Source organism: Hakea prostrata, chromosome 5 (assembly GCF_041222555.1).
Source record: "Hakea prostrata isolate BN-2017 chromosome 5, UWA_Hpros_2, whole genome shotgun sequence".
Classification (NCBI taxonomy): domain Eukaryota; kingdom Viridiplantae; phylum Streptophyta; class Magnoliopsida; order Proteales; family Proteaceae; genus Hakea; species Hakea prostrata.
The window spans coordinates 10,582,111-10,654,199 of record NC_142604.1 but is presented as its reverse complement, the minus strand read 5'-3'; the positions used below and the strand labels follow the sequence as shown (position 1 = coordinate 10,654,199).

Here is a 72,089-nt window from a genome sequence, read left to right as displayed (position 1 = left end):
GACCATTTTGTCGACCTTTTGGTCGATGACCACAACCAGCCCACCCAAAAAAACAACAACAACCTTGGCCAGTTTTGATCCAAATTGTTGGTAATACTCCAATATCAATATTGTTTAATTGCGGGGAAAGACCACCGGAACGCTTTCCCTACTTGGAGAAGCAGACCACGCTCGTCAACCACCAAAGCCACCGGGGATCCACAACACTAGGAAGGGAATGATATCCAACCCAAAGCCGGGATTAATGGAATGAAGATCAAAGCGAGGAAAGGAAAAACTTTCTTGGCTGCGATTCTATGAGAGAGGGAGAGAGAGATGCGAGAATCGCTCGACGCAATGAATCACACACTTACTCACTAATGCGGTGGTTACCAAAATATATAACCCTATTTTGTAACCGCCCTAATAGTGAGTTTCCAATATTGCCCTTGGGCATTTAATTTATTAATTATATTAATAAATTCCAACAGCTCCCACTTGCACAAGGGCAAGTGTTAATCTTTCAATGTGTCCCAGACACACATGTATATCCCAGATATACACATTCAATCTCTCTGCTATGTATCCCAGATACATAGACCTCTTGTGTCCCACACACACATGTATATCCCAGATATACATATTCAATCTCTCTGCTATGTATCCCAGATACATAGACCTCTTGTGTCCCAGACACACATGTATATCCCAAATATACGTATTCAATCTCTCTGCTATGTATCCCAGATACATAGACCTCTTGTGTCCTAGACACTAATATCCACAAGTTATACTGGCAAAATGGGTTGTGCGACTGGTGATATACCTGCACGCGTGAGCCCCAAACTAGAAACCTTCCCAGAAGGCTAGAATGGCACATCACTCATAGAAACAAATCAAATAAGCATTAGTATAACACAATGTCCTAGGTTTATTCAAACTCACCAGACTAAAGGTATCTCGATCCCTCTGAAAGATCACCTTCTTGTCCTTAAAATGTTCATTACTGTAACACATACAGTTGGCGCCAGCAAGCACTTTTTAGGGTGCAGTTGAATCAAACCATTCCTTTCGCCCCAGACCATCACTACACTTAGGATTGACTCCTTTCCCGGTAGTGCCCCTTTAGGTCGAATCAATCATGACCATAGGTAACACCCCAAAGTAGCCACATCAACCCTTCGTTTCATGATGTCGTCGAAAGTCACTAAGAACACTAATGGACCATAAGGTCCAAGACTCACACAATGAGAGGAGCAGGGATCCATCCTCTTATTTCCAATGATCGCTAAGCACACATAGTATGATATATGTGCTATGGTGGAGCATTCTATATACAATAGAACGTATGTCCATCTCAACACCATACAGGTCTTAGTCTAGTCCCAACCTCTTGCGCCTAACCCGAGTTTCTTTATTGTTGCCAAGCTAGCGCCACATAAAGTACTCGCACTGGCACTTATAGGCAACATGAATAGTGGGAACATTCATGTCGATTCTCTTCACAATAGAGAAACTCATCTTGATTCCAAATCAAGGCGACATCATGATTATGAATTGACCTACACAAAGTCATTCACAATCCGTCTCATCTCTGCTCGCCTCCAAGGCGCCAGAGGCGAATGCTCGTGTGAGTGAGCCATTCTCTTGCCTATTGACATATCTTGTTTTATACTAGAAGAAACACAATCACACAGAAAGTGAATAAGAATAATGCTGGAATGAACTCATATTACTCATTAATAAGAAAGTCTCAGTACAAAAAAAAGTCACAATCTACTCAAGCCCAAGGATTTTACATGAGAAATAAAAACATCCTTGGTTATAGGTTTGGTAAGAGGGTCAGCTACCATCTGACTAGTAGATATGTGCTTTAAGTACAACTTTCTTCCTTGATGTAATGTCTCTAATAAAGTGATATCTCAATTGTATATGTTTGGTCTTCCCATGATACTTGGGGTCCTTGACATAGCTAAGAGCTGCTGTACTATCACAGTAGACAAGGGCAGCCTCTTTGGATGTCATCACAATCCCCAAGATGTCGAAGGAATCTCCTCAACCAAACAGCCTCTTGAACCGCAGCTGAGCATGCCACATACTCGCTTCCATGGTCGAGAGGGATATACAAGCCTACTTCTTGCTACACCACGAAATGGCCCCGCCATTCAGCAAGAAAGCATATCCATAGGTTGATTTGCGCTCATCGATGTCTCCAGCCCAGTTGGCATCACTATAGCCAACTAAGCGCAAATCCAATCCTTGGTAACACAACATGTTGTTACTCGTTCCTCTGAGATATCTCAATATCCTCTTGACTGCTTTCCAGTGCTCTATGCCTGGGTTTGATTGGTATCGACTAATCAAACCCACTACATAACAAATATCCGGCCTAGTACACATCATAGCTTACATAAGGCTACCCACTGCACTGGAAAATGGAACTCTTTCCATCTTGGTTTTCTCCTCTGGTGTCTTAGGACCCATATCAAGGCTCAAATGCAAACCCTTCTCCATTGGAGTATCATATGGTTTGCAGTTGTGCATCTGGTATCTCGTCAAGACATTGTCAATATAGGTCTCTTGAGATAAACCCAGTAATCTCTTTTGCCTATTTCTGACAATCTTGACACCAAGCACATAGCTTGCTTCACCCATGTCCTTCATATCAAATACGGAGGACAACCATTTCTTAATGGTTTCCAATAGCTCCTTGCTATTGCTAGCCATAAGTATGTCATCTACGTACAGTGTCAGAATGACATAATTATTATCAAATCTCTTGGTGTAAACACAGTGGTCTTCCTCAAGCATGGAAAAACCATTTTCCATCATAGCTTGGTGGAAGCGCACATTCCACTGTCTAGATGCTTGCTTTAAGCCATATATGGACTTCTTAAGCTTGCACACTTTGCGCTCACGTCCATTTGCTTCAAAACCTTGAGGTTGATCCATATAGATCTCTTCCTCAAGTTCTCCATTGAGAAAAGCAGTTTTTACATCCATCTGATAAAGCTCCAAGTCCAACTGAGCAACAATGGCTAGTATGAGGCGAATTGAGGCAAACCTAACCACAGGGGAAAAAGTTTCCTCATAATCAACGCCCTCTCGTTGGGTGTAGCCCTTAGCCACTAAACGAGCCTTGAATCTCTCAATAGATCCATCCGCCTTTCTTTTGATCTTGAGAACCCACTTGTTCCCAATTGCCTTTCGGCCTGGCGGCAAGTCAACCAAGTCCCAGACATGATTAACTTTCATCGACTCCAACTCTTCCTTTATTGCTTTCAACCATTCATTTGAGCTTGACCCCGCAAGAGCTTCCTGCACGCTCTTTGGTTCATGCTCATCGACTGAAGTCATCTCACAGTCGATCTCTTCAGGAGTTACCATGTAGGCTTCATCCTCTATGTCGAAACGTCGACGAGGAACTAACCCGCGCCCACTGCGGCGCAAGTGCATGTCAGATCGCTCACCGTCTAAGATAGCTATCACATCTGCACTCCCACTCCCACTAGGATCTTCTGGATGAACCCCAGGTTCATTATCCATAATCTGAATCCCTGGAGTGACAAGACCACTATCTTGTATCTCAAAGAATTCCGATGATTCTTTGTTAACTCCTGAAAGAGATGGAAAATCATTCTCCAAGAATGTTGCATCCCTAGACTCAAGTTCCATTCTCCTCTCATTCTCATCTAGTCCAATGAAGACATGGCCCTTTGAGGGTTGAGAATATCTCACAAAGATACACTTTCTTCCTCTGGGTCCAAGCTTTCCATATTGGTGAGAAGTAGAGTGAACATATGCTGCACATCCCCATGTGCGCAAATAACTCAAATCTAGCTTCCTTCCGGTCCACAACTCATATGGTGTGGAAGGAACCGATTTGGTTGGAACTCTGTTGAGGATATAGGCCGCATTCAGCAAAGCATCTCCCCAATAAGAGATGGGTAGATTTGCCTGCGCCATCATGGATCTCACCATGTCTAGCAAGGTTCTATTCCTCCTCTCAGCAACCCCATTTTGCTGTGGAGTCTCTGGAATAGTAAGTTGTCTAGATATCCCCTTTTCATCACATAACCCTTTGAACATATCGGAGAGATACTCTCTACCTCTATCCGTTCTAAGAGTTTTAATCTTTTTATCTAACTGATTCTCAACTAAGCTCATGAATTTCTTAAAACATTCCAGAGCTTCTGACTTTTGAGAAATTAGATAAATGTGACCATACCTTGTATAGTCATCTATGAATGTGATGAAATAAGACTGCCCTTTTCTAGTATGCACATTCATGGGTCCACACACATCTGAATGGATAAGTTCTAAAGGAAGAGAGGCTCTCAAAAGCCTTTTTAAATGGTTTTCTAGTTGCTTTTCCTGCTAGACATGACTCACAGGTTGGCAAATCAGATAGTGAACCTTGGCCTAAGAGACCTTCTCTTGCCAATTTGTTCATCCTATCTAAGCCAATATGTCTTAGTCTAACATGCCACAAATTATAATCAATACACAAAGTATCTTGGCAAACAAAAGCACTACTAGAATTAAATGAATAATCAATTGTATCCAATACAATGAAACCATTCAGAAAAAAACCATAACCATAAACTGTATCACCCAGATACAAAACCAAAGAATTGTTTTCAAATACAACTCTAAAACCATGTCTCATAAACCACTCTTGTTTCTGTTCCCACCTCTGTTACTTTGCCTAGACCACTGAGGTTAAGCTCTCTCCTTCTTGCGCTTGAAGCCTGCACCCTTACTAGTGCTTGCTTCAGCAGCAACTACTTCAGTGTGAGGGACATTGGCCAACATCCGATCCTCCTCTAGCTCAAGGTGCTTGGCAGCTTGATCAAATGTCTTGACCTCATCAACATGAGTAAAGAAGATCTTCATTGGCAATGACCTGATGACGCAGAGACTTGCTCCTCATCAGTCTTCTGGCGCCCACATGCGCTCAACTCACTAATCATGTTAGACATTATGGTTATATGCTGCCTTATGGTGTGACCCTGGCGCATCTTATAACCGTCAAATGTGAGTCTGAGCTGGCGGCCTCTTGTGGTGGAAGTCCCTCCATACTGAAACTTCACAGCCTCCCACAAAGACTTTGCAGTCCTATGCTTCTCAAACCGAAGCATCAGGTCATTCCTCATGCTGATTAGGATACTAATCCTAGCTATCCGGTATTTCCTCTTCCAGGCATTGTAAAGCTCAAGGTTCCTGCAATACTATGCAGTGGTACCTTCCTCAGGTGGGGACATGGTCTAGTTTACGGTTTCCAGCATGTTCTGTTCTTCTAGGAGATACTGCACCTTTCGGTGCCAAAGGTCATAATACCTCTTATTCGGTTTATCTCCTTTCGCGAAGTTAGCAACAATGCTCTTGGTAGCAGCCATTTATTCTAGAGACATTACATACTAGGATTCAACTATTCTAGCATAAAACACAACTCAAGCAACAGCAAATCACACTAGCATAGTCAACCTATGGGATAAGCATTTAAACCAAAAGAGATGCTAACAAACATTCAATCAAATTCTCATGCAAACCCACATAGACTTATACACTAGTTTCATTCTGTGCAAGAAACATGATTGATAGACCCATAAAAAATAGTTTTATTAAAATAAAACATGCAATCATGTTAAAGCTATCAGGTGGTTCACACAGAACACTTCTACCTCATTAGCTCCCACTAGGCCCCATTAGGCCTTTAATGCCCAAACATCACACAGATTGTCGGGCCATTGGTGTCCAGTAAGTTAGAAACACATTCCTGAACTGGACAGACCAATATCCAAAAAAATCCATCTCCCAGACGGAATTCCGTCTGCCTTTTATGCCCAGACGGATGACCGTCTGCCCAGACGGAAAATCCGTCTGGCATTCTGTGACCAGAAAACAGCGTTTTTTCTGGATTTTTTTATGAACAAAATTTTTCCAAAAAACGGTAAAACACATTTTTTCACTCAAAAAATCATCCAAAAATACATGAAAAAAATCCATCAATAAATTTTAAACAAAATTAATTATCATGGGTAATCAATTCATGCAAAAATTTACAAGGGAAATTCTCAAGAATCTCCCACTCGGATCCCAAACAAAAAATAAGGGTTTCCATAAAACCCTATCACTTCTCCCATGGGTTTCATATTAAACCCTGGATTCTCCATAAACCCTTGATCCTCCCATTGGATCCATACAATAAAATTAAACAATGGGGAGGAACAAAAAACGTGGGAACCAATGGCTCTGATGCCAATGTTGGTAATACTCCATATATCAATATTGTTTAATTGACGGGGAAAAGATTCCTTACCTGGATACGCTTTCCCTTACTTGAAGTATTCTCAGCGGAAGTCTAGATCCACGTTTTCGTTCAACCACCAAAGCTCTACCGGGGTGATTCCACAATCACTAGGAAAGGGAATGATATTCACAACCCAAATGCCGTGGATTAATGGAATGAAGATCAAAAGCGAGGAAAGGAAAAAAGCTTCCTTGGCCTGCGATTCTATGAGAGAGGGAGAGAGAGATGGAGCCGTCGTTTCTCTGAGATTCGCTCGTACGAATGAATCACACACTTCCTCACTAATGCGGTGGTTACCAAAATATATAACCCTATTTTGTAACCGCCCTAATAGTGAGTTTCCAATATTGCCCTTGGGCATTTAATTTATTAATAAATTCCAACACAAATGACATCCGATCCTCCCGACTTCTTTTCTAACTTATTATTGATGTTTGTTTAGGGCCTTAACAATTCTATTGGACTATTGTTGGTGTTGGTAATTCTCCATATATCAATATTGTTTAATTGACGGGGGAAAGATTCCTTACCTGGATTCGCTTTCCCTTACTTGAAGTATTCGCAGCGGAAGTCTAGATCCACGTTCTCGTTCAACCACCAAAGCTCTACCGGGGTGATTCCACAATCACTAGGAAAGGGAATGATATTCACAACCCAAATGTCGTGGATTAATGGAATGAAGATCAAAAGCGAGGAAAGGAAAAAAGCTTCCTTGGCCTGCGATTCTATGAGAGAGGGAGAGAGAGAGATGGAGCCGTCGTTTCTCTGAGATTCGCTCGTACGAATGAATCACACACTTACTCACTAATGCGGTGGTTACCAAAATATATAACCCTATTTTGTAACCGCCCTAATAGTGAGTTTCCAATATTGCCCTTGGGCATTTAATTTATTAATCAAATTAATAAATTCCAACAGCTCCCACTTGCACAAGGGCAAGTGTTAATCTTTCAATATGTCCCAGACACACTTGTATATCCCAGATATACACATTCAACCTCTCTGCTATGTATCCCAGATACATAGACCTCTTGTGTCCCGCACACACATGCATATCCCAGATATACATATATATTGATCTCTTCACTATGTATCCCAGATACATAGACCACCTGTGTCCCAGACACTAATATCCACAAGTCATACTGGCAAAATGGGTTGTGCGACCGATGATATACCTGCACGCATGAGCCCCAAACTAGAAACCTTCCCAGAAGGCCAGAATGGCACATCACTCGTAGAAACAAATCAAATAAGCATTAGTATAACACAGTGTCCTAGGTTTATTCAAACTCACCAGACTAAAGGTATCTCGATCCCTCCCTCTGAGAGATCACCTTCTTGTCCTTAAAATGTTCACTACCGTAACACATACGGTTGGCGCCAAGCAAACACTTTTTAGGGTGCAGTTGAATCAAACCATTCCTTTCGCCCTGAGACCATCACTACACTTAGGATTGACTCCTTTCCCGATAGTGCCCCTTTAGGTCGAATCAATCATGACCATAGGTAACACCCCAAAGTAGCCACATCAACCCTTCGTTTCATGATGTCGTCAAAAGTCACTAAGAACACTAATGGACCATAAGGTCCAAGACTCACACAATGAGAGGAGCAGGGATCCATCCTCTTATTTCCAATGATCGCTAAGCACACATAGTATGATATATGTGCTATGGTGGAGCATTCTATATACAATAGAACGTATGTCCATCTCAACACCATACAGGTCTTAGTCTAGTCGCAACCTCTTGCGCCTAACCCGAGTTTCTTTATTGTTGCCACCCTAGCGCCACATAAAGTACTCGCACCTGGCTCTTAAAGGCAACATGAATAGTGGGAACATTCATGTCGATTCTCTTCACAATAGAGAAACTCATCTTGATTCCAAATCAAGGCGACATCATGATTATGAATTGACCTACACAAAGTCATTCACAATCCGTCTCATCTCTGCTCGCCTCCAAGGCGCCAGAGGCGAATGCTCGTGTGAGTGAGCCATTCTCTTGCCTATTGACATATCTTGATTTATGCTAGAAGAAACACAATCACACAGAAAGTGAATAAGAATAAATGCTGGAATGAACTCATATTACTCATTAATAAGAAAGTCTCAGTACAAAATTAAGTCACAATCTACGCAAGCCCAAGGATTTTACATGAGAAATAAAAACATCCTTGGCTATAGGTTTGGTAAGAGGGTCAGCTACCATCTGACTAGTAGATATGTGCTTAAGTACAACTTTCTTCCTTGATGTAATGTCTCTAACAAAGTGATATCTCAACTGTATATGTTTGGTCTTCCCATGATACTTGGGGTCCTTGACATAGCTAAGAGCTGTCGTACTATCACAATAGACAAGGGCAGCCTCTTTGGATGTCATCACAATCCCAGTATGTCGAAGGAATCTCCTCAACCAAACAGCCTCTTGAACCGCAGCTGAGCATGCCACATACTCTGCTTCCATGGTCGAGAGGGATATACAAGCCTGCTTCTTGCTACACCACGAAATGGCCCCGCCATTCAGCAAGAAAGCATATCCATAGGTTGATTTGCGCTCATCGATGTCTCCAGCCCAGTCGGCATCACTATAGCCAACTAACCGCAAATCCGATCCTTGGTAACACAACATGTAGTTACTCGTTCCTCTGAGATATCTCAATATCCTCTTGATCGCTTTCAGTGCTCTATGCCGGGTTTGATTGGTACCGACTAACCAAACCCACTGCATAACAAATATCCGGCCTAGTACACATCATAGCGTACATAAGGCTACCCATTGCACTGGAATATGGAACTCTTTCCATCTTGGTTTTCTCCTCTGGAGTCTTAGGACCCATATCAAGGCTCAAATGCAAACCCTTCTCCATTGGAGTATCAATTGGTTTGCAGTTGTGCATCTGGTATCTCGTCAAGACATTGTCAATATAGGTCTCTTGAGATAAACCCAGTAATCTCTTTTGCCTATTTCTGACAATCTTGACACCAAGCACATAGCTTGCTTCACCCATGTCCTTCATATCAAATACGGAGGACAACCATTTCTTAATGGTTTCCAATAGCTCCTTGCTATTGCTAGCCATAAGTATGTCATCTACGTACAGTGTTAGAATGACATAATTATTATCGATCTCTTGGTGTAAACACGGTGGTCTTCCTCAAGCATGGAAAAACCATTTTCCATCATAGCTTGGTGGAAGCGCACATTCCACTGTCTAGATGCTTGCTTTAAGCCATATATGGACTTCTTAAGCTTGCACACTTTGCGCTCAAGTCCATGTGCTTCAAAGCCTTGAGGTTGATCCATATAGATCTCTTCCTCAAGTTCTCCATTGAGAAAAGCAGTTTTTACATCCATCTGATAAAGCTCCAAGTCCAACTGAGCAACAATGGCTAGTATGAGGCGAATTGAGGCAAACCTAACCACAGGGGAAAAAGTTTCCTCATAATCAACGCCCTTTCGTTGGGTGTAGCCCTTAGCCACTAAACGAGCCTTGAATCTCTCAATAGATCCATCCGCCTTTCTTTTGATCTTGAGAACCCACTTGTTCCCAATCGCCTTTCGGCCTGGCGGCAAGTCAACCAAGTCCCAGACATGATTAACTTTCATCGACTCCAACTCTTCCTTTATTGCTTTTAACCATTCCTTTGAGCTTGACCCCGCAAGAGCTTCCCGCACGCTCTTTGGTTCATGCTCATCGACTGAAATCATCTCACAGTCGATCTCTTCAGGAGTTACCATGTAGGCTTCATCCTCTATGTCGAAACGTCGACGAGGAACTAGCCCGCGCCCACTACGGCGCAAGTGCATGTCAGATTGCTCATTGTCTAAGGTAGCTATCACATCTGCATTCCCACTCCCACTAGGATCTTCTGGATGAACCCCAGGTTCATTATCCAGAATCTGAATCCCTGGAGTGACAAGACCACTATCTTGTATCTCAAAGAATTCCGATGATTCTTTGTTAACTCCTGAAAGAGATGGAAAATCATTCTCCAAGAATGTTGCATCCCTAGACTCAAGTTCCGTTCTCCTCTCACTCTCATCTAGTCCAATGAAGACATGGCCCTTTGAGGGTTGAGAATATCTCACAAAGATACACTTTCTTCCTCTGGGTCCAAGCTTTCCATATTGGTGAGAAGTAGAGTGAACATATGCTGCACATCCCCATGCGCGCAAGTAACTCAAATCTGGCTTCCTTCCGGTCCACAACTCATATGGTGTGGAAGGAACCGATTTGGTTGGAACTCGTTGAGGATATAGGCCGCATCAAGCAAAGCATCTCCCCAATAAGAGATGGGTAGATTTGCCTGCGCCATCATGGATCTCACCATGTCTAGCAAGGTTCTATTCCTCCTCTCAAGAACCCCATTTTGTTGTGGAGTCCCCGGAATAGTAAGTTGTCTAGATATCCCCTTTTCATCACATAACCCTTTGAACATATCGGAGAGATACTCTCTACCTCTATCCGTTCTAAGAGTTTTAATCCTTTTATCTAATCGATTCTCAACCAAGCTCATGGATTTCTTAAAACATTCCGAGCTTCGACTTATGAGAAATTAGATAAATGTGACCATACCTTGTATAGTCATCTATGAATGTGATGAAATATGACTCTCCTTTTCTAGTATGCACATTCATGGGTCCACACACATCCGAATGGATAAGTTCTAAAGGAAGAGAGGCTCTCAAAGCCTTTTTAAATGGTTTTCTAGTTGCTTTTCCTGCTAGACATGACTCACAAAGTTGGCAAATTAGATAGTGAACCTTGGCCTAAGAGACCTTCTCTTGCCAACCTGTTCATCCTATCTAAGCCAATATGTCCTAGTCTAGCATGCCACAAATTAGAATCAATACACACAGTATTTTGGCAAACAAAAGCACTACTAGAATTAAATGAATAATCAATTGTATCCAATACAATGAAACCATTATCAAGAAAACCATAACCATAAACTGTATCACCCGAGATACAAAACCAAAGAATTGTTTTCAAATACAACTCTAAAACCATGTCTTAAAAGATAAATAACAGAAACAAGATTTCGCCGAATGTCCTGGAGCATACAACACATCATGGAGTAACAGCGTCTAGCCACCTCGCAAAACTAATTTGCATGTGCCTATGCCATGAACCTCCACGCTTGAGCTGTTCCCCATCGTTATTCTTTTGCTTCCTCTTGGAATACGACGGTATTCCACGAAGCTCAAGCGTTCCCTTGTTATGTGTTCTGTCGCACCTGAATCAACAATCCACAAAGGATTTAGTTCAGTAAGCATAGTAGAACTTGTTACATAACAAGATGAGGTATAACACACAGTACATACCTCTTGCTCAGTGCAATCACGAGCAAAATGACCAGGCTTTCGGCACTTGAAGCAAATCAAAGCTGATTTCTTCTTGCCAGCACTAGTCCCCCTTGAACGCTTGGGCCCACTCTTGTTTTTGTTCCCACCCTGGTTACTTTGCTTGGACCACTGAGGTTGAGCTTTCTCTCTCTTGCGCTTGAAGCCTGCACCCTTACTAGTGCTAGCTTTAGCAGCAAATACATCAGTTTGAGGGGCATCGGCCAACATCCGATCCTCATCAAGCTCAAGGTGCTTGGCAGCTTGATCGAAAGTCTTGACCTCATCAGCATGAGTCAAGAAGATCTTCATATGCTCCCAAGTCTTTGGCAATGACCTGATGAATGAGGAGACTTGCTCCTTATCAGTCTTCTGGTGCCCACATGCGCTCAACTCACTAATCATGTTAGACATGATGGTTATATGCTGTCTCATGGTGTGACCCTGGCGCATCTTATAACCGTCAAAGGTGAGTCCGAGCTGGCGGCCTCTTGTGGTGGAAGTCCCTCCATACTGGAACTTCACAGCCTCCCACAAAGACTTTGCCGTCCTATGCTTCTCATAACGAAGCATCAGGTCATCCCTCATGGAGCTCAGGATTGTAATCCTGGCTACCCGGTCTTTCCTCTTCCAAGCATTGTATGTATCAAGGTCCCTGCGATGCTGTGCAGTGGTACCTTCCTCAGGTGGGTTCATGGTCTGGTTTATGGTCTCTAGCATATCCTTCTCTTCCAGGAGATATTGCACCTTTCGGTGCCAGAGGTCATAATTCCTCTCATTTAGCTTATCTCCTTTAGTGAGGTCAGCAACAATGCTCTTGGTAGCAGCCATTTTTTCTAGAGATATTACATACAAGAATGAGTTCAATAAATCTAGCATAAAACACAACTCATGCAACAACAAATCACACTAGCATAGTCAACCTATGGGATAAGCACTTAAACCAAAAGAGATGTTAAAAAACATTCAATCAAATTCTCATGCAAACCCACATAGACTTATACACTAGCTTCATTCTGTGCAAGAAACATGATTGATAGACCCATAAATAAAAAATAGTTTTATTAAAATAAAACATTCAATCATGTTCAAGCTATGAGGTGGTTCACACAGAACACTTCTACCTCATTAGCTCCCACTAGGCCCCATTAGGCCCTTAATGCTCAAACATCACATAGATTGTGAGCCATAGATGTCCAATAAATAGAAACACATTCAAAATTGGACAAAAAACTCAGACGGATTCTGAGACGGATCACCGTCTGACAATCCGTCTGAGACAGATTCTAAGACGGCTCTCCGTCTGGAGTCCATCAGCCCAGACGGACTGCCGTCTCACCAGACGGACAGCCCAGACGGACTGCTATCTCACCAAAAGGACTGCCGTCTCACCAGGACGGACCAGTCCTCCGGCATTTCGTGACCAGACGGATTCCGAGACGGCGCACCGTCCGAAAGTCCGTCAGCTTCACGTGACCAGACAGATTCTGAGATGGCGCACCATCTGAGAGTCCGTCTGGCTCCTGTGACCAAACGGATTCTGAGACGGCTCACCTTCTCAGCATCCGTCTGGTACACAGACGTTAATTCCCCATTTAACGATTTTTTTTTCAAAGAAAAAAAACATCCACGATCACATGAAAAAAAAAATCCAGCATTAAATCTTAACAAAATTTATCATCAATTCATGCAAATCTTCATTAGGGAAATTCACAAGATCCTCCCACTCGGATCCGAATCAAAATAAAGGGTTTCCAAAAACCCTATCAATTCTCCCATGGGTTTCGTATTAAACCCTTGATCCTCCCATTGGATCCATACAATTAAAATAAACAATGGGGAGGAACAAAGAACCGTGGGAACCAATGGCTCTGATGCCAATGTTGGTAATTCTCCATATATCAATATTGTTTAATTGACGGGGGAAAGATTCCTTACCTGGATTCGCTTTCCCTTACTTGAAGTATTCGCAGCGGAAGTCTAGATCCACGTTCTCGTTCAACCACCAAAGCTCTACCGGGGTGATTCCACAATCACTAGGAAAGGGAATGATATTCACAACCCAAATGCCGTGGATTAATGGAATGAAGATCAAAAGCGAGGAAAGGAAAAAAGCTTCCTTGGCCTGCGATTCTATGAGAGAGGGAGAGAGAGAGATGGAGCCGTCGTTTCTCTGAGATTCGCTCGTACGAATGAATCACACACTTACTCACTAATGCGGTGGTTACCAAAATATATAACCCTATTTTGTAACCGCCCTAATAGTGAGTTTCCAATATTGCCCTTGGGCATTTAATTTATTAATCAAATTAATAAATTCCAACAGTTGGTATTCTCAATTCATCATCAATTCACCCAAGGTAAGGATGGTTATCTCCATAAACATATAAGTCATCAAATATTGAATTGTGTTTTATTTAAAGAATGAAATCTCTTGATTTTCTTTCAATCATTATGAGACTGTTACATATGTGTTAGAATAGTAGCATTTAAAATCTTTATACTCTTGTTGTGTTACTTTATCCTTTTGATTTGCTTATGTTTATAGTGATTCGTTTCAATATCGTGATTTGATTACTATTATGGATATGCATTGGATGCATGAGAAATGATGAGATTGGATATGTGATTGCTTACGTATGACTTGGGATTGGGGGGTGTCCTACTGACACTTCTGTCCTTGGGCACCAGAGGGAATAGTATGGGATGTTCTCCGAAGGTGCCTATCGACTCTCTCCTGGGTTATTGGATGACATACATAGGACTGTCTAGTTGGTTGGCTAGGTTTATCCTTGTCGTGTCAGACCCGAATCGTAAGGGCATTGAGACCGAACAACCCGTGGTAGTGTATGGTTGGATGGGCGCTCTAGGCCGGTAACCAATCCGGTAGGGGACATAAACCATGCTACGGATACCTGAAAGGGGCCATTTATTGGTAGAGTTGTATATGGATAGACTTGGGCTCACGGGCGCTCAAGACTGGTAACCAACCCGTGAGAGGACGTGAGAGCTTCCCGTTTACTATATGTAGATGACCGATAGGGTTGATGAGTCCGAAATCCGGGATTTCGCTGACTCTAGTGTGAAGGATACCGGAAAGGATCGCAGGGGGCGAGGAATGGACGTATCTGAATCTGACATGACCGATCGAGTAGATGACTTGCATTGGGCTAGGGCTTTACTTGTGACATGCGCCAAGACTTGACCAAATGGTGATGTGAGAGAGCGGTGACTGATTCCCCTTGCCACGGTTTTTTTTGATGACTTTACCGATCTTCCCCGGGCATTCCCAATATATGGAAATGGGAGAGTGATTGACGACCCAAAGAAGTATGGTGCTATGACTTAAAGCATGTCTACCTTAGAGACCAGCATTCATAGAGTTAGAACCATACTTGCATCATGTGTTCCATATCATATTGCATCATGTTATGGCTTGTATCATATATTTATATTTTATGGAATGACTACCTTCTTTGAGTTCTTTCGAACTCACTCCTTTTTGCAACATATTTTGTTAGACTTTTCTGTTGGTTGACTGTGGCAGTCAACCCTCTGGAGGTCGAGTTGAAGACTTGTATCACACTGGTGGCGATGAACCAGTTGATAAAGACGAGTAGACCAAGATCGGGACTTGTTTGTAGCAGTTCAGTTTTATATTTGTGTGTTAGGGATGGGATGTCGCCTCATTCCCTTGAGTAATAAACCCAAGTTTTCGGACAATCATAATCATGGAACACAGTAATAAAGCATCCTTGAGTCATAGATTCAGAAGTGACTCAAACTTTCTTATAATGGAATAATAGAAAACTTGGATTAGCAACTTGAATAAATGAAGCATAATACATCTTGGTGGAATAATACACAATAATTAAAAGTTTATGACTTAGTTGTAGTCATGGTTAGAGTTAGGTTGTCAGTTTTGAGTTATTGAGTATGTGTGTTGAGTCTTGAGTTGAAAATTTGTCGCCGAGAGTCGCCCTTGTGAGTAAGTCTTTGTGGTGAGCCGTGTTGTCATTATGTGTTGTTATGAGTCTAAGTCGTATTGTCGTCGTGTGTTGTCGTATGAGTCTTGTTGGGTGTTGTAGTGAGTAGTCGTCATGAGTCATAAGTCATAATTAAACATTTACAATTTCTAATGCAATAAAAGAAATGCATAATGTACAATAACATAAGTGAAACCAACTTAATTTCATTAATCACATAAGAAATTTTTACAAGTCTGAAAAGAAATACATCTAAGAAAGCATAAAAGGAAACTCCTAGCACTATCTATCTAAGTGATCGAATCCAAGTGATCTCTGTCCGATCCCTCCTGGATCTGAACTCCTTCTCCAGTCGTGCAAATTTCTCTCCCAAGGTATACATATAGGACTGTATCCTCTCCTGTCGAGCTTTTATCCTCTCAAGTATAAAGTAAATCAATGACTAATGAGAAGCCACACCCGGAGCCTCATAAGTCATATGTGTTGGATCTCCAATCTCACGGAAGCGTGGTGTAAGAATCTCCTCGTGTCTCGAAATCTCATCCTGACCTCGATCCTCATCTCTATGATTTTCGTCTCCCTAATTATCAATAACATCCTCATCCTGAACTGGAGCCCCATCATGATCATCATTGTCACCATGCTCATCTCCATCATCACTGTCATCGGCATCCTCATCCTCTATGTCATCGTCCTTGACAATATCACCCTCATCCTCTGACCTAGCTTGCGTCGCGAAGCATCAATGATGTTTGTACCAGCGGGAATCCACCAACGAGAATCTCGTACAATCAGGACATCTAAGATGCGAGCCAATGTCCTAGTAGTGAAACTGATTTCCTTGCCCCCAACCATAGAATCCATGACAATCCTGGAACCATCCCGCGGATCATCCTCTATACGGTAAGTCAGGTTACTATAGAAGTATCTGACAAGATCTGGGTAGACTGGCTGTGCCGTAGTGTATAAGTGAAGCCAATCCATAGCCTCTAATCTCTCTCGGATGCGAAATACCTCTAAATCATCCACATCCACCAATCGTCCGTGCTCGATTGGTATATCATGGAAATAATGCTCGTATAGAAACTCAGCCGTAGGGGTAGTGAATACTCCTCGTCCGTAACCTCTGACCGGGGAACAAGTCCTCTACCCCTATCCACCCGTCGCCCTCCTCTAGGCATGGTGAATCTGTTGAAACAAAGAAAGGAATTCATTTGAATTAGTCCCAGTGTGTGATTGTTAAATGAAGGGCATTTTCGTAAATTTTCAGAAAATTTTGTTTTTGGTAAAATTTTGATTTGATTATTCTAACATGTGCATAAGACCTGTACAAACATGCGAGAATACTTTGTTTGGTGAAAAATTCATCTTTTTGGCATATTCAAATTGAAAATTCAGCAAGTAGGAGAGAGAAAATCCCTCTCTTAGCTTGCATTTGTGATTTTTAAAAAAATTGGAATTTGGCCGAATGGAGAGTGGGAACACCTCCCCTATAGTGAATCAGTATTTTATAATTTATTTCATGCTAAAATTCAATTTGGTTTGAAAATGAGACAAGTTTTTGTAAAGTTGGGTTTTTGTGAAATGAATAGTGTTTTGGTAACCAAAATGAATGCAATCTTGTGTTTGAAGCTTAGTCTTACTTGAAAATTTATGGAAACATGTTTCTAATCACTTACATGCATGAGTCTAACCATTAGCAACAAGCATTATTTTGTTTTAATGAAAAACACATCAATGGTAAATGAAGTTTTCAAGAAAGAGAAAAAAAAAAAAAAGAAGAAGAAGAAGAAGAAGAAGAAGAAGAAGAAGAAAGAAAGAAAGAAAGAAAAAAAAAAAAAGAACCTACTTGTGTTGATGATCAAGAGAGGGTTGCAAGTGTTTTTGGAGCCTTGAATCAAGCTTGGAAAACCCTTTGAAACCCTAGGAAGTCGTTTTCCCCAGAGCTAAACTCGAATTGGTAATGTGAGAAATGAAAATGAAAAGAGAAGTGGGCCCCTTAAATCTGATTTTTCGCGCAGATTTTTTTGGTCGATCCTTTTGGTCGATGCCATCGACCAAAGTGCATCGACCAAGAAAGTGAAAATTTGCTGCTTTGGCCAGTTTTGAGAAAAATTGATTTTTATGCATTGTTTGGATTTTAGTGACCTGTGCAGCTAATTTAAGTGTGGTTGACTTGTTGGAAGTGTGATGTTTATGGAAGACCTTTGAAACCCTTGAACCTTTTGAGAAGCCTAGAAAACTTTTCTTCAAGTTCATTATTCGTAACCTTTGTTCATATCTTCGTTTGATTTGTCACCTATGCATCTCTTGCTTTCTTAACGTCTGCTTTTGTTTTGAGTTCCTATCTGTCATTTAAGAAGTCAGCCAAGAGTCCATGCTTCTTTACCTATTAGACCTATTTCTCGTTGTACTTTCCTTTCCCTTGGTAAAGATTTGGTGGAACAATCACACCCTTGAAGAAGTTTCCTCATCGTATTGGAAGTCCAGGTATGCTTTCAATTTCGAGGACGAAATTATTTTAAGGGGGGAGAATGTGAAATTCCGCCTAATCCTAACCTTGCTACTGTGCCAAATCGATACCTACCATATACATTGTTCAATTTATTCTCTATCGTATGAGTTGCCTAGTTTCATTTGGTAGAAGTTTACCCCGAAGTTGATCTATTTTCCCTACGATTTCTTCTTGTGCCTTCTATTCCCTTTGATGAGAGAGTGATCTTAAGTCATTCCCATTATTGATTTTTCTATACATGCTATTGTATAGAGGATCTCCATGCACTATATAATGATCCTTCTACCCCTGCTGTTGTAGAGTAGACCTCCATACACCCTATAACCTTGTGAACTCTCCACATGATGATTTCGAAGAAAAATCAAGTGTGATCTTCATGATTTGTTATTCCCTTTAATTGTTTCAAGACTTTAAACTTTTCATCTCCTGTTCCTCAATCAAAGGTTAGTAATCCCTCTTGTGTTGTATTGATCTACTCTTACTATGTTTTATTCTTTATGATTGAGACTTAGAAGAAGATGCCGCATTCTTGCAACCATCTCTTCTACAATCTCCTGTCATTCTTATGGTTTTATGATCTTCATATTGATCTTCGCCATGATCCTTGTGAAGTCTCCATGAAACCATGATCATACTTTTGATTTGATTTCAAAGCATGTTAGATTTATTCCTTGTTTCTTACAAAAGACTTATTGTTATTTGTTTTCCGAAGATTTTGGGAGAAGAAAGGTCAAGATAAAAGCAATCTCCTCCATCTCTTTAGAAGCCTAGTACTCTCCCAATTTCGAGGACGAAATTATTTTAAGGGTGGGAGAATGTAACATCCAGCCCAAACCTAGCCCGACCACCCTATTTATTTTGGGATAAAGAAAGACTTATTCAATGTTAGACCTTAAAGTTGGACCTTGATTTCAATATTATTATCTTTGAAAACCTTAGGAAGCCATGTCAGACCTTTCCCTTAGGGTAGATCTATAATGTCTGGCCTTATCCTAACCTTGACCCGGCCCGGGACCTGTTATGTTTGTAGGTCCGAAAACCCGAAGTGGGGGGAAATGAGACTTGTGGACCCTTTTGATTGTTGATTTGGCGTCGGAGCCCAAGCCCTTGGACATTGACGATGATGCCCCTCACTTGAGAGCATTGTCAGTGTTAGTTTTGAATCTGCGCACCGAAGAGGGGTGAATTAGTTGAAATACCAAATGAACTCCTGTGCCCAATCCGATTATATTTCCTGAAACTAGACTTCTTGATGGACTTGTAGGAGAAAACCCCACTCCATTTGACCCCATATAGCCCTCCAAATCCCTGTCCGAAGTTGCTGAACTATGTCTGGAAAATCCTGCTTGCGCATCGAAGAAGGTGAGCTTAGTTGGTGGACCTAATGATCTCCCATGCTTGATCCAAAGGTATTTCTGGAAACTAGACTTCTTTATTGACTTGTAGGAGAAAACCTCACTCAATTTGACCTTGTATATCCCTCCGAATCCCTGTTCGAAGTTGCTGAACTATTTCTGGATTTTTTGCTGAAACCTGTTACCTGTTTTGGTCGATCCTTTTGGTCGATGCCATCAACCAAAACCAACGACCAAAGTTACCCAGAATCGAGAAAAAGATGCTTTTTGGATATTCCTTCATCTATTTAAGTGAAACCTCGAACCTAGAACGATATTTCACTCATTTCAACACCTGAGAACGTGGGAAGGCTCCTCTTAGGCTCCTCCTTAGCTTGGGTGATGACCTTCTACAAGAATCCTTGTCTCTCTTCTCCAACTACCATCTTCTAAGGTATGATTCTCTCTCTTGCTCTCTATTCTATTCACTTCCCTTCTTCTTTTACTGGTGAGACCATGGCCAAGGTGCTGCAACCTTGCAAACACCTTGCCATGAACGTCTCTTCCCATTTATACTTGCTTTTCCTTCATTCTTGCTATGCTTCACTTGCATCTTGGTCCTTACATATACATTACCATGATTCCTTGCTTAACAACTTGATTTCTTATACTAAACTGAGATGTGGAGTATGATTAGTCTAATCTCTGGCTTGCAAATGATTGTAACCATGTTCCTAACATATTCCCCAACTAATTCTCTAGCTTCCCTTTCAATTACATCAATTTCTCATGAATGCTAGGATTCTTGTCTTTAGAACATAGGACCTCAATTTGGGGGGTTTTCATTTGGACCATTGGATTGTGATAATACTTGCTAGGTAGTGTTCTTACATTGTTATTAATCATTCCTCCAAGTTTCGAATCGATCCGAACCTCGGAAGACCCATTTCGGACCAAAATCCCCAAAATCCACTTTTCTATCCCGAAGACAATTTTGGTCGATCCTTTTGGTCGATACCATCGACCAAGACCATCGACCAAACTTGTTGCTGACAGCAACCTTGCTCCGTTTTGATCCGTTTGACGTCCGATCTTCCCGACTTCTTCTCTAACTTATTATTGATGTTTGTTTAGGGTCTTAACAATTCTTTTGGACTAATTCTTGGTATTCTCAATTCATCATCAACTCAACCTAAGGTAAGGATGGTTATCTACATAAACATATAAGTCATCAAATATTGAATTGTGTTTTATTTAAAGAATGAAATCTCTTGATTTTCTTTCAATCATTATGAGACTGTTACATATGTGTTAGAACAGTAGCATTTAAATCTTTATACTCTTGTTATGTTACTTTATCAATTTGATTTGCTTATGTTTATAATGATTTGTTTCAATATCATGATTTGATTACTATTATGGATATGCATTGGATGCATGAGAAATGATGAGATTGGATATGTGATTGCTTACGTATGACTTGGGATTGGGGGGTGTCCTACGACACTTCTGTCCTTGGGCATCGGAGGGAATAGTATGGGATGTTCTCCGATGGTGCCTATCGACACTCTCCCGAGTTATTGGATGACATACATAGGACTGTCTAGTTGTGTGGCTAGGTTTATCCTTGTCGTGTCAGACCCGAATCGGAAGGGCATTGAGACCGAACAACCCGTGGTAGTGTATGGTTGGATGGGCGCTCTAGGCCGGTAGCCAATCCGGTAGGGGACATAAACCATGCTACGGATACCTGAAAGGGGTCATTTATTGGTAAAGTTGCATATGGATAGACTTGGGCTCACGGGCACTCAAGACCGGTAACCAATCCGTGAGAGGTCGTGAGAGCTTCCCGTTTACTATATGTGGATGACCAATAGGGTTGATGAGTCCGAAATCCAGGATTTCGCTGACTCTAGTGTGAAGGATACCGGAAAGGATCGCCGGGGGCGAGGAATGGACGTATCTGAATCTGACTTGACCGACTGAGTAGATGACTTGAATTGGGCTAGGCTTTACTGTGACATGCGCCAGTACTTGACCAAATGGTGATGTGAGAGAGTGATAACTCTATGAAATAGAGTTAATATTGATAAAATGATTGCAAAAGGGCTCAAGGCTCGAGGTTATATTAAATAGAAAAGGAATATTCCAAGTCTCCAGACCAAAATATCCCAGTCTGCCAAGTTAATGATTCCATGGAATATTCATTTTCTGTTTAATATAACCTCGAGCCTTGAGCCCTTTTGCAATCATTTTCTCACCTGGGAATGTGGGGAGAGCTTCCCAAAGCAGCTCCTTGGTTAGTGTGAAGGGTACCTCATCAAAGACACTTAGTTTATCATTGATTCTTGTCTTCATCTTCCACACTAAGGTATGACTCCTCATTCCACTCTCTACCCTACCATTTTCTACTCTTTTCTATTGTCACCTTGCTGATGAGACATTGGGAATGGTGCTGCAACCTTGCAACCACCACTCAAAGTGTCTACTCATGTTCAATTCATGATTTCCTTAGCTATTCATTGATGCTATGCTTCTATCTCATGCCTAGCATATGTATTCCATGATTTACCTATTAACATCATGCCATTTGATACCAAAATGAGCTATAGAGTGTATTATGTTCATGTTTAACATTGCCATATAATTCCAATCGAATTTCTATTAGCTCCTCTAACTATTATATGCTATTCCTCATCAATGCAATCAATTCCAACTCATGCCATGATGTTTATCACTTGAACTTGATAGCTCAAATTGGGGCTTTTTATTTAGACCATTGGATTGGGTTGATTTCTTGATTTATAGTGTCCTACTACTGTTGTTAAGTATGCCTCCAAGTTTCAGATTGATCCGAACACCGGAAGACTCATTTCGGATGAAAACCCCCAAAATCCACATTTATCGTCCCGAAGACAATTTTGGTCGATCCTTTTGGTCGAATCCATCGACCAAGACCATCGACCAAAGTTGTTGCTAACAGCAACCTTAGCCAATTTTGATCCAAATGACATCCGATCCTCCCGACTTCTTTTCTAACTTATTATTGATGTTTGTTTAGGGCCTTAACAATTCTATTGGACTATTTTTGGTATTCTCAATTCATCATCAATTCACCCAAGGTAAGGATGATTATCTCCATAAACATATAAGTCATCAAATATTGAATTGTGCTTTATTTAAAGAATGAAATCCCTTAATTTCCTTTCAATCATTATAAGACTGTTACATATGAGTTAGAACAGTAGCATTTAAATCTTTATACTCTTGTTGTGTTACTTTACCATTTTGATTTGCTTATGTTCATAATGATTCGTTTCAATATCATGATTTGATTACTATTATGGAAATGCTTTGGATGCATGAGCAATGATGAGATTGGATGTGTGATTGCTTACGTATGACTTGGGATTGGGGGGTGTCCTACTGACACTTCTGTCCTTGGGCACCGGAGGGAATAATATGGGATGTTCTCCGATGGTGCCTATCGACACTCTCCCGAGTTATTGGATGACATACATAGGACTGTCTAGTTGTGTGGCTAGGTTCATCCTTGTCGTGTCAGACCCGAATCGGAAGGGCATTAAGACCGAACGACCCGTGGTAGTGTATGGTTGGATGGGCGCTCTAGGCCGGTAGCCAATCCGGTAGGGGACATAAACCATGCTACGGATACCTGAAAGGGGCCATTTATTGGTAAAGTTGCATATGGATAGACTTGGGCTCACGGGCGCTCAAGACCGGTAACCAATCCGTGAGAGGACGTGAGAGCTTCCCGTTTACTATATGTGGATGACCAATAGGGTTGATGAGTCCGAAATCCGGGATTTCGCTGACTCTAGTGTGAAGGATACCGGAAAGGATCGCCGGGGGCGAGGAATGGACGTATCTGAATCTGACTTGATCGACTGAGTAGATGACTTGCATTGGGCTAGGCTTTACTGTGACATATGCCAGTACTTGACCAAATGGTGATGTGAGAGAGCGGTGACTGATCCCCTTACCACGGCTTTTTGATGACTTTACCGATCTTCCCCGGGCATTCCCAAGATATGGAAATGGGAGAGTGACTGACGACCCAGAGAAGTACGGTGCTATGACTTAAAGCATGTCTACCCTAGAGACTAGCATTCATAGAGTTAGACTCATAATTACATCATATGTTCCATATCGCATTGCATTATTATATGTTCCGAATGTGTATGATTTCTAATTATGGAATAACTTCCTTCTCTTGAGTTCTTCGAACTCATTCCTTTTGTGCAAATGTTTTAGATTATATTCCAAGTACTGAAGATTACGATGGCACCTCTTATGAGGCGGACTATGATTCCACATACTACCCTTCGGGTAGTGGCGTCGGTGAGGATCCGTATATTGGAGCCGAGGAGGATTACTATCCGCACCAGGGTTAGCCCCACGGTTGTGCGGGAGCGCGCAGCGTTGGGTTTACTTCATCACATCGTTGAGGAGACTACCATCGGTATAGAAGAAACCCTAGCATAGTGCCCCATTCCCCTGGTGTATTTGTGGAACCTTGGATCTTGTAACTAACTTATCTTTGGGATTATCTTTTGACACTTGGACATGTATTTGACGTTATCACACTTCTTTTCCGCTGCTCTGAGAGAGTGGTTATCATACCTTCTCTCACCCTTATGATTATGTTTATGCTTCAAGGTTATGGAGTTCCGCACTCTGATTTAGTTAATCTTATCGTATTCATGATACTTAGTATTAACTGTTTTTACCATTGATTATTACTGTTCATGATTATGTTACCGTGTATGTGGGAGGCATGGACCTCATATCATTGATCCTTGGACTGTGGATCACATCCCGGGTATTCCAAATGGGGTACCGGCTGGGTGGATGTGACAGAGCTCATAGGCCAAAAAAGCCTGGAACCAATAGAAATGCCACGCAGGGCCAAGGAGTCCGCAACAATGTTGGAAGAGCACGGAATAAATTCGAATCGAACACAAGCGGAAGAGGCAAGCTCCAATATATCATCCACCACTGGAGCAGCTGCCAGAGGAGCATCAGCTTCCCCAGTGAGAGATTTAACAGCAACCAAGCAATCAAATTCAACAATAATTCTATGGTATCCAGCATCCAAGGCAGATTGAAGACCAGCCTTAATGGCTTCAAGCTCCCTAGATAAGCTTGAACTCATCAGCACCTCATCCGAGAACACCAAAAAAATTTCACGGTTATTGATCTCCCAATAACTCCAATGCCCCCACTAAGTGCAAAATCCGAAAAGGCAACATCTGAATTGATTTTAATCCATCCCTCCTCCAGAGAGAGCCAATCATGAGAAGGGGGGGAGATTTGGTAAAGCAGCGAGATTCCAAACTGAGAAGTATTATGAACATGCTATAGAAGCTTTAGAAATCACCTCATGAGGAGCCGAATCAATACCATTAAAGATGAGCTTGTTTCGTGCCAGCCATAGAGACCAAAGAATGAAAGAAGCTTGACCAAAGAGTTCAGTGCAAAGCCTTTTATCATTCCTTTGGAGAACACACCAAGCTGAAAGCCATTATGCTATATATGAATCTTCTAAACTATTAATCCTTGGAGCAAGTTGAGAGCCAAACCATATAGTTTTAGCATAAGGGCATTGAAAGAATTGATGGTCCGTTGACTCAGAAGCATTACCACATCTAGAACAGGTTGTTTTTATAGGAATTTGTCTAGAGAATAGGGCAGTGGTGGTATGTAGACCGTTTGAGGACATTCGCCACATTAGAAATTTGATCTTAGGGAATGTAGCAGAGTTCCAGATCAGTTTCCACATGAGGGAGAAATCCTCAGATGAGAATGGTGAGAAGATGAAGATGGCCGACTAAACTTCAATAGCTTGAATACCTATTTCTAGACTAAACATCCAACCATCCACTAAGCCATACAAAACCGCTTCCAATAAAGAATCAAAACTTCTTGCTCCAGCTACTTGTGTGAGATAGCGACTCTCTTTCCTAATAGCCGTTAACCACTTGAATCCATGTTTCCTTTCTACATCAGCGTAGAATTCATTATCAAGTTGCATTTGAAATATTGTAAGTGAAGTGATTGATTTGGATAATTATTATCCTCAGTTAAATTCCTTGTATGAAGTGGAGAAATTTGGAGCTCTTTAAGGCAGAAGAGAATCATACTTAAGAGTCGTACCTTGGGTCATCTTCTTTCCATTCATCAAGGCTTTACAATAAAGACTTTTTAGAATCAGATTTCGTTAGAATCAATTGAATGATGTTGCAAGAAAGGTAAATGGCAGCCATTTAGTAGAGAATATTCTATTTTTCTCAAAAGAGTGAGATACCAAACATCATTCTAGGAGCTAAGAGAGATTTTAAGGATTTCAGGTAAGAAATGGTAGGGATGTCAACGGTGCGGTTTGGGGTGGTTTCAAGCTAGCTTAACGGTTTTGAGACTCAAAAACACTCAACCTAAACATGGGCCGTTAGTAGAATAACAGTTTCGAGCCGGTTTCGGTTTGGTGCAGGTTGGGTTCGGGCTAACTAACAATTTTGGCTCAGTCTATAATCGGGTTGACTTACAATTTGGGCTAATAATTTATGGTATGCAAGAAAAAGAATAAAAATAAATAGTCGAGCATCTTGCAACAATAGCCAAAATTTTATGGGAAAAAATCAATAAAATTTTGGCTATTGATCAATTTCAATTAAAAAATGAAAAGTCATTCAACGTTGTAGAAATCCCACCTACTTTATAGAAATCAAGAACTCAAATAGTAAGTAGAAACATGGAAACTGCAAGTTCATTCCTCAGGTTCCACCGGATAGTTTTAAAACAAAATTTCAAACAAAAAACCCATTTAATTCCAACTTGTGCTATGATTGATTGTCTTGAAATTGGGTTCTTGTTTTGTGAGAATGTTGATTTTTTTCCTTTTTCTTTTATGAAATCCGTCTCTTTTTTTGAGTTGGTATTTAGTTGATATGCAAAATAAATGTTTCTGAATTGGATAAATATTTATTTAATTTAAACAAACTTACTACATTATTGAGCATTCATACTTAATCCTTCTAATTGTCTTTTACAAGTAGTAGAGTGACTACTTGATCTTTGAATTTATGCTCAATTTTTTTGATAGTTTATACCAACTATCTAGTGATAGTATGATAATTCAGACAATATTTAATGTAAAACTATAAAACAAATTATAACAGGTTACGATTTGAGTTTGGGTTGGTGCGACCTCTGCCACTTTCCAACCAAAAGGTTGGACGGTTCTTGATGGAGTGAAGAAGGAATAACATGATTAAAAATAGATGGAATCCAATGAATGTTTGCTTGATAAAATATAGGATTTAATATATATAGATTCATTAGAATACGAGGGGCATTAATTATGAACTTTCTTCAGTCACGCGTATTAAGACGGTTAAAATCAAAGTAAAATTAATTAACAATTATCCAAAATAAAAAATAAAATAAAAAGGGTTGACAGTTTGATACCATGGTGACGAATCACAATACATTAATTAACGTGTTTTTTTCAGGTAGATGATACATTAATTAACGCCGAAACAAAGATAATAATAGATGCTAATCTCAAATTAGCTCCATATGAATAGGTCGTACCGTCAAATAAATTCCAATCGTACGGAAGAAAACTGATCCTTTTCTTCGTCACCCCATTGCGTCGTCGAAGGGTCCTTTTCGACCATTTATGTCGGCCCAATCCACGGAGATTATGTCTTATCTGTTCCGCGAGGTGGGCCCGGGCCCACGGTTTCTCGTTTGGCGAGAAACGGATAGAAAAATATAAGACAGGAAAATTCGATTTTACCGGGAAAGTGTGGGAAAGATCTTGCAGAGCTCACCGTCCACGGCCGCGATATCTACGCGGCATCTTTCTTCTCCAGCCACGTAACAGCTAACTGTCACTGTATCTCCCAACCGACCCTCTCTCTTCGTCTTCCTTCGATCTGAAGTTTCTTCATTTCCTTATCTAGCCCTCTTCGCTCGCTTCTCCCTTCTTTGTAAACACTTCTTAGCAGGAATTGCGGAAGACAAAAATGGCTTCGAAGAAGCCCCAATCTTTGTATCCCCAAGTCATCGAATCAAATCCAGATGCTACAAATCCCTTCCTATCATCGAATTCTAAATCTCCTTCTTCTATGTATCCGGCGGTAGGTTCGTCGGTGCCGGACCCGAAACTTTCTTCTTCTACTTCTACTTCTTCTCTCTATCCCTCGTTAGACATGAGAGACCTCGTCGAAAATCTTTTTCCAGACAACGATGAAGCTGATAAAAACCCTAATTCTCAATCCCCTTCCGCCCCGGTCGAATCGAAGGAAGAGGTTCTAATCAAGGTTCCCGGCGCGATTGTTCATCTCATCGACAAGCAAAACAGTGTGGAACTCGCTCATGGTGACTTGACTATTATTCGCCTTCGGCAGGGCGAGAACGTTGTGGCTGTTCTTGCTCGTATTGATGATCAGATCCAGTGGCCTCTTGCCAAGGACGAGGCTTCTGTTAAGCTTGACGAATCTCATTACTTCTTCTCCCTTCGTGTTCCGACGGGAGATGGATCAGATGGAGAGGATGAACACCCTGGGAATGATGAATCAGATAGTATGTTAAATTATGGTCTGACAATTGCGTCCAAGGGGCAGGAACGCTTGCTTAAGGAACTGGATGGGATTTTGGAACGTTACAGTGCTTTCTCCGTGCAGAAGGTGTCGGCGAAAGCTCATTCGGAAGTTTTGGATGGATCAATGGCAAAAGAGATTGCTCCGTCCGATTTGAATTCGGAGAAGAAAAAGGATATGATGGAGGAGAGATCTGCGGCTTACTGGACGACACTGGCTCCCAATGTGGAGGATTACAGTGGGATTCTCGCCAAGGGGATTGCCGCGGGTTCTGGGCAGGTAATCAGGGGGATTCTATGGTGCGGTGATGTTACGGTGGATAGATTGAAATGGGGAAATGAAGTTCTAAAGAAAAGGATGGGACCTGGTTCCAAAGGGGAGATCAGTCCTGATACTCTGAAGAGGATCAAAAGGTTTGGATTTTAGTGTGTTACTTTCATGTTTCGTAGTTTCAGACTTCTTAATTGGTTTCTCGTATCTTCTTTTTGTTTTCCCCTTCTCTCGTCTTATGAATTAGAATTAAGTTTGTAATCATGATCACTGCAGGGTTAAGAGGCTGACCAAGATGTCAGAGAAAGTGGCAACTGGAGTTCTCTCAGGGGTGTTGAAGGTTTCTGGTTTCTTTGCTAGCTCTCTCGTAAATTCAAAGGCGGGCAAGAAATTTTTCAATCTTTTGCCTGGGGAAATCATTCTTGCTTCCCTTGATGGATTTAGTATGTTATTCTTCCCATCATTGCCCTCTACTTTTGTTTAGTAACTAATGGTGGAATTTTTGAGGCTTAATTAGTATCGTTGCACATAAATCTCTGTCTGTGTTAACTTGGTAATCATATTTTCATTTATGCCCACATTTTGTGTGTATTTATTGGCTTGCTATTTTCTGTTGATCTATTAATTCTGCTGTTCTAATGTAGTCTCATTGTATTTAGTTACTGTGCTCATGTTCATGGCAAAACTCTATGAGTCCTATACCTCACATTGTGATGTTAATGAAAATGTGAATTGTGTTAATTCACTCCGTTGCTGATTTTGTTAAAATATATTCCTTTATTTAGTTGAATTTAATAATGTTGTAATAGAGAAGAAGTAGATTTTCAAGTATGTGTTTCAAGATTTGAAAACCGATGTGGCACTTGCTACAAAATGATTCTTGGCATTTTCTGAAGTGGATACTGGTTTGTGCAAATGATGACTAGAACTTACCAATGTTATAATGGAGAACAAGTAATTTTTCTAGTATGTGTTGTGGCACTTACGACAAGAAGATTCTTGGCAATGGTTTCCCAAGTAGATGAACATTTGTGCAAATGAACATGTCAGGAATCACTATAATAGCCAATTTGACCTTTCCAGGTGCATCTGATGTTCCAAATTTCCTTTGATCCTTCCTTAAATATAGACTTGTTTTATCATCCGTGCTATATAATTCAAAGAAATAGAATCTATTCAATAAGATACAATAATTATTCTCTAGCGTATGAGTTTGATTGTTTCACGTGGGGTTCCCTTTGGATGATCATGTATATGTTTCTGTGATATTAGACAGTTAAGTACATACGAGATGTAGGATGGTTTATGATGTCTTACATGTATGGCATCCTAGTCGTTAGATATGTTAATTCTACGGTTTGTTTGTATGGTTTAGCCTTTAGGGATGGAAGCTGGAGTTACTGGTGATTCCTATTGTAAATGATTTTGTTTCTGATGGAAGCGTGTTGCAGTTGTGGATAATAAAGCAATCAGGTGTATTTGGGTGGTATTTGTTAAAAAGCAGATATAGTTCAAGTTAGGCAGGTTATAACTCACGGATTGTTCCCTCGGGTTGGCTGGAACCTAATGAGACATGGCCTAGGTTATCTCCTTCTCTTTCTCTACTCCTGCAACTTTGATGCATCTATCCCTTCTCATGGGTGGCCTTGCAGGGAGACTCATTCCTGGGTTGTGATTGGACTAAAGCTTTTCCATCTGGACCAGGCTCATGAATGTTTAGACCCTCTAGGATACAGGGTTGTTCTTTGCTTTATAGTTTAGTGTTATTACTGATGCTTTCCAGGTTGTTACATCTAGGCTTATGTTAGTGTTCATTAAGAGGATTCATGAAGCTAAGAAGAGCCATGAATGAATGAGAAATTGGCCTGTCAGCATTGCATTGCAGTATTGCACCAATCATTGTAGTTCTTGCAGCCCATACTAATTTCATGTGAACTTTGTAAATGATCACCTGCATCCATTGCACCTCATGTTTGCTTGCATGGAATATCCTCTTGATCCACATTTCACCTTATCCTAAAGCAAATTCTCTTAATGGTTCCTTAGTCGGATACTCAACTGCTTCTTACATCAGCTGATGGTTAACTGCTCATTTGTGTCCTTGCAGACAAGGTATGTGATGCTGTTGAAGTAGCTGGAAAGAATGTGATGTCTACGTCCTCGGTTGTGACAACTGGGCTTGTTTCACAAAGGTATATTAGAAACTATGCTTCTGTGCAACTCTAGCCTTGCTGAAAACTTTCAGTTGGCAAGGAATTTGACAATTCCTTACTGTAAAAGCTGAAACGAACTTTCCTTCTTTTTTTCTTTTTTTCTTTTTTTCTTTTCTGGGTATCTTTATTTGGCTTTTTTGGAAATATACTGACCGAATATTGCACTGGGGGTTCAAGTTCATGAATTGTTACCTTTCTGTTGAGAAATAGCATGCGTCGCTGATTCACTTGGGTGGCAGGTATGGAGAGAAAGCTGCGGAGGCAACTAGTGAAGGGCTGGATGCTGCTGGACATGCTGTAGGTACTGCTTGGGCTGTCTTCAAGATACGCAAGGCACTCAATCCAAAGAGCGCCATTAAGGCCTCCACCCTCGCAAAATCTGCTGCTAAGGCAGCGGCCGCTGAGGCAAAGGCAGCTAAAAGTTCCAAGTAACGCTGATGAAAGGTGTGGTCGTAGCTGCTATTTGTTATTTGTTGTATGATAACCTCGTGGAATACACCTACCTGTTTCAAGTATCTTTACTTATCTAATGATTTTGGAAACTCACCCATACTTATTTGTGCAGGTGTATCTGATGAACTAAATGGAGATAGATGGAGCGTATGACTCTTTTGGCATGGAATCATCCAGGAATTTCAAACAAGGAGAGCACCAACAGGACAACTTTTGAAGCAATTACTAGAGACCACTTGAACAATGATATGGAGTCCAATTGAAGAATTTACAACTACAGTACATCTGGTGTGATCACACAATAGCAAAATATCTCACACAGGCAAAGAGATAAATCACTTATCTCCCGCCTTTATTCCTATTTTGGCAATGATGCTACCGGTTTGTAATGACAGGATGCTGCCAAAGAATGGCTACTTAGTTTAATGGATGAACATGTAAGTTTTACTTGCTCTGAGGCCATGCCTGATGCTGGAGGTAGTTACAGCTTATAAGTTTTAATGTAAACTCTCTCTCCTTCTCAGAAAAAAATAAAAAAAATAAAAACTTCGTGTAATACAAGAGCTCCTGGTTGGGTGCTGGAGATGCCAAGGCATCTAGGTAAAAGTAAAACTTGAGTTTTCCTTATGCTCCAGGTAGACCTGGGTATTTTTTTTGTGTAGAGTGAACCTGGTTCTGGATTTATTGTTAGTTCGCTCTCTTATTTCATGGAGAGATATTGGCGCTCGCAATTCTGATGCAATCTCCTTGATCCATCAGACTTGGGAGCATTTTGAGCCCTGGGTGATAATTTTTTCTATAGAAGTAGGAATCATTTTAGGCGAAGGTGGCACCAACTTGTTATGTCCTGAAAAAAACGAGAAAAAAAAAACATATAAAACTGTACATTTTTTGACTTTTTTTCAAAATATTAACTTCTCCATTCTTAATTTTAAAATTAAGTTGACCATTTTACTTAGGAAATGAAGGAAAATATATTTCCCAAATATAAGTTTTGATTTTTATTTAATTTTTTTTTTTAAATTTACAGAAAAGTTTCGATGATATTATCCACGTAGATTTTTTTTTATTTTTATAATTATTGAAGAGATTCATTTTGAGCCCTTACGTGATCAAAATGGAATTGGAATTGCATACTTTGTGTTACACCTCAAATCATCCCTTTCGTCATGGACACCGAGTAGTGATTTGGTCTGGTTTTATTGTGCTCACCGTTATGCAAGCAAGAGATGTTCTTTCATAAATTAGTACACCTAAAGAATCTTTACTTTCATCTCCAAATTATCATCTTCAATGAAGATTTTAGGCTGGGAAAATCCAAGATGTGGTTGGTTTCATAGTTTTGGCGTTCTAATGAAGTGGTTGTAAATCCAATTCGAAAAATTGCTCACAGATTTGCCCTCCTTACATTATCCTATAGAATGCTATCAAAAGACCTGCATTTTTAATCTACTATTACATCGGGCTGAGACGAATCACTGTCCGAGGTAAAAAAGTGAAGATTCCTTACAACTATCTCTCACTAGTAGCTACAGGTAATGGCATAACAATTAAAGATTTAGGGTCAACATTCACACTCATGGAGAAAAGAGTGTTCGATTTGGTTGGAACAGAGTTTGGGAACCGTTGCTCCAAAATCCGCGACCCCCGTTCAACCAAGAAGCCTATCGAACCCGGGGACCTGTGGATCAAAGAAAATTCGTGAGAGCGGCCGCTTCTTTCAAAGGGAAGCTACCTCCGATGGTAAAGTCAGATTCTAGATGACACAAATTCTCGTAGAGGGGAGTGAATGCCCAAAGAGGTGAAGTTCTCTCGGATAAGTGCCAGAGTTAATGTAGGTTTAACTTGGCTTAGTTTGACTTACTTGATGAACGCATCTTCTTATACCAGAAGAATATATCATAGAGAAGATGGTTGATAGCTGTTGGATGGCTTGATCCGACTCACAATGGGAGAACCAAGACGAAGGTGGCTTGCTTGTGCGCTAAACAATTGGATTCAGACACTCCTTAAGGACTTGAAAATATTTTTGTCATAATTTGACTTCAGATGTGACACATTTAGCTCTGATCCATTGACAAAACGGTTGGAAGCAATTCTCAAATGATTTTGGCATGTTGACTTATCCTTCGATAAGCGCAGTTCATTAAGTGCATAAGTACAACACATTAAATGTTGAATTTAATGTCTCAGCATGCGTAAACTATATAAAGAGAGCTTCTTATCTCGAGTACCGGTCTTGCCCGACGAATGGTGCCAGGAAATGCATGAGTGATGTGTCGGGAAAATATATGCCTCCAAGTGGCTTGTCCAGTAACCCCTTTCTGAGGAGTGCCGAAATATTAATTCGAAGCCAACAGACTAGTCGGAAATCGGGATTCTGAGGAGAGGTAAGGGGCCAGTCCAAAAACTAAATTCTGAAGAGAGCCAAGAGGCTCAACAGAGGATTAAGCCGAACCGGATTGACCATAGTTCATACGATTCACACCGATTCGAAAATCTCAAAACTGGTTTGATATAAGAAGAACCAAGTGAAGAACTATAAGATAGATCTCAACACGGAGTTGCTCACTAGGTTGCAACCTTGTTTTGATATTTCGCAAGCAAAGTATGTAACATTACCGAAACTGATTTTCCACTTCAAGGGAGGAGCAAAGGTAGCTCTGACGTTGGAGAATTATTACTTGCTTTTTGGGGAAACAGATGCTCTGTGTATGACTTTGTTAACAAATAATATCGTAGGACCCAAAATATTGGGTGGTCTAGCGATTATTCTGGGGAAATTTTTATGTGAAGTATGACTTGAAGAACCAGAGATTAGGGTTTCGGCAGCAGAGTTTGGCGGGTGATATGTGAACATAGTATATCGTTGTTTAGTATTTATTGCCAAAACATTGTTGTCAACGTTTCTAACTTTTGTTGATTCTCATAGGAGAGCTTTTGAAAATTTAAAAAAACTAATTAAATGAAGTCTAGTAGAAGTCAAAATTTATAGAGCAAATTGCACTGACACCCCAAAATGGAGGCTTTAAAACACTGACACCCCACTTTATGTTTGAAAAGCACAGACACCCCAGTTTATTAAACACACTAGTCCATTCTGTTAGTAAAACCGTTAACCTACCGTTTATTTTTCTTTAATTCCAAAAGTATCCTTACCAAAATCTGTGGAAAAAAAAAAAATCAAAGCTGCGGATTAACTTCGTAGGCAGGAGAAAAGCCAAGGAGACAAAGCAGAAGGCACTTGACATGGAGAGGCGACCAAGGTTCGCTAATTGTAGTGCCTAAGTTGATTAATGTTAACGCAATTAATATTGCTGAAAAAATAATTGCTGAAAAGGGTTCATTGCAAATTGCAGGAGAAGATGGATGAGAAAGAGGAAGAGGCGAGACGAAAAATGGAAGGGATGAAATTGAGAGGTGAGGAGCACAAGGATGAAAATCGACAAAGGGCTGGAGAAACAAAAGATATGGAGGGCGAGAGGTTTGTTAATGTTTGATTTGTGGAGTTCAATTTGACGATTTGATGCAGGGGAAATGCTTCGAAAGGGGGCACACAGAGGCACAGAGCTCCATTGGGGGCGTCGCAGAGACCATCAAGGGGAAACTAACGAACACAGGAGAACAAAAACGGGATGGGGGTTTCAACGGCTCGGTGGTGCTGGTGGTGACAGAACCACAACTAAAGAGACCGTAGTAGTAGAGACGAAGAAGTCTCCGCTTGGGGTGGATACGGTTAGTGTCAGTCGTCGGAACATCACGGCAAGATGTGATATCACATTCTACATATTCTCTGCATGCGTGGAGGTGCTTCCTACAACTTTTGTTTATTTATATATTCATAGTCTTCGAGAAGATCCTTAAACGTGTTTAGTGGATCTGATCTCACTCTGTTCTGTCTTTCATGATTCATTGGTTTTTTCTTTTTTCTGCAACTATTATGATGTAATACTTATGCAGTTAGAGGAATAAAATAGTTGAACAAGTGCTTCTTTTTTTCTTCTTTCGTGTGTGAATGGTTGAATAAGCTTGAAAGACTGAAACCATGAATCCCTGTTTACTTTCTATTGTTTTAATGGGAGATTGTGGTTATTCCCAAAAAAATGGCGGATCCAGAGTTGGGATGGGAAGAAAACTGCCGATCTAGCTTTTAAATCCGGTCAGATCCAAATCTGATAAGATTGCAATGAAATAATTCAAAGATTCAGTATAAGTCTAATGGAGAAGGGTATAATAGTATTTGCAATTATATAATTAACCATTCTAACAGATTAGGACTTATGTGTTTTTCAAACATAAAGTGGGGTGTCAGTGCTTTAAGGTCTCCATTTTGGGGGTGGCAATTTGCTCAAATTTATATATTCCGTTACCTCATGGGAAAAATAGTCTTTTCAAATTCAAAGTAAATAGTGGGTAACTTGATATTTTGAAAAAAGTCAAAAAGAGAGAGTTCAATATATTTCCCAATTCCCACTTAAGAGGGCAACCAAGAATTTAAGGCCAAACTTAAGTAGGCATTATGACATACCTCAAAAAAGCGAATAAGAAAAGAAGAGATTTTGAAGTGTTTCTCTGTTTTGGAAGTTCTCTACAAAAAACTTGTTTCGAACAGGTAGAATGGATGCAATTTTCAGTTATTATTCTTTTCTCTTAATATTTTACCAAAAAACAGAAAATTCTGTTCTCTTAATAGTACCATGGATCATATTTATGATTACCCAAAAAGAACTAAAATCTACCGCCTTGTTCCCCAACCACAATTTTCAGATGAGAAATAATAAGAACATTACCAACTTTTGAAGGTTGCCACAATGGTTACATTGTTTTTAGATGGACAAGGAAAAGAGAACTGGTGGGGAAGACCACCATTACAGTCTCCATATGGGTATCAGCAGTAGTAACTACAGGAATACCATTGCTTAGCCATATGTGTAAAACTAATCGATGTACATCAATAATCAATTAGACCCAAAACGGTTTATATGTTTTCAGATCAGTAAGAACTCCTACAACAGAACCACATGCAGCAACTACAGTGATAGAGAGACAAGAAACATTGAGTAGCTGGAGTCCAAGCCATTTACTTGTCCATCTTCCAATCTTCTTCTCTGCAATAAACATCTCAATTGGGAAGTAAACTGTCAATGGCCAGAACCCAAGAGCTCCAAGTATTCCCACAACATCATTGAAGAATGGTAGAAGCATGGAAATGACTGTTGTCAATGTCACAAAGATTGTCCTCCATACTAATCTGAACAGGTTAAGCTGGTAGTTGATACCACAGAAAGGAATGGCTATGGTATATTCATTTCCCACGAAATCACTACTTGGCCATTTCTTTGCACTCCATTTCTCCACAAATGCAAACAGAGGTTGACAAAAAACCTGCAAAATTAATGTTTAGTGGTGTGATTTGCTGTGTTCGACAGATTGAAGGCTTATAGGGACTATAGGTAATCACCTGGTATGCCCCAATCAGATGAACCACAATTGCAACATTGGCAATATCAAGAATCCAATAAGCACTGAAGTATCCAAAGCCTGTAAGAAGATTTCCTGGTGCCTGATCTCCAAATGCTGCATAGCCCATGCATCCACAGAGCATGTAGAATATAGTGGTGACAGCAATACCCAGAGATGTAGCTTTTCTCATGGTTTTATGTTCTGCTGGGGGAGCTTTTAGTGTATCCTGAGATCAAAATATGAAATTTAGTAAAACTGTGATGTTTTCATTTGGAGAGTTCCTTAATAAGCGTTATGGATCTGGGTTTGGTTCCAATTGATTCTCCATTAATGGGTACTTACCTGAATCTCAATGAGAATAACAGAGAAAGAATAAGCAAAGGCAACAGCTCCAAGAGCTTGAACACTTCGCCACATCTTTTTCATGGGTGTTATATCAGCTCCTATGCTAACACCAGTTAAGCTCCCTCTGAAGTTCCCATTCTCTGCAAATTGGGTTTCATTCATATATAATTAATCTCTGGTGGAATACATATTAATTCATGCATGGCAGTTAGTGTATAGGTAGGGGTAGTAGCTAAGCACCAGCAGCTTTGGTAATGCCAAGACCAAGGCCGATTGAAGAGTAGGTGAAAGACATGACAGCAGCAACTATAGAGAGCCACCAAAGTTGATCAAAATCTGGGATTTGAGAAAGGAAAACCTCTATGATTCCAAATCCAACCATGTACCAGTTGGTTGACATTTTACATGGATCTTCCCCTTTACTCTTGTGAATACAGCTTGTCTTTTTAATTGCCCTGTGATTGAAATATGGAAAAAAATTAAAGAAAATAATTTGATAGCATTTAAGGTGAAATATAAAAACTAATTATCTTTAATTATAACTCACATCATGCTTATTGAGGCAGCAATTGTATAACCTATAGCAACCCCAAACAGATTCAAATATTGAATTGTTCCACAAATTGCCACTCTTCTTCCCCCTGTAGTTAAAGAATTTTTAAAATTAAAACAAACAAGTTCTTCTGAAAAAAGTAAGTTTCTAAGTCAGGGTTGAAAAGTTTACCTAAGTTGGCTTTGACAGCATCCATATAAGTGTAATTTCTTTTTCCCGTAGATGGATCTCCACACCTGTAACACTGAGATAGAAGGTTGGAAGTAAAGAGAGTGACCATAGCGAAGAGCACCATCACAATAGGTCCGGCCACCCAACCAAGCTGCGCCACCGCCCAAGCTAAGGATAAGACACCTGATCCAATCACAGCTGTGATTATATGTGATGTCGCAGTCCATACAGTGCCTGCACCCATCAACCAGCACCACCACAAACAAACAAACCAAAGGGTCATCATCATTCATCATACATCTAAGATAAAAACACCCTTACGTAGATATCTTTCTGGGAGTTGCAGGTCCCACTTGTGTTTGCCATCAACTGAAGCAATATCTTTCTGGGAGTTGCAGGTCCCACTTGTGTTTGCCATCAACTGAAGCAAACTGTTCAGATATGTGTAATGTGCCTATTGGGGTTCAATTTGGTGTATGGTGCAAGGTTCAGCTAACCAGTATGAGATAGGTTAATGAGCTTGATCAACAAGCTATGAATCTAATGGGGCTCAATTTAGTGCATGAGTGCTAGATTTTGCCAGCTTAAGCTGGTAGTTGCAGGTACCTAACAGGAGATTTGGTATTCCATGTTTAGAGGATGATTTTGAGTATTACCAGTTCGCTTCGGGCGCCCATCATCATCGAAGCATTTGGAATAAGGAGGCTGAGGGACGATCATGGCTTCGGTGTCTTCTCCGCTAGGCTTGGATTTTGGTAGAGTTTCTATCTGCAGGTATTGCCTTCTGTCTCGGCCTTCTTCCAACTATTGTAAAAGAATGAATCAGAACAAGTAGCAATACAAACGAGGAAGTGTAAAGAAAGACTTGAACTATCTTACCACGCCATGGTGCAATCTACTTGGAAGTGTTCGACTTCTGGAAATCATGATTTCAACTAGAAAGAAAAGAAGCCTGAGAAAAAGAAAACGAAGTAAGAGCAGCAGTTGTAGAAGAAGAAAAGCTCTCAAAAGCTGATGTAAATGGAATGGATATAAGATGAGATTTTATAAGGGAGGAAAGTGGGGCAGGGAAGGGAGAGACACCAGGAGAATTGAGACAGCACTGCATGTCTATAATTGTTAAATGACAAAAATATCCTTTAATTTATAAGCAATTGAGAATGTTAACATGCAAGAGTTGGAGGGTGAATCAGGTATTAATTTACAAGGTCTTTGCATTTTGAGTAGATCGATCTCCCCAGTGGATATCCTTCTTGAGTTCTTTCATGGTAGGCAGTTCTTCTGGGACTTCCCAGAAAAGAAAGAAAAAGGAAGAAATGCTTGCTGACTCTTCAACCACAATCTACAGGGACAACCCAAAAGTAGAAAGCAATGACCACCTCAAAGCCACCTCTCTCTCTCCATCCATAAGACTATTTTACTGTTCTTGAGGTTCTCAGGGATGAAATAGGACAGGTGGCAGGTGGGTATAGTGGAGGTTGGGATTAATTTGAGCCTCATAAACTCATCACTCCATGAAACTGGAAATGATTTGGGATTTCTGGAAGTCTCTAATATTAATCAAACTTATGAGCCAATTAAAAGCTCGATTAAGCTCCCAAGTTAAGATGATGGGGAGTAATGCTCTTGATGTGATATCACCAATAATATTTAATCATTCATATCCCAACTAAATTAAATGAAGCCATGGAAAGACAAGAAAAGAAAAGTAACACTGACCACACCACATTAATATCTTATATTATTATGTGGGATCAGTCATGCTCTTTGTATGTTTTTACTCATTGTTTTGAACATTTCAAGCTTTGTGATCACCAGTTCTTTTAAATCTGATTGAAGTCACTCTTGCATATCATTATCTAACAAGTTCTCCAATGTACATGATCGCTGCCACTTAAAATACATCTGTCATAATGAAATTATAGAAAACCCTCAAAAGAAAAAAATAAATAGTAAAAAAACATGAATCTCATCTAGATTCCCAACCTAATAGCTTGTTCTTATCAAGATTCTATGGCACTTATAAAGACATCATTTCAATTTAGAATCTGGTAAAGGATGATTGATTCAAGGAAAGGAGACACTAACCCCCTAAAATACTCTATAAACGTCTTTACTCATTGTTTCTCCTATGACAATTTTAGGGTTGTCACCGGCATGGTGGGAGATCTCGCTCTCGAGCGAGATCTCGCCACTCAGAAATACCGAGATCTCGACCGAGATGGCGAGATCTCGGTCGAGATATGCCAGAAAATTGGCGGTAGTCTCGATAGCCATCTCGGTGAGTTTTAGGGCTCTGGTTGGGCTGAAACTTGGTATTTAGCCTATTTAAGGCCTTTTGAACACATTGGTGGCCTTAGATTTGTGAGAAAATAACCCTAACTATGTCTCCTACGTCGACCCTATGTGTAAAACCGAAATTCTGTGTAATGCAAAGTTAGAGTCTTAGAGAATAGAGATTATAGATATAGAGTTAGAGTCTTAGAGAGTTAGAGACAACATGTAATGTAATTATGTAAAGATATCAAGTAATTCAAGACTTCAAGTTAATGAGTTATCATTTATCAACCATCAAGTATCAAATACAAATATATAATAACATTACACATCAAGTATTCAAGAATCAAGTCAACAAGTGATCAAAGTTCAAATTTCAAACTATCAAAGATTCAAAGTAATTAACTGTTAAACACTTAAATGTCTTCAAAATTTTACAACCATAACTCCATAAGAATTAAGAAGATTACAACTTACAACTTACAAGTTACAAGACTAAGAGTATCACTCAACATTCCGCATCAATTGATTTTGAACGGTGGCCACATATGACTCCCAAGTCAATTGATCACTGAAGTATGTCACATATCGGTTTATATGATCATTATATGTTTGCATGTCAGAATACTAGAGGAATAGTAGTCTGGGATAACCGTCAATCGTGGGTGGGTGAAAGAGCCATTGTTGTTGTTGTTGTTCATATAGTTGTTAAGTATTTGGGTACGGGTTTCTAAACCACTCATTTAACAACCCACCTTCACTCCCATATGCATACTCTCCAGGTGAAGGGTCTTGAGGAATAGTATGACCTCCATAAGAAGAATACCCACTGTAATCTGACCCGGTGCTGTGATCTCCGTATTGGTACCCCGATGACAGGCTCTGCTGTTGTGAATCACTCTGATCTAGGCTCATGCTTCCCATGTTCAATTCAAGATCATGCATGCTCGCATCATCATTCGGTTGCCCCTGCCCTTGCTTTGATCTGCTCTTCCGACTCCTACTATAAGTCCGAGAGATAGGGGAACTGTGGCTCACATGTGTCGGATGACTCGGACCTGGTGGAGGTGAGTCAGGTGACTCCCTTTGTTGACGCTGACTTCCACCAGAAACACGACCAGCCTGACTGCCTCCATGACTCGAACTCGATGTCTGATTTGGGCCACTTGGCCGTCTGGTATGAGTGGTATCATCGGCATCATCATCTGAATCCCCACTACTAGTTGTCACCTCAGTTGTTTGAAGTCGACCAGGTGGCTCCACAAATGGTACAGCTGATCCTTCTGATGCCGCTACGAGCGCCGACCCTCATCAGAAGATAGGTGCTCAGCCACAACATCTGGGCCCACAGCAGCAGCAATGGTAGGATCAGGCTGCCCTTCTGGCCCATCCTACATTGGCCCACCTCGATCCCTAACCCACTGATATATGACATCATCTTCCTCATCTTCTGCGGGGGGCTCGTGGAATATATCAGTCAACTCAATCGGTTCACGATTGTCGTCATCTATATTATCTTGTATGTGCCCTACTCTCAATCTCATGTTGTAATGCACATACACCAAGTTCTCGAGCCTCTTACTCCCCAATCTGTTCCGTACCTTACTATGGATGAGCGAGAAGGTGCTCCAATTCCTCTCGCAACCAGAGGATGAGCAAGTCTGTGAGAGTACTTTAATTGCTATGTCCCTGAGATTTGGCGCACTAATTCCATATAGAAACCACCGATTAGTTGCATAACCAAAAATAAGAATGCATTAGGCAAGCAAATCTTTATATTTATATAACTTATCAGTTATCATTTATAAAGTTATAGACTTATAGTCTATAGACTTATAGACTTAATGACTTATAGAGTAGTGAACTATTTACCAGGATCAGTTTTTTTCCTAGTTGCAACCGCTGAAGGCTTTCCAAAACTCCCAGAGGCATCCCTGAACTCCCTGATCTGTACACCAATTCTTCAATTATTGTATTATACTATTATGTATATGCTTAATGGCTAATGCACTAATGCAAGAAGTTGAAGAAACAATTGAATAAGTTCTCACTTCTCCATTAATTGTCCCTTGCATGATGGGATTTGACACAAGCTTCTCCACCACCTCTTGCACCATGATCATCAACTTTACATCAAGCCCCAGATCATTCTTGTAATGGTACTTTGGGTTGAGGTAGTAAGCTTGCATTGTGGAAATAAAAAATTTGGTTAATGACTTAGTGATTTGGTTGTTTACTAACTTACTTGTTTATAAATTATAAGTTATAAGTTATAACAAATAAAGAATTTAAATTAAAGTATACAACAAAAACTTAAAGACTTAAAAGTGACTCACCAGCCAAGTGCAAAGGATGCATCAAGTGCATCTCCCATCTATTATCGATGATCCTCTCGTAGGATTTGAAGGTGCTAGGGGCAGCAGCTCTAACCAACTCTTTCATTTGCTGGAGGGCAGCATATATGTGGGGCGTTGTGGGCTTCTTCTCCGAATCCACCATCCTTAAAACAAACACAATAGGCTCTATAATGCCCAGTGTCCTATTCAGCTGCCTCCAAAAGGAATCATCAGCAATGGTTTGTTGGGCTAGTACTGCATCAGGATGGCTAGATCCACGCCAACCAAACCACTCCTCACTTGCAAACATGTGCCGAAGACCCACCACTTTCTTCTGGAAGCTTTTCAGAGCTACATAGTTGGTGACGAATCTAGTCAATCCAGGTCTGACTAGATCACCCTTACAGTGGTTCCTCATCATCTTCAGCACATAACCATGGTTATAAATAAAATTACTTACCCTTCTAGCCCTCTCAACCACAGTACTGATTGACTTTCTTTTCCCCAAGTCCTTCAACATAAGATCAATTGAATGAGCAGCACATGGTGTCCAAAAGAGGTGGATCCTGCTGCTCTTTTTCCTCATCAACATTTCACCAGCTTTTTTGAAGTTTGCACCATTATCTGTGACAATTTGGACAACATTCTTTGGCCCTACCTCGAGTACCACCTCCCTAAGAAGCTTGTAAAGGTAGTCAGCATCTTTGATCTTATCTGAGGCATCCACTGACTTGAGGAAGGATGTCTTTCCATTGCAGCTCACCATGAAATTAATGATGGACTGTCTAGTAGGACCAGTCCATCCATCAGCCATCACAGTAACACCATATGTACTCCATTGTTCTTTTAATGATTCAATGTATTCATCCACCTCCTGCTTTACCTTGGGTAAATATTTATTCATTACTTCCCAAGCTGTTGGGCCTTTAACCCCTACACCTGCCCTAGCAACTGCATTGATCATCCCCTGATAGTATGGTGTTTTGGCTACATTGGGTGCAATGTTGTTATAGAGCATGAATTTGCTGATTGATAACCTAGCTTCCTCCTCCCTACTGCCTTCTCTACCTCCAGCAAACATATAGGGAATGCTTCTTTGATAGATGTCTTGTTGGTTGAAGAGGGAGGGGTCTTGGTCAAATGTGGAATCATAATGTGTAGTCTTCCTCCTCCTCCTTTCGGTCCTCTTAGTCTCAGTTCCCTGAAAACTATGTTTAGGTGGCATGGATGCCCCTGACCCCGAACCACCTGCTCCCCTTGTTTGTTCATATTGCCTCACACTATCAGCATGTAAGGACTGTCTGCTAGCTTCCATTGCAGCCTTCATCTGTCTCCATTCAGCTCGTGACTCAACACCCATAACCCTCCTCCTCTCTTCATCATCGCTTGATTCCTCATCAACATCAAGAGTAGGTCTAGATAGCACTATATCCTCAAATTCCCTTTGCTTTTGTGCCATTGATAACTCTATGAAATAGAGTTAAGATTTATAACTTTTATACTTGAGATGGCTTGATTTAGGAGTATTTTGTCTTTGTTTTAGTGATAGTATTCATTAAGTGTTGTCTTATTTAGTCTTAACATGTTGCATTTTGTTTAGTTCATTTTTGTCACCATTGCATGAATTTCCCTTCTTTTTATGGATGAATTTGACTGTTTCTCTTTCTCTTGAACATGTAGGTGAAGATTCATAATAGAAGAACATGTCCTCTAACTTTGTTGTAGAGTTGTTGCTGCATTGCTACAACAACGGAGCAGAATATTCTCAGATCCAATTCAAATGGAATTGACCAAAAAGGGCTAACTTAAGTGGACTAAATTCTTGTAAATACATGATGGTTTTCAGCCCTTGATCTCAGGAGGAAAGTTCTAATCCTATGGCCAGAATCTAACCTAATGATTGAAGACATTTATGGAAGAAAGAGAAGAGAGGCAAGGAGGACAAGAGGGGAGATTCGACCAAGGTGTGAGAGGGAGATTTGGCTGAGAGGAAGGAGGTAGAGAACGAATGCTGGAGCTCTTGTGGAAGCAAGGAGCTTCTGGAGTTGTTGATTTCTTTGAAGAAGAAACCCGGAGCTCATGTGGAAGCATTGAAGCCTTAGTTCATTCTTGTTTTTATAACTCTATCTTCTTATTTTCTAGTCTCATGTCAACTATACTTGGTTTTATGCATTTGAATTCTGGGAAATTATGGGATAAACTCTTGTGTTGGGATGATAGTAGTACCTAAACCTGAATTTTGATATGTAACTAATCATGTGTTCTTTAGTTTTATTGCAATCCACTTTATTGTTAATGAATTCAGCATGTTATATTGACTAATTTCAGTTCTTGAATGATCTTTCTTGAATGAATGTTATGATTTCATTAATTGAAAAATTAATGAAGTCTAGGTGTTTGTTGAATTGTGTGAGTTAGCATAATCTTTAATTAGGTTGTGCTAATTAGTAGGTTGGGTAGGAATACCCAATTACCTCACATTACCATTGATTGGATTGGATTTAAATTGCATTCTTAATTCAATTCTTCATAGGAATATGCAGATGTTGATTTAGGATGCTAGCTTATGTATATTGGAAAATACCATATTGCCATTCATTCCAAGTTCTTGATTTATCTTGGGGTTGTAGTATTGCTTTAGTATTTGTGTTATAAAATTCAGGGGAAGGGAAACTTGATTCCTAACACACTTGTCACTCATTAAGTTTCTTCCATTGCTCAAATCTACAATTTAGTTCCTTAGTTTTCTTTACCTGTCATTTGGTTAATTAGTTAGACAATCACCAATCAACCTTGTTAATTTCATTTAAATCAATTTTACTTTTACATTGAAAGTTAAGGATATAATTCTCCGTGGGATCGATACTGTACTTATCATTTATTACTTGATTGCGATACGTATACTTGCGTGATATCTTGAGATACAAGCAACAGCCCATCTCTTCCTTTTTTGTTTCCCTCCCCTTAAAGTTGCTGCAATTGTTTTTTGGACTTCATAAGGAACCCTGGGACACTTGGCAACATTTTTATAACCACCAGCCAAATGTTGCTTTAATTTGGTTGAACCACCAGAATTCAAAGTCTTGAGGCAATACTTGCATCGGGATTTCTTCTTGTCAGCAGTCAGTGGATCCCCATGTTGCCAAGCAATGTCCTGAGTCCCACTACCAGTGCCGCCACTCCCACTAGTTGCCATTTAAGATTCAAATGTACAGCACTGAAAGTCTGAAATACATACATGAATCATGAATATTCCCAAATAATCATTAAAATAATTTTTAGATACATAAAAACATGTAAAAACAATTTATAAAACAATAAAACACACACTTTGTTCTAAGATAACATATATGCACTGCTTAAACAAACATGTTAGTATTTTTAAAATAAACTACATAATATGAGCATCATTTAAAAAAAAAAACAGATAAATTTTTAATAACATATTATTTTTTATAATTATTTTATGTAAAAATAATTTATAAAACAACAAAACACACACTTTGTTCTAAGATAACATATATACAATGCTCAATAAGACATGTTTGTATTTTTAAAATAAACTACATAATATAAGCATCATTTAAAAAAAAAACAGATAATTTTTTAATAAAATATTATTTTTCATAATTATTTTATTTAATTATTTAAATAAAAAAATACAGCAAGCATGATAATCAAAATATTAATACATGAGATTGTAGCCTTCTAAATGTAGTTTAACATAAATAATAATCACATTCATATCATAAGTATTTATTTATAATCTTTAATTTTAATTTTTTAGATAATATATTTTTTAAATACGAAAATTCAAAAAAAAAATTAATAACAGAAAATTAAATTTTTTTCCATGAAAGTGTAGATCTAAGCTTGAACATCAACATATATTTATATCACACTCATACAACCATTGTAGAACCTTGTATTTGAAAAAAATCAAATTTGGGGGAAAATCTTACATTTCTTGAAGATCCCTTGAAATATGCTTGAATCACTACAAATATGCTTCAATTTGTTGTTGTAGATGAGTTGATGATGTTGCTATGTTGAATCCCCAACAAATTCCGGCCAAATTCCAGCAAAAAATGAAGTTTTCCGGCCAAAATGGGCTTCCAGCGAGATAGAGGCTCGAGAGAGGTGAGAGATGCCTCTCTCGAGTGAGACAGGGGCTTTTTAAAGCCCCTAAAGCAGCCAAAATCCTCCTGTTGGCGAGATCTCGAGCTAGATCTGCAATCTCGCAGATCTCGCCAGAGATCTCGTCTCGCCTTTCTAAAAAGGCGAGATATCTCGCGAGATCTCCCACCATGGTCACCGGCTCTTTTAGTTCATTCAACCGACCTTCCAATTCCAGTAAAGGCGCTTGGGTATCTCAGAGAGAAAGTGAAAGTGAAGTCACGCAAGGATAGCTCCGTAAGTGAAGGTTTAAGTCGGTAAAGGATCAAAAAAGAATAATTGAAATCACTCTTGCATATTACTATCCACCAAGTTTTCCAATGGACATAATTATGCCACTTAAAATACATCTCTCGTAATGAAATGATAGATATAATCCACAAAAGTTAAAGAAATGGTAAAAGAATATAAATCTCTTTAGACTCCTAACTTGATAGCTTGTCCTTAATAAGATTCTATGGCACTTCAAAAGACATAATTTCATTTTAGAGTCTGGTAAATGATGATTGATTCAAGGAAAGGAGACACTAACCCCCTAAAATGTCGTAACAGGTTTGATGGTTTTATTGTTAGTTTCGAAAGGCACTCATCCAAAATAGTAAGCTTAGCCATGGTAATGGTAAGTGGTAACCATCGGAAGCTGAAGAACAATCTAAAATGACCATATGAGAAAATTTATCAATTGATCAATCTTAAACTCATCGCTTATTATATTGTCTTCTACTTACACACAAGAATGCAAAAATTATAAACTTATCTTTCAAAAAGAAAGAAGAACAAAAAAACAAAAGCAAAAACTTTTTGCAGGTTGATGTCTTTGTTTGCGTTTTCATTTATTACAAACCAAAAGTTATATATGATCCTATTAAATTCTTCGAAAAACTGGAAATGATATTTAAAGATAAAGATTGTTAAGATCTAATCTATAATTGAATGTTTACCCAAAAAAAAAAAAATCTATAATTGAATGATGATTTAGAAAAACATTTTTATTGAACTTGATCAAGTCGATCTAACTGTTTTTTCCACCCATAATTTAGAAAGGGATAATTACTGTTGCCCCCCTGTAGTTTGATTTTATTACTAATAAAACCCTGTTCTTTACGAAATTAATGTTGCCCCCCTTCCTTATAACGGTGTTAAGTTGCCGTTAAGTTTGAATATTTAATGTCTAATTTGCCCTTCATTAAAATTAAGAAACTAAAAGACGATTCTATCCTATTTATAAAACCATATTAAATGTCAATTTTACCTTAAACTTCATTTATTTTGAATTTAATGAAATAGACAAAATTCAAATCCGATTTGGTTTCCCACCTTCACTAAACTTCATTTATTTTGAATTTTTTTAGGTGATATTCAGTTTCCAATTTGAGTTGAATTCGATTTCCCTTCATCTTCGGTTTCTATTTGAGTTTTATTCAATCATTCTTTCTTTATTTGGTATTTTTTGTTTTTTATTTTTTATTTTTTTTATTAAAGAATAAAACGAATTATAGTTTTTTTTTCCCACAGTTAATTAAGGGTACTACTGTAACTTGACAAAAAGGTAAATAAATAAAGAGATAAGTATAAGGGTATTTTGGGGTTTTTGAGAAAATATAAAGATGCCACATCATCAGTTAACTAACAGAACTTAACGGTAGGGGGGCAATAGTAATTATAGACAAAGTTGAAGGTTGGATTAGTAATTTTGAAAAGTACAGGGGATACAATAGTAATAAAATCAAAGTACAGGGGGCCAATAGTAATTATCCCTAATTTATTTTATTTTAAAAGCAAAAGAAGGTCTATGGAAAGTAAAACCCACTAGATAACTGGGAGAAGCTCTAAACCCTAATCTCAAATTTTTAGGAAATCATGAAATGGTTTGCTAAGCACAGATGATGACCCTTCATCCACCGAGCTCCCCTAGAAAATGAAGCAACTGATGTTATCATCATTATGTGGAATGAGGAGAGCAGCCGACAGCATCTTGAAACTATTTATGAAATATAATTTTACTAAAAATAAATTATTAGCATGATAAAGATGATTTTTCATCATTTTGTTAACTGTTTTTAAAATAAATTAATTTCTTTTTATTTGAATTTTTTACATATCATTTTCATCCTTCAATTTCATCAGTATCTACTTTAACTTGATTGGTATCACTATTGAAATATTTCCATATAAATTTTTTATATTTGTATTTTCATATTTTATATGTTTCTTTTGTTGTTCGTAGTTACCTAATAGTATGAGATGTATGCTGTTTATATATTTGAGATTGTTTTATCTGCTGACAGTGAGTTATCTCTTCGTATTTATTGTGACTTAAATTGGATAAGTTGTTATTTGACTCAGTGATCTACCGCTAGATATTGTATATTCCTTAGTTCCAACACTTTATTTTAGAAATCTAAGAAACAAGTCATTGTGTCCCACCCATCTACTGAGGCTGAATATCGTACTATTACCATCACTACTTTTAAACTCAAGTAGTTAGTTACATTACTCAAAGATCTTGGTGTCATGATCCCTCGACCAATACCTTTATTTTGTGACACTCAAGCTGCTTTTCATATTACTGTGAAATCCAGTATTTTACGAGCACACTAAACACATCAAGATTGATTGTCATGTGGTCTGCAATCAGGTTCGACATGATCTTATTAAATCCACTTCCACCACTAGTACGTACTTCCTAAGTTGCTGATATTTTCACCACCACGTACCTTTGGAAAGAATTTATTTCTTAGTCATAGAGGCAAATTGGGAGTTCTTGACATTCACTCTCCAATTTGAGGGGGAGTATTACGCGTGATAATGATGATTTTTCATCATTTCCCTAACTGTCTATAATTTAAATTATTTCTATATTATTTTCTCCTCTAATTTGAATTCTTTTCATACCATCTCATCCTTCCATTTCATCAATATTCTAATTTAGTTTGATTGATTTATCTATTGAAACATTTCCATATAAACATTTCCATGTGTTGCATTTCTATGTTTTGTATCTTTCTTTTATTGTTCATAGTTAACTAACAGCATGGGATGTATACTTATATATTTGAGATTCTCTAATACGAAATTACTCAACCATTTTTTCTAATAAAAACTATTCATAAAAAAAATTTGGCAAAAAATCTAGATTTTTTTTAATTGTATTTCTAATACACAAACTTCTCGATGGGAATCATGAAATTTAGATAACAACCTTAACTATTATGATAATAAGTTTTACAACTTGCATGCCATTCTTATCCCTAAATGGATGGTTACATCTAAACTTAAGACCTTGCATCATTAACAGTAGGCTCATAATGATGAAATGGAATAGAAAAATCACTTCGTCGTGCACTTTAATAAGTATATATATATATATGTTTACACCAACATTAGATGGATATGAAATGATTGACAAACTTCTTTCTTTTTCACTGCACTAGGCCGACAGGGCGATATTTTTTTTTATTTCTAATTGTATCTAAATACAGCATGTACATAAGAAGGATAACAAACAAATGGGTGATGTTTTTCCTTACTATTTAAAGATGTATTTTCTCCATATAGCTTAGTCTTCCATATAACACTTGTGATAGTTGGTCAAGCATAAAATTGATTGACTCAATTTTAGTTTAAAATAAATAGAATGTAACTAAATTTTTAATACCATTTAAGTCGACTCAAGTCATCCATTATTTATTTTTGGTGATAAAAAAATTTATTGAAGAGGTCAAGCTATACACTTGACTAGAAGAAGATTCAAAAGCCACAGAGTGCAGAGGGGCTAAATTGAAGCGACTATCATATGCATCCTACACACTGTTAAAAATGGTCGATGCCTCACCCAACAAGATACTATCAAAGGGATGAAGCCACAAAGACAACACGTTGCGAAACACTAGATGAATCCTCTACACATAGCTAATCTCACCCAACGAATCCAGGCAACAAGATGATGAGGGCCGCTAAAAGAGGGTCTCCTTGTCGAATTCCACGCCCTAGCACCATCCACTACATTTGATAAGCACAAATGAATTGAACACTAAAGATATGGTGAGATTTGTTCCATCATCACTCCACATAGTTGGTTGTTCAACCATAGCAAATATAATTTGGCTAAAAAGTATACATAATTTGTTCAAAATAGGCCATAGGGCATAGGGTTTCTTGGTTTTTCCTTTTTTTGGGTGTTGAGGGCATAGGGTATCTAAGAGGCCAATTTGAAATATTTGAGTTGAGTAGTGGAAGCCTACACGCCTACCAGCACAATGCAGGTTTGCAAGACACGGACCCATTTCCATAGTGGACCGGTGGGTCAACCATTTGGTCCATTTCATTTTGGATATTCTTCACATGTTGGATATGTGCGATGTTGATGGGCTATGTATGTATCCCACTGATACTGACATCTCTATCTACTCAATATTCCGGCCCATCTGTCCTTTCTACAATTGTCAATTACTGGTCCAACCATTCCAACCCTAACCCCCCGGCCCCACCCACTGGCCACCCCACTAAAACGACAGAAGTTTTACCGGTCCAACCCACCATTATTGCTCTAAATGCATAGATATCAATTCCGGCCTCATGGTTTAAATGAACCCGGTTTGACTTCCAACGATTGATTTGGGTTTGAGAGGAAAGTCGGCCCTCAATTGAGCCACTTTGGGCTGGGATAGTAATTTCCCCATGCCCACCTTTCTTAATAATGCTAGCGCAGCCCAATCTTCATGCTGGATCTTAGGGCCCAGATCCACTAAACCATGTGGAGGGGTTAGGCCCACTGGACCTGCTTCATGTGAACCTTCTATGGCATGGACTTATAATAAAATGGGGCGACTATGGACTTTCACTGGAAAGGTGCAATCTAGGCCCATGACAAGAGGGTGAGAGACCCACGACTTGATAAGTTACAAGTTGATAACGTCTTCAGTCAGCCCAGCCCACTAATTTTTACATTTCAAGTTGAGTCACTGAAGTGAAGCCCACAATGTCATCTCCAGACTCTGGAGGTCGAAAGGTTGAACTTGATTTGACTTTCTTATTCAAAAAAAAACGACCGTTATTCTTCATTCAACTTTAAACTTTTAAAATCCGACCGTTACCTCTCCCCAGCCAATTCGCTCCCATCGTTTCTCTTCGGTCTTTTCTACCAAAGCCCTCAAATCTCTGCTTTGGTCGGAAGAACTCGCTAACAACTGTGACAATCTCTGCAGACAAATCGGAACTTCAATAATCGTCAACAAGATTTGGATGTCTCGACTTCAATCCTTTTGATCCTCTCACTGAAGTCTTCTCTATCCTCGACTTCCTTGACGAGTCTTGACAGGAAATAATTTTCTTTGGTTTGCAAATCTTTTTATGTGTCCGAGGCTCGACACAGGAAGACTTTGAAGCTGAGTTGCTCACCACAATCCTTGATCGTTATCCTTCAGTTTCGCATATTCGTCTTACTTTACGTCCTCCTATTAACATCAATTCACTCATCGTTCCGAGATCTGAGTGCTTCACTCATGTTGGACCGTCTAATGTGGTTATCAATTCGTCTTTGGTCTAGCTTGATCCGGCTATTGCGAAGGCCGGGGAACTTGGAAAAGTTATGGTTGGTGAGGTGTAAATTGATTTCTAATATGGAGATGGGGATTGGATATATTGTATTGAGTAAGCAGGTAGAAAGAACCTATCTACACCATTATCTGTACTTTACCTGTGTAATAAAGCCTTTTATTTTTGCTTTGCCTGTTTCTTGCATATTAATCTTGAATCAGAGTTATTTATTTATTCTTATTGTTGCCTTCTCTTTGAATGGTTGTCTCCGTTTTGCATTACATAGGAAAAAAATCCATAAAAAGAATGTATTGATTTCCTTAGGGCTCTGTTTTTTTTTTTTCAATGTACAACTGACCGAAGTCATAAGAGGACTAGATGTTGTCCTTTGTTGGGATCTTCTTACTCAGATGTTCCCACCAGATATGAAATTCCATAGAGAGCAGCAGGTGATTGTGTGTATTTTCTTTTATCCCTTGTCTTTGTGCTCCTTTATTTGGCGGAGTCTTTGTCTTTTGTGCTTCTTGAACTTATTGGCTGAGAAGTTTGCAATTATGGAGTTTGTTTCATAGGAAGTAAGGGGAAAGGATGTCAAGTTCTATCAGAAAGCTTACTATTTCATGCTCAAAGATGTTAAAGTACAATATTATACAGATGGAGACTGAATGGAGATTTTATCTTGGTTTTAGGAAATAGATTGGTTACTAGCATTTCATCGCTGGTGGTTGATAATCCTCGTTAACTAAACCAATCCCCCACCCCCCACTGAAAGAAAACAAGAAAAAGAGATAGAAGAAAAGAAAAGAAAGCAGTTTATGAGTTTTCAAAGGTACTAGTATACGTTGACAAGGAAACACAGATGGTCAGAAATAATTGGGTCTAAAGACCAATTCAACGACCAAAGTGGGTTTCAGCTTATTGGCGCCCTTACATATTCAGAAGGGATTGAGTCAAACGGGTGGGTCAGTTGTGTAGGCTACATGTTTAATGAGTTATAGTGGTGGTTTTTGACTACCCCCTTGTCAATGTTCATGAATTCCCTTCATTTAGTTGAATTGTTTTTTTTTGTGTTTTCCCCCTAAGTCTGCTGTTAAATTATTCAGTTAACGGTCCTTAGGGTGTTGAAGAGTAATTCGATGGGTCTCGGACTAGTTGTTTGCTATAGTTAATGATCACTCTTACTATATCTTTTGTTTGACTAGCGGGTAACCCATCCTTTGTGTGATAGAAGCTCATTATGTTGCATTTGAATGCTTTGTTTCTGAAATTGCAGATTCAATTGGACTGTGTGGAGCTGTACAGAGTTTGGTGGAGCTTATGAGAAAGATCCATGTGTGACTGCACGATGTAAGATCCATGTGTGACTGCACGATGTACAGAGTTTGGTGGAGCTTTGATTTCTTCACCTCTTATTCGGTGTGGGATTTCACGAATTTTCCATCGGATCGCCACTTGCATCCGAGGTACTAAACAGTCTTTCGGGACATATTGTAATATTAAATTCAAGGTTTAAAGTATCAACCATCATGTATCATATCTTTGGTGATTTTAAGAGGAGTATCCTATTGGTAATGCATATCAAAACACTGCAGATACGCATGAAAATGGTCAAGGTACAAAAAAAAGAAAAAGAAATACATACATAGATAAGCAATATATAATCATTATATAACCATGAAGAGCAATGGATGATGGAAACTTGGAAAGGATGGTATTGTAGCAGTCCTTGATTCATTTTTTAACCCAAAAGCGTGAAGAAAAAAAAACCATGATTAAGTGCTAGATATTAGACTCTTGTAAGCGAATTTATTAAGTTCTAAATCAAAAGGGGTTTTTATGGAACATATCGAACGTTTAACGTATTGGTACGTATGGAGATGTATCAACCAGTGTTGGCGGATGCATCTTGATATGTAGTATGTACACATGCATACTATAGGTATTAACACATCCACAAACCTTTTTATAGATTGAGTCCTTGGTGTCATTAGATATCAATTGTATTGTATTGGCTGATAGAATTTGATGGTGTATTTTGTAGAAGAGAAGAGGAAGGCGATGATGAAGACTAAGAGGCATTTCTTATAATGTTGGCCTATACAAACTGCTGCTTATTTTTCTTATGTGTTATGTAGGCATCTAAATAGCTTACCTATTTAAGATGCTTCCTAGGTACCACTGCATACTTCATCTTAGAATAAATGAATGAAACTTTGCCTTTTTGATGGTTTGTGTTCACTCAGAAATAATAAGCCTGCTTATACTTATTTTGTCCTAAAATATCTGTTTTATGATCAAAACTAGGCAATTCAAATGCATTGAATTATTTTCTGGTCAATTGAGTACTATCAAAACTGCTTTGGATGTACACCAAATGTACTTTGCCAGTTCATCTTGTTTTTCTGTGTATAAAATCCAATTTTATATCATTTCTCTCTTCCTCTCTCTTCTCTCTCACTTCATTCATTTCATGAAGTCCTGCACATGTTTCCCGAGACTTTTGAACCTTGCTTTTGTCTAAGGCTTGCTATGTAGCTCAATACTATCGGTTTGTCATCTTGTCCACAATGTGCTTTGATGTTTCTTGTGCCAAAATGCTACGGTTTGTTTCGAGTGATGCATGCTACTTCGAGATCTTTGGGAAACAATTTCAGCAACTCAATATTGAAGAAGAGGACTGCAGTGGGAGAGTGGAGCAGCAGGTTGTGTATTCAGCTCTGCTGAGATGATTTTGACAGAGTCTCATCATCCAATGTTATTGGTCATTCAAAGCTGTAGCTGACCAAGGGGATTTGGAGGACTTATTTAATGTTTCTAAAGGACAAAACCCGAGGCGAGTGCAGACTTGTCTTTCTGCTTTAACTTTGTGACTTCTTAACTCGTTTTGTGTGCTTATATTTGAGATACCCAACAATTGCACAGGTCCGAAAGAAAATTTGGTTTATTAATTGATCTTTACCGGAAACTTGACTTGGGAATCACAATTTGGAATTCATGTACGTATCACAATCCACACATCTAATAGAGGTAATTTCTTTTCTTTTTGGATGAATTAGTAGAGGTAATATCATGACATTGAAGCGTTGAAAAGAAATATTATGGAGTCGGTTGTCATGGATCAGTACAGACTTTTTTTAATTTTCTTGTCCTCCATAACCTTCTTTTTAACCAATCAATTCTAGTCTGCTTGCATTAGTCGGTTGTCATGGATCAGTACCGGACTTTTTTAATTTTCTTGTCCTCCATAACCTTCTTTTAACCAATCAATTCTAGTCCTTTGCGTTTGCTTTAGTTCAGTACATACTTTGCCATTCTCGGGTACTTCTATCATCTGTTTTCATTGGATTTAATTTATTTGCTTATTTTGTGAAAAGTAAATGGAATAACATTTAAATGATATTTTCGTCAATTCTGGTTTTGTACAATTTCCAAGAACAATATATAGTATCAAAACTTGGGTTAAACATGGATGTACTTTTTGAACTTGGTTTGGGTTCGCAATGTCAAAAATGGGCAGCACGAAAACCTTTTGAGACATGGAAATAAGTTTCAAGTTGGCCTCAAGAAAGTTCCTGGTTTTGACTGAGATATATGGTTGAAAGTTGAAACCCGGCCTATCTGGGTCTCGGGGGCTGGGGTGAAGCTGAGGTTAGAACCTTACTAACACTTAATTATAATATAATAAGAAAAGATACAAACTAACTTAACTCTATGACTCAACTCACATCACAATGGGGACACTCCTCTCTGTTGTGAATGGTCCTTGATAATATCTATAAGAACCTGAGACTATTTTCTTTTCTTCTCTTATCTTTTGTAAGGTCTTATTTGTAAATGGTACTGGGGGATTTTCTTAGTCTTATGGTAATCGGACTAATATCTTTGGGAGATATCGGCCTTTCTTCTTTGATTGGATTCGAGTTTTCGTTGATGTTCGTTCTTTTAATGCCTGGTTTTCATGAAAGCAGTTTTAGTAGGTGAGGACTCCTACTAAGGTAGAATTCTTGGGCAATTTTTTAGTTATTTTTCCCCCTAATGTTTTCATCAAAGTTAGTAGGTGATTTGTTCAACAGAAGGTCTTCCTTTTCGCTTGTTAATTTAATATTTGTAAATGGTACTGGGGGATTTTCTTAGTCTTATGGTAATCAGACTAATATGCTTGGGGAGATATCAGCCTTTCTTCTTTCAGATTGGATTCAGGTTTTCGTTGATGTTCGTTCATTTAATGCCTGGTTTTCATGAAACAGTTTTAGTAGGTGAGGACTCCTACTAAGGTAGAATTCTTGGGCAATTTTTTAGTTATTTTCCCCCCTAATGTTTTCATCAAAGTTAGTAGGTGATTTGTTCAACAGAAGGTCTTCCTTTTCGCTTGTTAACTATATGCACTCTACCTTTTTTGTTTTTCGTTTTTAATTTATTTAGGATAATATTATCTTTTTGTAGCTAAAATTTCAACTAGTTGATGGCATTGTTTCAATCGGTAATCATTTCAGGCCGTTCATGTAAGTTTGCAAGGCTCATGATTTCAGTGAGTACTGCTTATGTAGTAAACTTGAAATTTCTGGATAATTTATTCATCATGTTGGTGTTTAGTTGGAGGTTAAATTGATTCAGCTTTGGCTGCAGTTGCCTTTGAATGTAAGGGTTTCATTAAATGGATTGAGGTCAATAGTACCAAAATGATGGTTCATTATCACCCTCCTGAAGTTTTGACTTTAGGTCAGTAATAACTCGCCAAAGAGTGGTGTTGGTATGGCATCTATGGGCTGCATGGGAGATTTTCTTAGTGGACTAATCTAAAATATTATTCTGAATTTCGAGCTGTTGTACAAGCCTTAGCTGCTTTGGATTGTCGCATTCGGTTGATGACCTTTCGAGAAATTAGGTTAATTCTGTCGTAACTTATATCTTTCTTAGTGGCGTACACTTATTTTTTCACGTCATTTGTTACTTGTTAGATGGTCCGGTTATAATTTCATTCTTTTAAGTATATGTGCAGAATCATGTTTGTCCAACCTTCGTGGACGATGATGAACCTGTCTAAATGCATATTCGATCTGGCACCATCTGGTATGTATTTCTAGTAGATTTTAACTTCATTTCAGATATGCTATACTTCTTTCTTCTTCAGCCTCTAGTTAAAATTGAAGGTTTACTTTCATGAACACATTTAAGAAACGTTGCTTCTATTCATTGATGATGCATTTGCAAGGTAGGACTGACCTCAATAGGGGCTTTATAGTTATTAGGGGTTATTGTTGTCATTTAACATTTGGTCTTGTTTTAGTCTGTGCTGGAGTTCGAGTTCAGTGCACTTTCTGTTCTAGGTTATGAGCTAGGATCTTAGTCTTTATATTTCGATGCATGTAACCATCTAACTTCAGTTTTGGAAATGAATAAAAGGTTTTTCTGTTTTGGGCCCACAAGTATTGCCCTTTCTTCAACTTTTGTTTCCTTAATTGGTCCCCGATCCCCATATTCCATTGACCTAGTTGAACTTGGCTGGTTCATGCAAGGTCCTCGTGTACTAGCTGGCCGATAGTTGATCCCTGTGAATCTAGGTATACACAAATTTCCTTCACTGGTAGGAGTGATGTTTGAAGCATTTGAGGGAACCAGTCAAGAGGATCCTTCGACCAGGCTGTCTCCTGGTTCTGAGTTTTATTTCTGGAGTTATGCATTAAAAATCTCCAGTTTTTTCAGGCTACAGTCACAGAACTAAGTTTTCCAGATTTTCTCAATTATATCTCTAGGTTTGATTTATAATCTGGGAATTTGATTAGACCTAAGAGCTCAAGAACTCGACTTCAATTTGAGTTCCTGATTTTGATTGATTACATTCAATAAGTTACATTAAAAATCTCCAGATTTTTCAGGCTACAGTCACAGAACTAAGTTTTCCATATTTTTCTCAATTATATCTTTGAGTTTGATTTATAATATGGGAATTTGATTAGACCTAAGAGCTCAAGAACTCGACTTCAATATGAGTTCCTGATTTTAATTGATTACATTCAATAAGTTAACTCATTACTATCTTCTAATGGGTATATCCCCGCTACTTGTTTGTGATTGACAATAGGTTGACCTTGAGAAAATGTTGGCTTCTCTGTTGACTTTTAAGATGATTTATTGGTTTGTTTTTACTAGGGTATGTTTTCCAGGAGGCGTTTAGCCCAAGCTCAACATACCTACTGCCCGCCACGTCTCCTTATTCCTGGTTCTTTTTCTTCTTTGATTCTGTGAGGCTTTAGAATAGTATTTTGGAATATCCTGCTTATGTGCATTCCTTCAATTTCTTTTCTTCTAATATTGTACTTCTGATTGAGTGTTTTATTCTGAAACTGCAACTTTAAGTTCTGTTTATATAATCTTCAGGATTTGTTTTCAAATCACTATTTGGAATTGTGAACAAACACATAGAACAAAGGAAGAAGAAAAAAAATTAAACAGAGCAAAGATCACATGCAGATTTAATGTAGTTTATACACAATTAAGGTATGCTTTCTCCCAAGTGATGCTTTGAAGTTGGAAAGAGAGGGACATCGAGAGATCTTACAAAAAGACCAATAGTCATGGAAGAACATTTACCGGGAAAAGTCTCAACTCAAAAACCCCCAAGCCAATGAAGTATGTTATACTCCTACAAGATAGGTCAATATGTATTGTATGCCTTCGTTTTGCCTCTGCACCTCCAAAGTAGGCTTGATAGGTGCAAGCCCACTCTACCATCACAGTCCTTGGGAAAAGTCCCATTCCGGTTGTGACAAAAATGTCATAATCGGTCCAATCTCAAAACAGCGTACAAGAATTCGAGGCACAAATACCGAGAAAGTCTTCAACTTTGCACCAATTTCAAGGAATCTTTTCTAGTAAGATTTTTTGAAATTTTTAAATTTTAATAAAAAGGTTTTCTATTCCGATTTCTAACCTATCAATCTATTCATTTGTTCACAATCTACTTTTCACATTGATTCCTTGAGAGTCCCATTAGTCTAATATTTGAAATCTATGAAGCTTGATCTTTTCTTTCGGTTCGGGTCCAGTTGGTATTATATTGCTATTATTTTAGGTTATTAACTAATGCTGTTAAATCTGTTGATTGCTTTGGTTTGGATCCTTAGAAGTTTGATTTTGTGATTGCTCTGGAAAACTCGAAGGCGGAATCATAGTGGCAACTCTAGATCGACTATTAGAGCTAAGTCAAACTTTTAGTTGCTATTTTATCATATAACCGTATGGATTGTCTTAAATCTCTTTCAAGAATTTGACTCTATGTGATTTGCTTCAATCTATTTATTGAATTCTTGAAACATTGGCTGATTTGTTTATTGTTAGTTGGAGGTTCTATGTAGATCCGAGATAACTATCCCTCAACTTCATCTTTGTCCCAGAGATAAGCATATAAAATGGACGGTATTTCCCCTTTTCTTTGAGAATGAAATGGTTGTTATAGATGATAATCACCTTCTTAGTTTCACCGAGAATGTCCACAAGCTTTTCTAATAGACTAGACAAATAAAAGTTCTTGTATTTTTCATCCAAAAATGAAAGTTTCTTGTATTGGCTTAGTGTTGGAATATCTCTTTTTTTAGCGGGGGCATATTGGTCATTCTCTGTTCAAGTGTTTAATTGTAGTTTGTGTTCATTTAGAGGGGCTTTTCAGTACTTTCTATTGTTGTATATTTAAACCCCTTTTTTAGGTTTAGGGTTTCATATGTTCAACATTGGGTTTCTTTCTCTTTGAGCTGCAATTCCTCTCTAGTTCTCTTGCTCTCTTGTTTGAGGCTTTGTGGTTGGTTTCCATTGTGATTCGATGGTGTTCTAGCTTTCGGTGTTACTTTCATGCTTTGTGCATGGATGTGCAGCTGCTTGTGCATGTTCAGGTGAGATCGTTCCTTTGGTATTCGGTTGTGACACCATGTCTTGTTGGTTGATCTCCTAAAAGTTCCTTTTGTAGAGAGGTTGTCTATGTTATTTGAGAGTCTCCTTGTACCCAACTTTACATTGATTTAGATGTGCATGTTATCTTAGTCCTCTGGACTCATCCTTGGATGTGTGTCACTTGGTGAACCAAGTAAAATCGTTGTCTCTTGTCTCTCTTTTATGCTTGATTCTGCTGCGCATTTGAGGTTATTCCTAACACTTATCTAGGCCTCGAGTTAATAAAAGTTCGGACCTATCACACTTTGTGAAGTTTCTTTTACTGATTAGGACACCTTAAGATTGGATATATGGATCATTGCTCACAATTTACTGTTAAATTCTTTATTTTCAAATATTTAAGTTTTGACTTTTGATGTTCAAAATAATGTTCTTAAATTGTGTGTTATTGTATATTATTCTGTGTGATTTGCTACTCAGCCCCCTCCAAATGAAAGAAGAAATGATGGGTATATACTAGAAATAATGGGTGTGAATCTTTTTGTTTCTTTAGTCCCCTCCCCCCCCTCCCTTATTTTGACCAAGTTGGTAGGTAAAATTATATAACCACTCTAAATGTAAAGTTTCTCGTTTTAGTGGTGCTTGAATAAGCATACAATCTTTGAACATTGATCAAATATTTTATTGCATTGCATCTTGGTCTATATTTGGATCTACTTCTTTGGTGCTTTGGTCGGTTACTTTGCCTTCACAATGCAAGATGTCGGTCTTTTTAGCGTAAGAAGCATTATTCTTTGATATATGATGAACATCGTTTACATGGTATTGCACAAAGGAACACAACTTTCAATACCAAGCTGAAGATTGCACGGTTTTGACACCTTGGTCGGTACTTTTTATGTCATTTGTTTGTTGGACGGGAGGCCTAATTATTTGATTTATGATACACGGAGGTTATACAATGATGATGTGCATAGAACCACATCCTTGAAACACATGCATGTCAGAGGATTGAGGAGTGCATGGTATGGAGACTAGTTGAGGTATTGAAGACATCAAACTTCTCTTTGTTCCTCATTTTTTAAATTGATTTTGGAGTTGAATTACGTTTACTTAGCGATATAGGGATGTTAAAGTTGGTGTTGAACCATTTTCTTGTCTTTCCCTTTCCATTGGCCGGGAAAAATGGTGATGCTTTGATTAAGATTTCATGGGTGGGATGTACATCCCTTTCTTAGAGATATAGGGATGTACATCCCTTTCTTAGGGATATAGGGATGTACACTCTTTGTTCATGATCTGTTATGAAATGATGCATGATTTACGTGCTTGGGTTGCATTCTTCGATGCACCGTCTGAGTGATGATCATTAAACTAGTTTTGAGCTGTTTTTCTTATCTTTTATTCTTTTTATTTTGATCGGGTTTGGTGCTCTTTGAATCGGTGTGTATATTGAAGTTGCTTCTTATTCCTCTTCGTGATGGCTTTTTATCCTAGAACATGGTTTTGAGTGGATGTATCTTTGCATGGTTTTGAGTGGATACATTGCTTTTTATACAAGGTGGTTCTTCTTACCCATCCTATGATTTTGTTTTTTTGGTGCTCCTATTCATTAATATATTCCTTTTTCCGATATTAGACCTAATGTTTGGTTAGTTCAGTCTACACTCCGATGAGTGTAAAAATAAGATGATATTGGAAGGGTAAGGCGAGAGGTTTGAGATATAAAAGAGTAGGTTTACCACGGTTAGTAAAGTCTTTCAGCTTTAAGGTTGGGGGGGATCAGGAACACAACAAGAGCATGAAGTTGTCAAGAAATGAAGAAGGTGGTTCCGAAATGCAGTGGGGGATTTGGTTTGAATCATGTTAAACTTGTCGTTGTAGCAGTTGCATTTTTATTTATTCTCACTTGTTTAGTGGGTATAAAATTGAGTTACGAAGTTGACACAATTATCTCTTGTTGTAGACAAGATAAAATGAAAATCATTTATTTATTCTCGGTTGTTAGCGGGTAAAACTCTATCTCTCTCTCGATTTCCCCCCCTTCTAAGTCGACTATGTTTTCGGAAATTTAATTAAATAATTGAGTTGCCTTTTTGTCAATTCCTGCTAAGGTTTGGATGTGTTCAAAAAGATTTTTTTTATTAGAAGTCTTAGTTATAAAAATTACTTGTTCTTTGGTTTTTATTTAGAAGTCTTAGTTATAAAAATTACTTGTTCTTTGGTTTTTTGCTTTCACAGGATATTATCATTGATCTTTTGAATATAAGAGTTAAATTTAAAATAATTTGAGTTGCCTTAATCTGTGCTTTTTCATCGGGGTCTCAATTTGTTGAGAGGTGTTTTCCGGTTGAAGGTGTTGGTAAGAGGATTTCTCCCAAACTCTCTCTCTCTCTCTCTCTTTCTAAGAAGACTATATTCGATTCCGTTGAATTTTAAGTGTTAATTTTTAATACGATTTGTCATTCCTTATATATAGTTGTCACTTGTCACTAAGGTTTCGATTTTTCATGTTGGTTCATGGTTAAAGAACTTGGTTGAAGGATATCGGTCTCTTTCGGTTTTATGCTCTCTTAGTGGGCTCTATTTTAGATTCCTTTAAATTTCATGAGTGTTATATTTTCCGAATATAATTTGATGGTACCCTTATTTGTCTGTGTGTCATCCGGGTTTTAATTTGTTTAAGATGGGTTTTCTGTTAAAGGTTTTAGTCAAAGGATATCTCTCTCTTTGGTTATATGCTCTCTTGGCTATATTTTATGTTTTAGTCAAATTTATTGGTGAATTTTTGACATGAACTTATCACTTGCGGCAACATTAGTTTGTGCAAGAAAATATTTTCGTCGGATATGAGAATTTGAGACCTAATTTCGATATGAACATGGGTGCACATGGATGAGTGTAGAGACTCTTATGACCCGGGAGGTAGAAGTGGAGGGTGGGGGGGGGGGGGGGGGGGAGGAGGGAAGGGGAACTCTTTATATTAAATGTTGAAGGGTTTGGATTCTTTGCGATGTTAGAATTAAATTTTTAAAACTATTGAATTGTTTCCTCTTCAGTTGGTTATTGGATCCCTAGATACTTATTGTTTGGTTTTACTACAAATTTGAGTTCATTGGTGGCTGTTGTGATTTAGACATTGTTCTAGATTTTAAAAAAAGAGATTCCCTTTTAACTTTTGCTTGGTGTATTCGTTTTGAACTTCCGATTATTGTTATGCAAGTTGATTCTATATCACTGTTCAAACATAGAATGAGAGATTTCTGCTATGGACATTAATAGCATCTTTTTTAGCTAGTGTCACACAGAAGGGATGTAACCATTTTCCTGTTATCCCTTTTTCTACAAATTTGAGTTCATGATTGGATACTTGGCTGTCGTGCTTTAGACACTCTTCTAGATTTTGGAAAAAAGAGAATTGTTCCCTTTTAGCTTTTGCTCGGTGTATTCTGTTTTGAATAGGTTGATTATCATTATGTAAGTTGATTCTATATTACATTTCAAACCTAGAATGAGAGATTTCTACTATGGACATTAATAGCATCTTTTTTTGCTGGGGTCACACAGAAGGGAAGGAAATATTCTCCTACTATTCAGTTTTCCTTTCCTTTGGCCCTTCTTTAATTTTTTTAAGAAATTGTTTTGTTGACTAATGTTTGTTGGTACGTGATATATTACGATTTTCTTTTACTTATCATCCATTTTTATTTAGCAATTAAGTTTTCTTTGTTTATTTCTTTTTTAACCTCTACTTACATTGTGCCTACAATTAGTTGGTTTTTACACGTCCCTAAAAAATTAAGTGTGCATGTACCCAAAAATCTACCATGCATTTATCTAATCTCTCATTAGTTCTACTCCTTGCTTTCCTAGTTCTTTGGTGTCTTTTTCAGATAGAGAAGTTTTGAGAAGTGTGTGCCTATTTATTATACTTATCTGATCTCTCATTAAATCTACTCCATGCTTTCCTATGTCTTATGTACATGTCTTGTTTCTTACCTGATCTTTTCAACAACCAAACACCCATCTTTCACATCATTCCAAACTCAAAACCAGATCACGATTCACCAAGGGGTGAGATATGATTGGAGGAGGCATTTCTAGCTGCAGACCAAAGAGAAATAGGTCAGGTTATAGCAAGAGTAGATGGGGTGGTCATGAGGTTGCATACTTGTGAGGGAGTTAAATTATCAGAAGAGGATTGGACTTGGGGAGAGTGAAAATATTGCCCGAGATGGGGAGCGAGTTGATGACAAGTGTGATTTCTACATTTTCGGGAAGGTTCACAACGCGTTCTTTTCTGGCGCCAAACGGCTGCCCGTTCGTTCATCATGCATGCTACTTTAGATCTTGGAAAACAACCCGAAACTCTACATTGAAGAAAAACTGCGGTGGGAGAGGGTGCGAGTTTTGTATTCGATTCTTTGAGAAGGTTTATTTTAACGTAACATAGACTTTATTTTAACCACTCAATTCTACCTCATTCTCGCTTGCCTTGGCTTTATTTCAGTACGTACTTTGCTGTTCTGTATATTTCCATCTAATTGTTTTTATTGGATTTAAATGTATTTTCTTATTTATGAATAATATCTTTAGTAAATGGAATAACATTTAATTGATATTTTCATATATAAGATATGTCAATTCCGGTTTGGTACCATTTCCAAGAATAATATAGGGCAAATCACATAAAGACCCCCGGATTTCAAATCAATTACATCTACTACCCCAGAAAAAAATCAAATACAAATGCCCCCTACTATTAAGTGTTGGGGTTAAATGATGATGCCATCGGTTAACAAATACATTAAATACCCATTTTACCCTTCTTTCTTCTAAAAATTGAAAAAGTTCATAAATAGCAAATAGGAACATTTTTTATTTTTTATTTTTGGAAAGGTATTTTATTATTGAAAATCAAGTTCTGATTTTCTCGGTTTACTATGTTCTAGGGGTTCTTATACCACTTCCTTTAGTTTAGTGTAATACATCATCATTTAACCCTAACACTTAACGACAAGGGGCATTTGTAATTGGTTTTCTTCCATGGGTAGTAGATGTAATTGATTCAAAATCCGGGGGGTCTATATGTCATTTTCCCTTTAAAGGGCACCAAAAGAAAGAAGGATAAATGGACATTTAATATATTTGCTAACCGATGACATCATCATTTAACCACAATACTTAACAGTAGGGGGCATTTGTAATTGATTTTTTCCCAGGGTAGTGGATGTAATTGATTCAAAATCAGGGGGTTTATATGTAATTTGCCCGATAATTCATAGTATCGAGACTCATGTAAAATATGCAAGTACTATTTTGAGTGTTTGTGAAACCAATGCATGGTTTGGGTTCAAAAGCCAAAAATGGGCCTCACGGAAAACTTTTGATTGTGATATGGTTGAAAATTGGCCTATGTCGGTCTCGGGGCTGGGGTGATCCTCGAGATTATAACCTTACACGTAATTACAAGATAATAAGGAAAGATACAAACCTGAATAAATCTACGACTCAACTCACTTCATAATGGGGACACTCCACTCTGTTGTGAATGGTCCTAGATAATATCTATAAAATCCTGAAGGCTGTTTTCTTTTTGCAAGGTCTTATTTTGAAATGGTACTTGGGGATTTTCTTGGTAGTAGGGTAATTGGACCAATATGCTAGGGAGATTAGCCTCAAATTTCAGATTGGATAAAGGATTTAGTTGATGTTTGTTCTTTTTTTCGCCTTTTTGTTTGTTAGTTATATACATTCTACCTTTTTCATCTTTAACGTGTTTTGGATAATATTTTCTTTTATGCCTAAAATTACTACCTGTTGATGGCATTGTTTAATCTCGGTCATTTCGGGCTCTTCATGTAAATTTGCAAGGCTCATGGGTTCGGTGAGTCTGGTTATGTAGTAAACTTAAAATTTCTGGATAATTTATTCATCTTTTTGTTGTTTAGTTGGAGGTTAACCACTTAACTTTGATTCAGCTTTGGTCTGCGGTTGCCTTATAATGTAAAGGTTCCATTAAGTTGGATTGAGGTCAATAGTACCAAAAAGGAGGGTTTTTTTTTATCACCCTCCTAAAGTTTTGACGGCTTTAGATCGGTTATCACTCGCCAAAAAGGTACTTGCTGTTGCTTGTCTGGCTGAATGTGATAGTTTCTTAATGGGCTTCTGTAGAATATTATCCTGATTTTCATGCTGTGGTACAAGTCCTGGCTGCTTTGGATTGTCTGCATTCACTTGCCATCCTTTCAAGAAATAAGGTTAATTCAGTCATAACTGATCTCTTTCTTAGTGGAGTACACTTATTTTTCATCTTAATTTGATACTTGTTGGATAGGTAGGTTATTTTTTAATTCTTTTATATATATGTTGCTGAATTATGTCTGTCCGACTTCTGTGGATGATGATGAACCTATCCAAATACATATTTGATATGTGCATCATTTGGTATGTATTTCTAGTAGAATTTAAGCGCTTTCTGAGATATGTTGAACCATCTTCAATAAGTATTGCTTGTGCGTCTTTCTTCTTGACCTCAAGTTAAAACTGAAGGTGTACTTTTGTGAACAATTTAAGAAATGTTGCTTCTGTTTATTGGTGATGCATTTGCAAGGTTGGAGTCGTTGGACTGACTTCAATGGACATATATAGTTATTAGGGGTTATTGTTGTCATTTAACATTTGGTCTTGTTTTAGTCTATGTTAGAGTTCGAGTTCAATACACTTTCAGTTCCAGGGTATGATTTGAGATTTTGATCTTTATATTTTGATGCATGTAACCATCTAACTTCGGTGTTGAAAGCGAGGAATAAAAGGTTTTTCTGTTGTTGCTGCAAAGAGCTGTGGGCGCACAAGTATTGCTGTTTCTTCAACTTTGTTTCCTCAAGTGGTCCCCATACTCTATTGACCTACTTGAACTTGGTTGGTCATTCAAGGTCCTCGTGTACTGGTCGATAGTTGATCCCTGTGAATCTAGGGATACGCCAGTGTTCTTCATTGGTAGGGGTGATGTTTGAAGCATTTAAGGGAACTAGTCAAGAGGATCCTTCGACTAGGGCATCTCCCCATTCATAGTTTTATTTCTGGAGTTACATTAAAAATCCCTGTTTTCAGACTATAATCACAGAACTAAGTTTTCCAAATTATTTGAATTATATCTCTAGGGAATTGATTTGACCTCCTAAGAGCTCAAGAACTTGACTTTAATTTGAGTTCCTGATTTTGATTGATTACATTAAATCAGACAGTAAACTCATTACTATCTTCTAATGGGTATTCCTAGTACTTGTTTGTAATTGACAAATAGTTTGACCTTCATCCGAGAATGTTGACTTCTCTATTAACTTTTAAGATGATTTTTGGTTTGTTTTTCTTGGGAGATCTCATCCGGGGAGTTGTTTAGCCCTAGTCTAGGGTTCATTCTACCTCTTGCCCACTTCATCTCCTTATTCCTGGTTCTTATTCTTTGTTGATTCTGCACAGGTTTAGATTAGTATTTTATTTGCATTTCTTCATTTTATTTTCTTATCATATTGTACTTCTGATTGAGTATTTATTTGCATTCCTTCATTTTCTTTTCTTATCATATTGTACTTCTGATTGAGTATCATATTCTGAAACTACAGCTTTAAGTTCTGTTTATCATCTTCAAGATTTGTTTTCAAATCAGTATTTGGAAATGTGTACACAAACACCAAAGAAACACAAATGAATGAAAAGTGAAACAGAGAGAAGTTCAATTGCAGATTTAATGTAGTTTATACACAATTAGGATGTGGTATCTCCCGAGTGATGCTGAAGTTGGGAAGAAAGGGGCATCAAATATCTCTCAAGGAGACCAATGGTCATGAAAGAACATTTACCCAGAAAAGTCCAACTCAAAAAACCCCCAAACCTCTTGTTTCACTTTCTTATACAACAAGCCACATGAGTATGTTAATACTCCTAGAAGAGGTCATTTTGTATTGTACGCCTTGGTTTTGCCTCTGCACCCCCAAAATAGGCTTGATGAGTCCAAGCCCTACTCTACCATCATAATCCTTGGGAAAAGTCCCATTCAGGTTGCAACAATAATGTCATAATGGGTCAATCTCCAAATGGGTACAAGAATTTGAGACACGGATACTCTTCAACTTGACATCAATTTCAAGGAATTTTCTAGTAAGATTTTTGGAAAATAAAATTCAAATTTTTAACATGGTTTTCAATTCTGATTTCTAACCCTAAATCTATTCCTTTGTTCACAATTTGATTTTCACATTGATTCCTTGAGTGTCCCATTAGTCTAATATTTGAAATCTATGTATCTGGTCTTCTGTTTCAGTTCGAGTGCCAGATTGGTATTATATTGCTATTATTTAGATCTGTTACTAATCTGTTTGTCTGTTGTGCTGGTTTGGATCCTTAAAAGTCTGATTTGTCTACCATTCTGGATACCTGAAAGCCAGAATCATAGTGGCAACTCTAGATTTGACTATCAGGTCTCAGTCAAAGTCTCAGTAGTTATTTTATCATATTACTGTATGGAATGTCTTATATCTCTTTCAAGAATTTGAGTTTATGTGACTGCTTTAATCTGCCTACTGAAATTCTCAAAACATTGGCTGATTTGTTTATTGTTAGTTGGAGGATTCTATGTCCATACAGATAACTATTGCAACTTCAAGCAGACTGTCCCAGGTAAAGCATATAGAATGGTTGTTATTTCCCCTTAGGCTGAGAATGAATGGTTGGTATATATGATAATCACCTTGTTAATTTCACCAGAATGTTCTAAGTAAATTTTGATTTTCAAATAATTATGTTTGATGTTCACACATAATGTTCTTAAATTGCTCAATGTTATTGCTATTCTATGTACTTTAGTAATTTGGTACTTCAGCCCACTTCCAAATGAAAGAAGAAAAGATTGGTATATACTATAAAGGATGAGTGTGGTTCTTTTTGTTTCCCTCCCCCTTCCTAACCTAGTTGATAAGTATCCTATAAGGGTAAAATTATATAACCACTCTAAATGAAAGGTTTTCTCTTTTTAGTGGTGCTTAAATAAGCATAAAATCTTCGAATATATGTTTCTATCCTTTAATGTTGGTTGTAATGCTAGGTGATGGTTTGAGTTGTGATTGTGCTTAAGAGAAAACATTGATAAAACATTTTTATTGCATTGCATCTTTGTCTATATGTAGATCTACTTCTGTTGTGCTTCAATTGATTATTTGATATATGATGCACGACATTTACATGGTATTGCACAATGAACATAACTGTTGACACCAAGCTGAAGATTGCACGGTTTTGACACCTTGATCGGTACTTCTCTTAACGTTGCATTACGTCTTTTTTTTGTTGAATAGGAGGCCTAATTGTTTGATTTATGATACATGGTGGTTATACAATGATGTGTGAAAACAAATGCATGTCAAATGATGGAGGAGTGCATGTATGGAGACTAGTTGATGGAGGAGTGCATGTCTGGAAGTCGAAAGGTCGAGCTTGATTTGATTTTCTTTTTCAGAAAAAATGATCGTTATTCTTCATTCAATTTTGAAGTTTTAAAAATCTGACCGTTACACTTCATTCAATAAAACCGTTGGACGCTCCCTCTCCCCAGCCAATTCGCTCCCATCGTTTATCTTCTTTCGTCTTTTCTACCAAAGCCCTCAAATCTGTTGCTGTTCTGATGAACTCGCTAATAACAATAGCAATCTCTGCAAACAAATCAGAACTTCAATAATCGTCAATAAGATTTGGGATGTCTCGACTTCAATCCTTTTGATCCTCTCACTAAAGTCTTCTCTATCCTCGACTTCCTTGACGAGTCTTGACAGGAAATAATTTTCTTTGGTTTGCAAATCTTTTTATGTTTCCGAGGCTCGACGTAGGAAGACTTTGAAGCTGAGTTGCTCACCACAATCCTTGATTGTTATCCTTCCGTTTCGCATATTCGTCTTACTTTACGTCCTCCAATTACCATCAATTCACTCATCGTTCTCTCTTTTGTTTGTAAATCGACTATGCATCCTATTGATTTATAAAGATCTGAGTGCTTCACTCATGTTGCACTGTCTAATTTGGTTATCAATTGAGCTCTTTGGTGCGGCTTGATCGGCTATAGCGAAGGCCAAGAACTTGGAAAAGTTATGGTTGGTGAGGTGTAAATTGATTTCTGATATGGGGATGGGGATTGGATGTATTGTGGTTTAATGTATTGAGTAATCAGGTAGAAGAAACCTATCCACCCCATATCTGTACTTTCCCTGTGTAATAAAGCCTTTTATTTTTGCTTTGCCTGTTTCTTGCATAGTAATCTTGAATCAGAGGTATTTATTTATTCTTATTGTTGCCTTCTCTTTGAATGGTTGTCTCCGTTTTGCATTACATAGGAAAAAAATCCATAGAAAGAATGTATTGATTTCCTTAGGGCTCTGTTTTTTTTTAATGTACAAGCGGGCGACGTCATAAAAGGACTAGATGTTGTCCTTCGTTGGTATCTTCTTACTCAGATGTTCCCACCCGATATGAAATTCCATTGAGAGCAGAGGGTGATTGTGTGTATTTTCTTTCATCTCTTGTCTTTGTGCTCCTTTATTTGGCGAGTCTGTGTCTTTTGTGCTTCTTGAACTTTATTATTGGCTGCGAAGTTTGCAATTATGGAGTTTGTTTCATAGCAAGTAAGGGGAAAGGATGTCAAGTTCTATTAGAAAGCCTACTATTTCATGCTCAAAGATGTTAAAGTACATTATTATACAGATGGAGACTGAATGGAGATTTTATCTTGGTTTTAGGAAATAGATTGGTTACTAGCATTTCATCGCTGGTGGGTGATAATCCTCGTTAACTTAACCAATCCCCCACCCCCCACTGAAAGAAGAAGATAAAAAGACATAGAAGAAAAGAAAAATGAAAGCAGTTGATGAGTTTTCAAAGGAAACACAGATGGTCAGAAATAATTGGGCCCAAAGACCAGTTCAACGATCCAAAGTGGGTTTCAGCTTATTGTGCGCCCTTACATATTCAGAAGGGATTGAGTCAAACGGGTGGGCCACTTGTGTAGGCTACATGGTTAATGTGTTATAGTGGTGGTTTTTGACTTCCCCCTTGTCAATGTTCATGAATTCCCTTCATTTAGTCGAATTGTTTTTCTTTGTGTTTTCCCCGTAGGTCTGCTGTTAAATTATTCAGTTAACGGTCCTTAGGGTGTTGAAGAGTAATTCTGATGGGTCTGAGACTGGCTGTTTGCTATAGTTAATGATCACACTCTTACTATATCTTTCATTTGATTAGCAGGTAACCCATCCTTTGTGTGATAGAAGCTCATTATGTTGTGTTTGAATGCTGGTTACGAAATTGCAGATTCAATTGGATTTGTGTGGAGTCTGTACGAGTTTGGTGGAGTTTGTGAGAAAGATTCATTGTTGCAAGATGTAAAGTCATGTCTTTGATTTCTTCAGTTTTAACAACCTTAGGAAGGTCACCGCTTATTCGGTGTGGGATTGCAAGAATTTTCCATCGGATTGCCACTGCATCCGAGGTACTAAACGGTCTTTCCAGGACATATTTGTAATATTAAATTCAAGGTTTAAAGTATCAACTGTCATGTATCATATCTTTGGTGATTTTAAGAGGAGTACCCTATTGGTGATGCATATCCAACACTGCAGATACACATGAAAATAGTCAAGGTACAAAAAAAGAAAAAGAAATACGTACATAGATAAGCAATATATAATCATCATATAACCATGAAGAGAAATGGATGATGGAAACTTGGAAAGGATGGTATTGTAGCAGTCCTTGATTCATTTTTTAACCCAAGAGCGTGAAAGAAAAAAAACCATGATTAAGTGAAGATAGTAGACTCTTGTTAATGAGTTTTCCTTTTATATTAAGTTTTTGAATCAAAAGGGGTTTTTTATGGAGCATATCGAACGTTTATCGTATTGGTACATATGGAGATGTATCAACCAGTGTTGGTGGATGCATCTTGATATGTGCACATGCATACTTTAGGTATTAACACATCCACGAACCTTTTTATAGATTGAGTCCTTGGTGTCATTAAATATCAATTGTATTGTATTGGCTGATAGAATTTGATGGTGTATTTTGTAGAAGAAGAAAAAGACGATGACGGAGACTAAGAGGCATTTCCTATAATGCTGGCCTATACAAATTGCTGCTTATTTTCCTTATGTGTTATGTAGGCATCTAAATAACTTACCTATTTAAGATGCTTCGTAGGTACCACTGCATACTTCATCTTGGAATAGATAAATATAACTTTGCCTTTTTGATGGTTTGTCTTCACT

General features: G+C 38.4%; 2 protein-coding genes and 1 pseudogene across 2 annotated transcripts; 2 read left to right on the top strand and 1 right to left on the bottom strand.

The window, feature by feature from the left end:
• The first annotated feature begins 27,315 nt into the window (after positions 1-27,315).
• On the top strand, positions 27,316-31,871 carry LOC149015050 (protein EARLY-RESPONSIVE TO DEHYDRATION 7, chloroplastic-like). The gene is made up of 5 exons (XM_089156388.1): positions 27,316-28,515; positions 28,649-28,815; positions 30,480-30,564; positions 30,825-31,029; positions 31,151-31,871. Exons 1-4 carry the CDS (start codon positions 27,527-27,529, stop codon positions 31,015-31,017), a joined length of 1,434 nt encoding a protein of 477 aa, XP_089012514.1. The 5' UTR covers positions 27,316-27,526; the 3' UTR covers positions 31,018-31,029; positions 31,151-31,871.
• On the top strand, positions 31,023-33,894 carry LOC149015049 (putative aspartyl protease At4g16563; annotated as a pseudogene).
• A 1,879-nt stretch (positions 33,895-35,773) lies between these two features.
• Positions 35,774-38,580, bottom strand: LOC149015048 (amino acid permease 4-like). The gene is made up of 8 exons (XM_089156992.1): positions 38,450-38,580; positions 38,227-38,374; positions 37,571-37,804; positions 37,394-37,487; positions 37,087-37,301; positions 36,844-36,986; positions 36,500-36,727; positions 35,774-36,423 (listed from the first exon to the last, which is right to left on the bottom strand). The coding sequence occupies exons 1-8, from the start codon at positions 38,495-38,497 to the stop codon at positions 36,001-36,003; spliced, it is 1,533 nt and encodes a 510-aa protein (XP_089013118.1). The 5' UTR covers positions 38,498-38,580; the 3' UTR covers positions 35,774-36,000.
• Positions 38,581-72,089: the final 33,509 nt, after the last annotated feature.

Excerpts from the sequence above, each read along its gene's own strand:
- LOC149015050 (XM_089156388.1), top strand. The coding sequence starts at position 27,527 with ATGGCTTCGAAGAAGCCCCAATCTTTGTATCCCCAAGTCATCGAATCA. Across the intron at positions 28,516-28,648 it reads ACTCTGAAGAGGATCAAAAG|GGTTAAGAGGCTGACCAAGA; the intron begins GTTTGGATTTTA and ends TGATCACTGCAG. Across the intron at positions 28,816-30,479 it reads TGCTTCCCTTGATGGATTTA|ACAAGGTATGTGATGCTGTT; the intron begins GTATGTTATTCT and ends GTGTCCTTGCAG.
- LOC149015048 (XM_089156992.1), bottom strand. The coding sequence starts at position 38,497 with ATGATTTCCAGAAGTCGAACACTTCCAAGTAGATTGCACCATGGCGTG. Across the intron at positions 38,375-38,449 it reads GTAGATTGCACCATGGCGTG|TTGGAAGAAGGCCGAGACAG; the intron begins GTAAGATAGTTC and ends CTTTTACAATAG. Across the intron at positions 37,805-38,226 it reads TGGGCGCCCGAAGCGAACTG|GCACTGTATGGACTGCGACA; the intron begins GTAATACTCAAA and ends TGATGGGTGCAG.